The sequence below is a fragment of the Aethina tumida genome, chromosome 1 (genome assembly GCF_024364675.1).
Source record: "Aethina tumida isolate Nest 87 chromosome 1, icAetTumi1.1, whole genome shotgun sequence".
NCBI classification, from domain to species: domain Eukaryota; kingdom Metazoa; phylum Arthropoda; class Insecta; order Coleoptera; family Nitidulidae; genus Aethina; species Aethina tumida.
The window spans coordinates 78,078,288-78,140,326 of NC_065435.1; the positions used below are offsets into that span (position 1 = coordinate 78,078,288).

Consider the following 62,039-nt stretch of genomic DNA (forward strand, 5'->3'; position numbering starts at 1 on the left):
ATTTATCTTGTAGCGCAGTGTAAATTATTTTGAGCAATAATTAATTATTTTAAAGTTATCATAATAATGCACATTATTATAATTAAAACATTTGTTTGTTTATAAATTTATTAATTTTTGTGCAGTTCTCAAATTTTCAGATTTAATTTAAGATATTTTTAAAACGCATCATTTCGTCTCGGATAGAATTACCATTTTTAACTAAATTTTGTTCATGTTATATAAGATATATAAGATATGTTAACAAAAAAAAACTGATTGTGATAATTAATACACTACATATACTAAATACACTGCATTTAATATATTTTTCACATTTTATTTCACGTTTTATATAGACAAATGACCTAAACAATTTTTGAAGGTAAAAAATTACACATTCATATAGAAAGCAAGTAAGCATAGCTACTATTTATTAAAATTGAATAATAAATAAAAATGTTGCATGGGAGTTTCTATTTTAATTGGATCACAGTGTATATAAATGTTATAAATGCAGTTTATAAATAATTACCATAAATTATTGGTTAAATTAACATATTGATGTAAACAATTTAAAATTCCAATTAAATTTGTAATTTCCAATAAATTTTTGTAATGATAAATGATAAAAAACAATTCCAGAAAAAAATATCATATTTATACAATTTATTCTACAAATTTTAATTGTAAAATGTAAATTTATAATAACATTTGTAATTACAAAAACTAAGTATTAAATTATATATTTAAATATGTTTTCAAATTAAATTTCCGTATCATTAACAGCAACAATTGACAAAAAAAAATTAAATTAAATATTAAATCTTAAAAATCTGTACTATAGAATTTAATGAAATTTTATTCTGTAGATTTTAATTGTAATTAAAAAAAAGGTTATTTTTATTTAAAATGTAAATTTATAATAATTAAAATTGAAAATAAAATTGTTTTGTTTAATTATAATTTTAAATTAAATTTCGGAATCAACAGCAACAATTGACAACGGAATATTAAATTGACCTCATCAAAAATTCAGAACCACAAAATTGAATCGTAATTTAATTTGAAACCTTAAAATGAAATTTCATAAAATTATTTTCATCTTGTCATTGTCACAAGCCGCATTCTTGCTGCAGTTTCACATTAATTTCGATCATTGCGACATCCGCAACATCGATCCTCAAGGAAGGATATTTCCAGGTTAATTTCCCAAGACACAAAGACGAAGTCTAGCCGGGTGCAACCGACCAAAATTCCCCGTCCCGCATGTTAATGCACATACACCCTACATATTTAATAACATCTCCCCATAATAATAACTGACACTTTTACGTGCGTTTTGGCCACAGTTCTCTTATTACGCGTCAAAAATAACATGAACATAATTTTTGATGGGAAAAAAATGATAATGAGATTTTAATGTTTATGTTTGGAACTAAATGTAGAAATTATTAAAACTTCGTTTTGTGTTAAAGTTAAATTGTGCGCTTTTCAATGATAAATTGCCCCGTTTATCATAATTTTTGGTCAAAATAAAATTAATAAAATGGAACTTTTGGGTCGCGCATTCGCCATAATTCGACCAATTTCGTATAATCGCGCCACTTGGAATAAAGTACAGCACTTTAACTTCGGAACTTGAATGTGCTCGAGTAACAGATGCTGCATAATAACATTAAAACATTTCACTCCCGCAAAATAAAATCCAATTTGTACAATACAAATTTTCAGCGCGACTCTATTTTGTAACCATCAACGGAACACAGATAAATTCTCATTTCTCACCCTTGCTGAAACATAATATTGTTTTATATTTTGCTGCACATGTGCTCGTCTCCGTTGTTCAGCAATAACGCGACCGATGTCTCCTGCGTGACCAGCGGATCCATCGGCCGTCGGTTGATCGATACGTTTCTGCCCCTTCGACTGCAAATCGATTGGTTTCTCTTTGTCGAAACTAAAGACATTTGAGTCGTGTGTTGTCCTTGGCATGTGTTGCAACGCGATCTTTTCGGTTTTATGCACAGAAGATACCTGCAACAAAATTTATATGTACATTTTAACATGAATTTGTATTTTGTTCGATGGAAAACAGATCAAAATACCATTAATGAATTATTTATAGAGCTTATCAGTAACCACAAATTCAAATAGTTTTTATCTTTTGTTACTCTATATTATTGAAGTCGCATACAAAAATAACATTAACACCGTAATAATTAATTGAATATGGAAAAATGAAAAGGTATTGACATAAAATTTAATTTACACTATATCAGTATATTAGAACGTTTCATCCTTCAAATGAATAAAAGTTACATAAGTCAATTAATTTTACATAAATAAAATAATTAATAATTTTAATTGCTATAAAAAACTGAAATTTTCAGTAAAGGTACGAGCTTAATCTTGTAAATGTCAGAGCTAAATTGATAAATTGTAATTTTATGGCAATTCCAACCTTTAATTATCACCATAAGAATTTAGTAAAGGTTCAGATTTTAATCCAGTTGAATTGAATTATTGGTTTTTGAGTAACAGTATATAATTTATTTTGATTCAATAACTATAATTAATGAAGTAATATTGAACAAATTACTATTTTAATATATCCAATAATAAATTATGACATAGATATATGTAATATGACAATGATATCATTCTATACAAACATACATCAAATAATATAATATCGTATTTTAATTTAATTACTGTCATTTTATACAGTCATTAATAAAATATTTATGAAATCAATAAATTACACCAGCAGAACAATGTTTCTTCTAATGCCTTATTGATTAGACATCGCAATCCGATAAATTGATTCAATCTAAAACACATTCCGCCAATTTTATCTGTCCAGATTCATTAGCGTAACAATCACATTCTTCACCCTCGCTTTTTATAACTTTCTAATTAAAGTTTCACATTCTTTGTTGAAATATTTTAGTTTTATAAATCGGCCGGCAATTTACAAGTTCGGAACGTTTCCAAAGCTTTTTTTTTAAATACATGTATTTATATATCAATAATATAGCAAAGTAGTTAAATAAATAAAAGTGCATTTGTTTTCAACTAGTGTTCAATTTTAATACAAATGGTGGAAAGCAATGTGACATTTTTACAACGACGGAATAATAGTTAAGCGTTAATGAAAATAAAGTAAAAAGTCATTTGTTTTGTTAGAAATAAATTATTCATATACGCCCCCGAATAATAAAAATCTCTATTTAATATATTTTGCATGTTAACAGCTTTTGCATTATTCATATAATTTGCTCTTTAAAATCAAATATTCCAATTGGTTGGAAATGATTTATTCGATTTTCCGTTGTAAAAGTTCCACCTCATAAACCCTATTATTACCTAATATCAAAATGATTATAATTATCTCATAACAGAAAGTGATGTTTAAAACATGCAGTTTCATCCCTCGTAAAAGTAATAATGAGTATTTCGGAAGCGAAAAAGTTCCTGAAACGATCGTAAATGAAGCCATAAACTTTATATGACTTTCAATAATTTACTCATAGAAGAAAATTAACTGGCACGAGCTTTTTGTTCAGTAACTGTACCTTTTTTTAATTACCCATCCGGTTTGTTCGTCGGCTAATGAAACTTTTCAATTAATTGTGCGTAACGAAAAAATCCGGACAACGTTCAGATTGACTGATGGTTTAATTACTGCCGAAATACTTGTGCAAGCTTCAACGGAGATAAAACAAGGATTAATTGTAGAGAACCAGAACAAATTGTCCTTAAATATCTCGACAAATTAAAAGAAAAAGTGAACTTGTCTCGTCCTTTATGACTTTATATATAATCTTTCGCTCCAGACTTCTGGCGCTAAAACTTTAATAAACTTTACAACGGTTCATTCACTCCTCGAACAAATTTCTCGTGTATAAACATAAAAATAAACCCACACATACATTTTTTTTAAATTGATTTCTATCAGTTGAATTGAAGGGTAAATAAGTACGTTCTTTACCGATGAAGCCAATTGAATGAGAACTGCGTTTTCCTTTTATCTGAACATCTCCACTTCAGTTCGAAATCACCTAACAAAATACGGTACGACGATTTGTTTTGTCCGTTGGGTTTATGGCAAAAATAAATATGAGAAATAGAAGTGAATGAATCTTTGTCAATAGCAACAATTCAATTATTGTCTGTTGTGTTACGTGAAAAACGAATGTTTGAATTTATTTGGAAAGAGCAATTATTTACTGTGTTATAAGTAAATCAATTTTATTTATTGCAAACGATACGATTTATTTTCTATATTCATTTGTAGGAATACGAGCTTTTAAATGAAATAATAAATATTTTGTTAATTTATAGTTTGATTTTAAATCTTAGATCTATTCGAAAACATGCAAATTCAAGTACATCACTATTTCCTTTGTTGCCATCAAATCCGGTATTCTCAAATAAAACGAGTTCTACTGATTTATCCGATACCCAGATTTTATAGCCCGAAACATAAACAACGGTATTTTCGGTTAGTTTAAACGTGCCGAATCGGATTTAAATTCCGCAACGAACGAAAAATCTACGTAATAAAATTCGACTTTATTCAACAGTACGTGATATCCAAATAGGATATATTCCATCGTCTAGACTTTTATTTTAACCAAATCGACTTTTTTAACGACTCCTTAATTATAAACATCAAACAACACAAATCACACACCTTAAATCGAGCGCTAATTGTTTTTTACAGTCTACAGATTTCATTAGAGTAATTTTTTTTCGGGTTCAAACGGGGACAAAACAACAACTAAATTGATTCAGGGTGGATGAAGACTGATGTTTCATAAAAAACTACTACGTTAGAATGTCTGCAAATATAAATATCCGGTTTACTAATTTTGAATTAATTTCGAAACTGATAAATGTTGTTTCGGTTGTGAATTATTAATTTAAAATGTGTCAGATCGGAGGAAATTTATGGTGTGGCCGTCGATATGTTCTCGCTTGCGTTATTTTTGCCGGACATTCGGAAGTTCACGTGAAAACGTTCAGTTTTCTGTATCCTACTGGCACGAAAATCGATAAGTCAAACAAAAACAAAAAAAAAAACAAAAACAAAAAAATATTATTACCTGCAACCCGTTTCCATTAGCAGTGTCACGGGCATATTACAGTTGTGTGAAATGCTGACAGAATATGAAGACAAACACGCACAACTGACGAACGTAAATCTATGGCAACAATGATAAGTCGTTAGTGCCACAAAAATTGAATCTGTGCCGAACCGAAAGACAAAGCCATTCACTCAGTGGCTAAATCAATTGACCTTGTTAAAATGTCGCATGTGCTGTGCATAAAATGTTTGTCACATCAATCAACTATTTCTTTATATAATAAGACAGGAATTGAAATAATGGTGGATGCACACAACAAAATGTGATGGATGCACAAGAGTTCCACAATAATTTAATTTAAAATTTAAATCAACTTTAAAAGGATTCTTTTAATGTCATTAATTTTGCTCTTCAAAGTAGACAAAAATAAATCTGTGACATTTGCACAAGTTATTCTAGTGTTATTAATCAACAGTCCTTTTTTCCTAATATTTTAAAGTCATTTTTATACCTCAGGATAGTGATTCGCAATATAATCGAGTAATAAATGTGTCTGACACGTTTCTTTGATTTCGCATTCATTATATTTTCCAGATGTGAGTGTGTATGAAATGCCCGCAATTTATCAAATCGAATTTTGTATTTTTATCACGCACAATTACACTTTGATCGTAAAAAAAACTCATCCGCAGATTTATATAATCAATATCATTGCTTTAGGCACAGTGGCTAACCAAAATCTAATAAAACTGCGGAAGGGAATTCCGAAAAGAAAAAACTAGTCGACATTTATTGTTATGTGTTTAACTGCAACTCAGCTTTTATATATATATATATATATATATATATATATATACACATATATATCCTTTCCACCCCACTTAGAATTTATTTCATGACACGAAAAAAGGTATTGGCACCGATTTTATTGTACATATTCCGGCGTTAAAGGTTTATCAAAAACGACTGTTAAGAATGACAATGATTTAACTTTGAGAATTTAATTATAGGGTCGTTGCGACAACAATTTTTGACGGGTCGTAGATTAATGTAATTTGTCTCGAATTATGAGATGAAGAATTCACGTCGAACATTTAATTTGCAAAATCACCAGACAATGTACAGGTTAATAAAATTTCTATTTTGGATGTTTCGCAGAGCGCAGAGCTGAATTTTAGTTAGGAAATATCGTTTTCATCGCCCTGGAGTGAGAACGCGGTCCGTAAAATCGCGCAAATACCCAATAAGAATGGGGATTAGTTGTTTGTTTAAAGTTCTTCGATGCGGAAATGTATAGAGCCTAAAGCTATTTGGCGAGTTTTCAGATTGAAAATAGGACTGCTTGTAGAAATTGTATTAAGACAAACGGCGAAACGTCACACTCCGCAAACAATAGATTTGAATATAAATGAGAATTTATTGAATTAATTATAAACTGAGCAAAGGAAACGAATATACCTATACAAAATATAATTAAGTGAGCAATTTGTAGAAGTGTCTTTAATTTAGGCGAAGGCGCAGTTTTTTGACATTATTTTAATTCTCAATTATGGCGAATGCGTTCGTTGTAATATTACATGAATAATTAATAATTTTTATTCATATTTTGTTCCCTTTTGTAACCAGTATTCAAAACCCGTTATATTACATTTAATCAAGATAAGTGTTTTTTTTTACAAGACAAGTTTCTTAAAAAATTGAAAAGAAAAAATTATATACATTTAATTTGATTTCACATATGAATTTATCTAGGTTTAGTAATATAATATATAAATAAAAATATTTAAAATTAACAGTTATAGAGACTGCCGATAGAAGTGAAAACTTAGAACTTTTAGTATTATTAGTATTAAAATTTGAAATTTCATAATGTTTGAATTAAATCAACATTGAAATTATCAACATCAATGTGGTTTTCATATCTATTGACACTCCGAACAACAATTATATGCATATTTATATGGTTTTCTATTATTCAAATATATTGTGGGCTGTACAAGATCATGACAAAAGATAAATACAATTCAATTGAAATAACAATTAATATTCAATCATATTTTTTATGGATAGTATTTGTAATTACTTAAATTTCAATGTACTTGATTTTTAACATTATTTTATTTGTTTGCATCATTGTCATCATTAATTTCAACAATACTTAGACTTTGAGTTTTCAATCACTGGATATATTTAAGTTAAATAAATTCATTCAATTTCACTTATAAGATATACAAGCTATATAGCTACAGATATACTGCTATAAGCATGTCGGTGACGCGAATGCACGAGACTTCACCCATGTAAAAAGGGTCTAAGACGCACAGCACACTACGCGTGCCTCAGTCATGTCGGTGATGCGAACTCGGATAAAGAAGTTTTCACTTCAAAAAATACATTAAATCTATTATTATTTGTTAGGAAAGGCATCTTCTAATTTTCAGTTTACACATTATTGTCGACGGTATAAAAAACTAGTATGTTTTGCTTTTGCTTAGAGTTAAATAAGTATCATCATTCATTCTCTGTAACTCACCCCCTAGTTCCGAGATTTTATTCTTAAGGTCTAGTTTTCGGGTACCTCTTGAAACTCCGGCAGACACATAATTTGTTGGTCTAGTAACCGGGGTAACCAGCCAGATCAACAACTTCAGACAAAAGAAGGACGATGACGCGAACCCATAAGATTTTCCCCTACCAAAAAGTGCACAACGCAGCTAAAGAAGTTTTCACTTATTTATAAATTTTTCAAAACATAATTTTCTTTTAAATAATTACAACTAAAAAATTTTCTAAGTAACACATTTCTCCAGTTTCAAATTTAGCTATTACTAATTTTAGATTAGTTTATAAATAAAACTTTCATTTATTAATCATTCTTTAATTCAACGAGTACCATCAGGGGTAGACAAGGTTCCTTCTATTTTATTTTTAGAAATTAGAACAAGTTTTAAGGTAAATTAGGTGCGATTAATACGAAAAACATACATTTTTCTCTCAATTGTTCCTATCACCTAGTTAGTGGTATATTTAAATTTTCCAAAATTATAATTGTACCTAAATTAGCATCCTGAGTAAAGGGCAAATATGTTTGAGATAATCGAGTTTTATTTCGTTAAAAAGGCAATTTATTTGCGCGCCTAACTGTGCTCAATTTATTTCGATCGAATTAAAACAGTTACAGTTACAAATGATAAAATTTCAAGTTGTACTCCGCTGTTATATTTAGATCTAGAAATTGATTCGAAATTTTATTCGACTCCAGACGGTATTTTAAGTATAATCATAATTTGAAAAATATAAATATACTTTTAACTAGATGAATGACCCAAGTAAGAAAACAATTAGTATGTTTTTTGTATTCTAACGAAATCCAAGGTAATCGAGTTCCAAGTGATCGAATTGACATGACTACCCAATGAGTGTTTAAATAAGTGGATAATTCGAATTATTTCAAACATTTGAATACCAATGGCACTATATTGCAAAAAATGTACTATATTTGTAGATATTATCAAAATAAGTTTTAATAAACAATATAATATCCTTTCAAACCAGTAATAAAACTAAAATCACTTTCCCTTCTTTGAAAAATTAATTAAAATAAAAAAGCAGAATATTATCCGCTACTTTTTTCCAATCAGTACTTGGGCATTTTTGTCAATAAAAACGAAATCTGGTCCAAATTCTTGAGAAAATGGAATAATATTTAGTTGAACCAAGTGTGATATGGTTGAGCATTCATAATTTCTCGGTTTAATATAAGCAGCTCCGTGCGGGTCTCTAAAGAAATTCCACCCCACACTGTTAAAAGTCACCGTTGATATTTGTCACTACATTCACGCTTTGTTCAAATACGGGTCTCCGAGTGATATAATATGTACTATCGCGTTCATAAGTGGTCTGCCACTTCAATGACATCAGGCCGTAAACGGTCACATTCTGTATTACCGTGTACAGCCGAGACGGCAGTGCTCGGTAATACAGAATGTGACCGTTTACGGCCTGACGCCAATGAAGTGGCAGACCACTTATGAACGCGATAGTACCTTGTCTGTAAGCGGTGATCGTTGACCTATGTTCTGCTAGCAACCCAATACTCCCTGTTTAATAGAGGGTATCGAAAGGGTGTTCTGGCTCTAAAATCAGCTTCATGCACCTTGTTTCGATGGTAGACAGAATTACAGTAACTCCGAAGTCTGCATGAAGCTTGGATATAATTAATGTGTAATTTTGTTTGATTTGATTGATTAGGAATATATTGGCATAACAGTTTGCTGATAATGATTCTAAGCTTACCACACTTACATTTGGGCTACTTATTATTGACTCAGATTGTCATGTTTCAAAATTGCAATTATAGTGGCAATATCTTCAGAAGAAAGCATTTTACAGTGCTAAACAACGGATAAATTAAGAATGAACCGAATAAAATGTGTTCACATCCATAAAAATTTTTGAAAATAAATATTTTATAAGAAATAATATGCGCACCACAACAACAATAATTGATTATTATTAATATTTTCTGAAAACGGAAAACAAACATACATACATACAACATACATTCTTTGTATATTTATTTAAAAATAGGTTTTTATTTATAATTGTTATAAAAAATCTTAATTAACATTGTTTTTCTAAAAAAAATCTGAGTTCGAATTTCATTTTGGTATTAAATTCTCCCAAATTTCGAGTAGAAGACGCTCCACATCCTCTAAGTTAATCAGTCGTTTCCCAAGAATATCCCAGATATGTTCTATTGTGCTAAGGTCACGACTGCGAGCTAGCCAGGCCATTAATACCAACGTCAGCTCAACTTCTGCCCAATTGACGTGCTCTCTAGTAAAATTTAGCCGGGCACTGAGATTTTCCACGGTTAAAGTCAGACCTCGAGGTGGAACACGGGGTTACAAATTATCTTCCCTAAGTCGTTATCGAATAGTTTCTATACCGCATTCGAGGGTGTTCAAATCAAAAGTAAGAACACACATATCTCAATCAATTGTGAACAAAAACAATTGGATTGGCTTAATAGCGAGTTTCTCTAAAAACGAATGAAAAAATCACGCATACCAAAACTAACCAATTTAAACACAAAAACTACCAAGCAACACGAAGAAAAATCAGAATACAGATAAACAGGAAATTAGAATTTTAAATTCCCAACGTAAACAATCAGGAATGGTAGAAGGGTCTCTCAAAACCAATAACCGATCCAACGTTGCACCAAAAGCTAAAGTCCACAAAGACTTGCAGATAGTCAGGATTTAAAACCAACTCCAACTCCATTGAAACAAAACCACTAAATTCATGATCGAATACCGATCGATCTTCCTCGAACACACTCTCGCTACAATAATCCGCGCAATCACAGTTGCCTAACAATTTCCATTTACATACAATAATGACACGATGCACTAAACTAGTCATTGGTAAATCTATGTTAATAACGGCTTTACTTCATATTTTAGGCAATACCACAAGTGTGACATTTTTTTAATGTCCTATTGGTATATAAAATCGAATAACAGGCATCGGTTAAACACAACACATTTAATTAATATTAAATGATCATAATTTTAAGAATTTTTCTATTTTGAAAGGTATAAAACTTGCGCATTCACCATTTTTACAATTTGAAAGGTAGTAAATTCGCCAAAAGTTAAATCGTATTTTTAAGGATTTTCAAAGATGCGACTTTGTAACTGCCAAAACCGTTAGAACGTGTGCTGAATCCTTCATCATTGACGTGTTAATCAATGTGAAATGGTTCAGAGTTGATATTCGGAGCGAAAAGCGTTCATAAATGTGGAAAATCGGACATTTCAGAGAGATCAATCGTTTTAAATGCTGGCTTTATCTGAAAATTTCCACATAAATATCCTGAGGGTGGATTTCTAGACGCCGTTTTTCTCTCACAATTACGGTTTTCGCACATCGCGGTGTTACTTGCAGGTTACTTTTAAATGCGCTGTTATTAAAATTGTCCACGTCCTTTCAAAGTGATTAGTGGGCCCTTAGGACCTAATGTGAAAGTTTTAAAATTAATTGACACAAACTGCCGCCATTACCTTCGGCAAACACGGTCAAATTGATAAACTGCGTCATTAGGCGCGGCCTTAAATTAATATACCAATATTTAATGGCCGTGTTTCAACCCGTAAACGTTTGGAGAACATAATCGAACACGGCGTTTAGTTTAATTATTCTGGTACTCACTCACCTGTTGAAATGTTTTCGGAAAGCGCCGCTGACGAAGTACAAAGCCACGGGATTGGCGCAGGAGTTTAAGTAACCCAAACAGAAGCCAACGATGCGAAGGTAATGCCAGAAGTCATTGTACGTTTCCAAGAAGTTCGGTTGAAAGTAGAAGAAGAGCATGAAGATGTTCGTGGGCAAGAAACACACAGCAAACATCAGGACGAACACCAGGACTGTTATCGCTACTTTCTTCCTTGCTCTGACCTAATTTACAAATATATAATATAAATATGTATATAAAAATATGGCAATACACAAGGATTATTACGAATTGAATAATAAAAATTCTTGTTTATTTATCAATTTATTTCATAAGTGCATTTAAAAAAATTTAAAATTTAATTTAAATCAATTTTCATATTGATTCATACATTAAAATATCTGTAATTGTATAATAATAAAATAACGTGAGTTCCAATGAAAATAATTTCAATTTGGACTAAAGGAGTATTTTATAATTGAGAATAATAATAATTAATTGTTAACGTTTGCAACAGATAATTTTATTCATTCAATCTATAAATGTACAATAATTATTTCAATGAATTTATAAATATTTTCACACATTTTATAATATCTACATTAAAAAATAATACATAAATAGTTAAATAAACTGAATTACCTGACGCTGCATCCCACCCTGCATTTCGCCGGGTAGATTCTTCGTGCTCATGAAAAGATACGCCGCCATGCAGATGTAGAACATCGCAATCACAACCAACGGAATGAGATACAGGAAGAAGAATTTGGCCAGTACCATCACCTGTGCGTACCTATGATTCAACCATGTCTCCGGATACGGATAGCAGACGTCGAAGTAACGATCTCCGTCTTGGAACCGTCTTAAGTAAGAGGCGACCGCCGCAGGAACGGCGCAAATAATTGACAATAACCAGATGGAAATGGCCACGCAAAGTGTTATCCTCGTAGCCTTTTTTCCTCCACCTGCAACAACACAGGTGAAATGAAGAGACTAATCCGACCCTGGGCAACTAATAAAGTTTATCGGGCATTCAAACGCAATCCACTTAAGGATACGAACGTAATTGTCTAGCTTCGACTCGACAATATTTACATTCGAGGTAATTGCCGTGAATTCTGTTTAAAAATTGTTTCTGGCGGCGTTGAAATTCTAATTACTAGGTTGTAAATGTCGCTTTTGTTTAGATTGCAGTGGAATTAACGCAAGAACTAATTAAAAGTGGCCTTATGCTATTTGTACTTTGAAGTTTAATCATGCCTTTCGAGCAGTTCATCATACAATCTGTGACAGTTTAAATATCTTTTAAGTTATTAAATGAATTTCCTTCATTTTACTTCCTTCTTTAGTTTTTGTTAAAATTATTCTAAATTGCATAATTCAAACAGAAAAAGAACTTACTACTAGTGTGAAACTTCTTGAGCGGATCGACAATGGCAAAGAATCTGTCGGCAGACAAAGCGGTCAATGTAAAGACGGAAACACCGATAGAAATGTCCTTCGCAGTTTCGGAGATCTTACAAATGGTGACACCCCAAGGCCACGACTCCACGGTGTAAATTGTCGAGGTAAACGGCACGCTGGTTATTATCACCAACAAGTCAGCCAGAGCCAAAGACAATATATATCTGGAACAGAATTTAGATAATCTTTGTTCGAAATTGCTTTTGTTGATTGACGGATTAATTTCCGAAAGCGATTTAAATCTCCCGTTCGATGCTATCGATTTGTTTTATTATCTCCGTGCTATTATATCATTTTACGGAGACGCGAGGTTTTTGTTAATCTTTTTGCGTATAGTAGGTAGGGCATTGGTGCGTTGCGACTCTCTGGCTTATTCAATTCCATGAACCAAATGCCAAATTGTCACAGTGTCGCATACACTATCGCTCATATTTAGAGCAATTTTAGAAATTTTCATTTGTCTTGATAAAAGTGTACGTTAAAATATCCATATTATTATTAGTTATGATATAAACAATACAACAATATAATTATTTATTAATGGGTTTAGTGAAGTATTTATTAATATTTGAAAAATATTCAAAGATCAAAAGTAAAGCAAATTTAAAATAAAACAATCTTACGTACATTTAGCCTTCTTTTATTTAGTATCTAGTAGCATACCCATTATTTTTAATAACTTCTTCTTCCTTTTCTTCGATGATTTTAGTAGCTTTTTAATATAATCGTTCGAAATTTCTTTTGAGTGATTTTGAACTTCATATTTGACAGTCTTTTTGCATAGATTTTCCGATCAATTTCTTCTCAGCATGACACGTACTCCCTGAGAAGCGAACCATTCTTTAACTAACTTAGACGTGTGTGTTCGGATCGTTGTCCTGCTGGAAGATTTACCTTAAACTCATATTACCTTCGGCAAATAGAAATATATGTCACTGAATGTCACGATAAGCAAAACGATTCATTATCTCGTCTAACTAGTGAGCCCATGCCAAACCCAGAAAAACATCTCCAAACCATAATGCCTCCTTCACCATGCTTCACGGTAGGTCTAGTGTACTTGGGATTATACCTTTTATTAATTGGTCCTTCCACCTATGAAATGCCATCAGATTTGAATAATTGGTGCCGACTTTCATCGGAAAACAAAATTGTTTTCCATTGCCCATCTGTCCATCTGTCTTGTAAAAGTAAATTCGCTGCTCTGTAGTTTGTAGAAATGAATAACTTCTTTGCTAGTTTTCTACCATAGAAACCAGCTCCTTTTAGTCTTCGTCTTATGGTATGCACCAACACACAGAGTTCGTTTATTTTTTATTTATGCAGGATACGCTGATAAAAGTGTCGCGAACAACAAGGGTTTTTGTTTTCCTGTCCAAAGCTCTGTTAGTCTTTCGTTTTCTACCACTTTTCAGAACTTCTTCTTGTATATTCCTTCTGTTAAAATTGGAAATCGTCTTCGAAATTATCGATTTGTTTAAATTTAAATCTACTGCAATTTTACTCTGCTTTTCACCATTCTGGATCTTTTCTACAATTTTTTGTTTAATTTATATTGATAAATGGATACTTCTAGGCATTTTAGCTTTAAGGAACGATGTCGGATGGTTGCTTTATTTATGAACCCTACTCGAAATAAAATGTTGTATAAAAACTATGTAAATAAAGATATCCGTATACAAATTGGGAGAAGAAGAAATGTTTAGGCACCTATTAATTATAGAATTAATTTAAATTAAAAATAATTGTTCTTTTAATAAAATAATTATGTTTTTTAATTTGTTGCTCTACATATGAGCGATAGTGTATATTGCATACATTCGTGGATTTTACAATCATAATAAACAATTAATATCCATTTTTATTACACGTATTATAAATCTAAAATAAAACTTAACTAATAGTCCCTATAATTTAAAATAAATATTAGTATCAAACCGTAAAACTAGAGCGAAATTAGGTAATTTTCTCTAATATTTTCCTGCACGGAAAATATTTTTAACTGTGCTAATGGTTTTCTGATATGCAAACATTTTTTGCGAGGGGAAGAAATAAATTATGTTTATCGAATTAATGCCGCAGAAAGATTGAAAATGTCATTTGATATATTATATTATGAACCAGTGTTATTATTCATATTTATTTTTATTTTATTCATTTTATATTTTGTTACAAGTGAATTAATTTATATTATATTTATTGAATGGTCGTTATGTCAAAATATTATAGTCAATATTTAAATTAAAAAATATTAAAGAATAAATTAACTGATTTAGATAATTAAGTTAAGTAAAATTTCATATACTGAAACTGATAATATATTTTCATATTCACGATTATTTTTATTTTATTTGGTACACAATACATATATTGAATATTTGAGAGTGAACCTAAATAAATAAAACATTAACACACATGGAAACCCAACTTTTAAGAATATTTTAAACTGCCATTCGTGGAAACCAAACTATAAAATTTCATAAATTTAATATTTTAAACACCCCGCATTTAGAAGAGACAGTCCAATTAAAAGTTTTAATTCCATAACTCATGTAAATGTATATTCGGAATTGGAAATATCGAATCAATTATCCTTACGTGTTCGGAACATTTCGCATCGTCCTGTGCCTCAAGAAAATGACCACCAGTGTACCGTTTCCAATAACCCCGACCACAAAGATGATGAAGAACAGGACCGGAACGATATAAGTTTCCGGTCGCTCATCGTACGGTATATAATCGGTAGAGGAATTCGCGACACTCGCATTCAGCGCTGTCAAATTCGTGCCGTCCGTTTCCAAATCGACGATTCCTGTTTCGTTCATAGTGACGTTTCAGGTCTCATCACGGTTAGACCTGTAATAAATAGAGAAAATTTTATGAATTCGTGAAAATTTAATTACGATGCGTTTCAAATTTGGACGAATATCGGTTTGTTATTCGACTTCTAATAAATTAGTCGAATTTTTCTATTTCTGCTATTTAACTTTGGGAAGAAACGTGACTTCAGGTATTACGTTTCTATTTTCATCTTTGAAATAGCTTCAAAATATAATCGGATTTCAAAGTATGGAGGGAAATGTGTTTTTAAATTAGCGTTGTCACTCGTAATTGATATTAATTGTTGGTTTCTAATTCACTGAAATTGTTCGTTAATTATTCACCAATTCAATAAATTAATTAAATATTAGCGGGCTACTAATTGATTTACATTGTGTTAAAAATTGATTACAAATTTAAAATCTCCATTTTCACCCAACCTTTTAATTTACATTAATTTGTATTAAATCTCTAAATATATAAAATTAATAATTTTATAATTAAATTAATAAACTTTGTCAATTATTTTCCAATTTGAGATAATTAAACATTAAAATAACATACCAAAAACTGCTGTCATTCCATAATTTCAACACAAAACAAACTTAATTAAACAAAACAACGTTAAGCTACTTAAATTGGCTTTCTGGACGCTTAAAAAACAAACCCACACAATATTTTAAGAGCTGTCAGTTTTATAAATACAGCGAGATGAACGTTTAGCGGTGGAGATCTAACAATCCACTGTAAAAAATCTAAGGAATTGTTTTAAGAACATTCAAGTTAAAAGTGCTTTCAATACCTAAATATACAAAAAAGGTTTTTGCATGTTTCGAGTAACTTGCCTTATTTCTTATTGTCCCAATTTTGTGTATATTTAGAAAACAATAACGGATAATTCGAATGTCAAACTTATTGTGGTTGAACACGAGCTTTAATTTGTTTCGAGTTTCGGGTTATCTTTGTTTGTTTAGTAGTTGATAATTTTCTAAATCATATTTATCAAATACATGTCGTGCTTTAATAACAACTTCAGAGATTTAATGTTTAATTATCTTAGAGGAAATTTCATGTAATAAATACATACTCTATAGAAACTTAGGTTATGATGTCTAGAACTTTGATAACTCACAGTAATTTAATTTATATTTATATTATAAATTGTTATTTGACTTAAAACTTTTCTCCTATGCGAAAAGTGTCAAACATTTCTTGACGCTGATGCTTGTCGCGCATAAAGGCAGTAATTTTTATTTATTGCCATTGGATAATCCGAGCTTACCTTATAGACAGTTTTATGGGGGTTGTCTCGAAATAGATTTCGCCACAAAGAACGTAATAAATTCATACATTAAACCGCCACAACGGATATGTGTGATAAATGACACCCTCATTTTGTTGGTCATAAAATTTACACGGTTTACAACATCCTTTATAGCGAATGTATCAAAGAGATATTTGGATAGAGGTACATTATTATTATTTTAATTTTCAATTGATTCCCATATTACTTTATTTTTAACATCCTTTTTAGTGGCATGACATTATTATTATTATTTATTCTTCCAATTACTCCGAACATCTCAGAGGCGTTCACACAAAGTAGTTATCATGGACATGAATTATCGTAATTTTATACTAATGAGTAGTTGTTAATAATGGCGTTATGTTGGCGACCCCGATTATAATTAGAATCCGATTGATTTCTCCAATTAGCCACGTCACAATTCGAATTAATGTTACACTTAATATTAAATATAAGCCTGTCAATCTTTCGACTAAAATATGGATGAATTGAACTCTCCTGTAATCCTAAGAATATTTAATGAAAAGCTCTGATTAACCAGAATTGTTCCTTTTGTAATCTCTAATTAGGTTTCGATTCATTAGTAATTAAGTTCCATAACAATCTAATGTTAAACTACCTATAACTAGTATTGTTAAAACTCATCAGTAGAAACATGATTGTATACAAAGAACCATCGAAAGGTAAATGCTTAATCTATGATTCCTCTATAAGATACATCTTATATATTTGTAGATGATCCAGCACGTTTCATACACAAATGTTTTGATATAATACAAAACCATGAATTTTTCAGACCTTTTTTCAATTTCAATTTAGTATGTTCTTTACTTTTCTTGTCTTGTAATATCCATGACTATCGTAACAATTTTAGTCTTAGTCGCTTTATTAGATTTTCACCATACACAACTACTTTTACTATGGTAAGTTATAAAATATTTTCATCAAATCATTAAAAATGAACTATTTTAAGGGCATAGTATCACTCGTACCATTGCTAATTTACAACAATCAAATGAAGGCAATCAAAAAAGATATGGACGGTTTATTTTGGTCGGTGAAAGGAATAGGTCCGTCATACAAAGGATCTATAAACAAAATGATATATTTTCATTACTACATCTGCGCTGTAAAATTTACACTACATATTTGCATAATCCTTGGACTTATACCATACTCTGGTATTAATTATAACACTACGCTGGTCTACAGCATTTATAAAATGCAGTACTACAACATCCCTTTGGTTTGGAAGACCGCGTTCAACGTTTTTTCTTTGCTTGTAATTTTTATAATGATTTATCCCATTGTTAATATTGGTTTGGTTGCATTATATTTTACTACAAGGATTTACATTCAAACACTATTGTTGTGTGATTTTATTGAAAATATTGGCAAAAAAGAGGAATATGAAATGAAATTTTGTTTATTGGATGATGAAAATTACCAACGAGATGTTTATACTAGATTAAACTTTGCTATAGATCACATGCTGAAAATTAAAATGTTATATTTCATAAAAAAAACGAACAAAAATATATGTTTTTGTTTTAGGATTGCTCGTAGAGTTGCTGCATTGTTTTCTATAACCTTAGGAATACATCTTGTTTTCGGTATAATTATAATGTCTAATTTAATGATTGCCATTGTATATGTATGTATATATTTTATTAATTACTATTGAGTTTAAAGTTTTTACAGTTTAAGGGACTTAACCACTGGCCTGTGTTTTCAGCATCTATGTTATTATCATTTTTAATCTCGCTTACTTATGCTTACACTGGAGAGTTATTCAAAAAAATAGTTACGACTTTTATTTTCATTAAAACTATGTAAAATCTAATTTGTTTATTAATTGTAGCTGGATAACGTCACCGATGCAGTTTGTAAGTCCCCATGGGAATTTTATAGTCCCAAGGGTCGTAAATGTCAACTGATGTTTTTAACAATCACATTAAGAAATGATTTAAGGATAAAATACTTCGAAATTTTTCCATTAGACTACAACCTCTTCATATCTGTAAGATATACGGGATATCATAATTTATCCGAAATTTCTTAATCAGATAAGCACTTGAAAATAAGTCGATTTCTTAAAAAAATTCTAATAAACAACAGCAACCAACAGAAAACCAGATAAAAAATGTTAGTTTGTAACAATTTTATCTGGGTTTTTTGTTGTTTCAACTGAAGTATACTGTACGGAAGTACAAAATATCGGTGAATTGCGGAACGGATCATAACGGCTGTCTATAATCTGCGTCTCCGAGAACAGCAGCAAGGAGGAATCTTGAAACTAGTGCGACGAAATTAGATAAGACGGGCTCAAGTTTGCTTGCAAGTCAATGAAGAAAACTTTAAACAGCTTCTGTAGAGTAAGATTAACATATTAACATTTTTTATCTCATTGAAATTTTATTAGATTTTTTTAAGAAATCGGCTCATTGTTTAGAAGTGCAAAAAATTTCGGATAAGTTATATATATACATAATTTTCAATAAACGCACATCGCACTTGAATCCTTTTTGCTTCAATAAGATTTACGCCTGAGAATATCAAACTTCTTCAACTACCCAATGGCATTTATTGACTTTAAGACGAACGCTGTTTATTTGGAATTTATATTGCCTCAGCATATTAAAATACAAATATTTTCATGATTTCATAAGTTAATATTATTTTTGTTATAGGTTGGAAGGTTGCTTTTCAACATTGCCACGGCCATGGTATCTCTGAACAACATCGAGTTTAATTAACAGATTAAAAATAAAGATTAACTGCACTATTTTGTGAGCATGCAATACATCGCAAAAAAGAACGCTCATGCGTAAACATTCTTAAAAGAGCACTAGAATTAAACTAGTCCGCATTCCTATCGCTTATTTTAGCCACACAGTTAGATTCAATCTTGTTTCAGTCATGCGAGTGTAATTTTCGGCAATACACGAATTATTAGACTGCTAACGACTTTTTTCCTTACCCTGTCGCATAATTAATACTTTCATATATCTAGATATTAATTCTAGCTATTGTATAACAGAGATTATTTAAGACAAACTATATTACTATGTTAAGTGAGTGATTATAATCTGAAGACGAAATAATCCCAATATCACACTAGTTTACAGCAAAAATATATTTCCTTTTTCATATTTTTAGAGCAGTTGGGTATGCTGATCATGTCATTTTGCCTATTAACCTAGATAATTGCAAATTTGTGTCTTTGTCACTATAATATTTCCTATTATGAATTACAAGTTCAAATTTTATGCAATTTATGATGTTCAGTCACAGAGTTTTTTTTGACAACAAATAATTCCGATACCTCATGTATATACAGTACTAGCAGAAAGTAGAGCAACTTTAAAAATATATTATAAATTGCTACCGTCCTGTATATGCAAATCTAATATAATTTATACCAATTATGAACACACTGTATACAAACATATCGGGGAATATTTCCTGTATTAAAAATAATTCTGTTAGCTACAAATCAAAAAACTAAATATTCATCTGGCAAAAAGTAGAGCAACTTTTTACTAAATGTCACTAATCTCTACAAAATTAACAGTAATTTTTGGTTTCATAGTATACAAAATAAGCAAAGTTAATATAGTACCTCGTGTACTACAATCCGATGAGAGAAAAATCAATAAAGCTCGTGTTTTACAACAATTTTCAAGATTTGGTGATGTGGAAGGAAAAAATAAAACTGGACTACCATGAAACACTAATAGGTTTCAGCATATAAACAATTTTTATGCTACTCCAAAAAAGATCCTTTCCTGAGTTCCAGCAAAATAAAAGGTCTACTTGAGACACAACTTGGAATTAATGTTTGTTCAAGAACTATAAGAGATAGATTATTACAAGAGGGTCTTCATACGAAAATGCCAGACTAAAAAAGCACTAGAGAGAAGAACAGACGAGCACAGAGTTGAGTTTACCAGGTCCCTTTTACATTGGACTTTAAATGATTGGAAACGAGCGATCTGAAGTGATGAAATCAAGTTTAATCTGGTTAGTACTGATGGGATTTTATATGTAAGAGGACCTGTTCATGAAAAGTATATAAAAATCTGCCACTAAAACTTTATTTTCAACAAGATAATGACCCGAAGCACACTTCAAAATATTAATAGCAGCAGCTTTTACGGAAAAAAATTAATGTTATGAACTGGCCATCTCAATTTCCCGATCTAAAGTTCATTGAAAACTTATGAGAGATAGTAAAAAACAAAAAAATCACAACGAGTATCATAATCAGCAAGATTTATTAATGGTTCTGCAAGAGTCCTGGCAGAATATGGATCCAAGTATTATTGACCATCCATTTAAAAAATGTGTTTGGAAGTTATTCTTAATAATGGGAATTTTACAATATTTTAGTGTAGAATTAATTAAAATACTAATTATTTGTAGTAATAAAACTTTAGATAGCATAATTTGCTACAATTTTTGCCAACCCAAAACAAATAATCAGTAAAATCAAACACTTTATTTTTTTGTTTAACTATGTAATTGTTAAATTTATAAAAGGGAGTTAATTTTCAATATACATTTTTTAAACATAATAACCAAGACAAAATTGTTTTGAATTTTAAAAAAGTTGCTCTACTTTCTGCCAATACTGTATATGGGCGATCCATTTCTTTTCGACGAAAGTGTGCGCGGGTAGGTAACCGATTTAGACGCCAGTTTTTTTTGAAAGTAGATCAGAAATAAAGATGATACTGAAGATTCGATCAAATCCGACCACTGGAGAATTTTTTGAAATATGAAAAAAGTCATTTTCAAAAATTTGTATCTCAGCTTCTATATAATTTAGAGATTCCGTTCAAGCGACATTCTTATCTGTGAACCCCCTATTTTCAAGACAAAAAAAAAATCATTTCCGACTTAATTGGAAGCTTCCAACTAAACTACTGTATTAGCAAAATTTTAGCTGTTTTCAAAGTGCTCTCAAATCTAAAGCTTCCACAGTATATGGATAAATATATTTTTGTGGGGGCGTATTCTGTTAATATCTGCTAGTATAAGGCCATCCAAACCCGATCGATTTTTCAAAAATCGCTATTTTTAGATGGCTGTATCTTTTTTCTCTGAACTTCGTATTATAAATTTTCTAACATCTCGAAAATTTCGTTGAAATCAACAAGCAATTTAAACTTATTGTATTTTATATTTCAGCATCACAATGAAATATATTCATACAAAAATATTATTAGTGATTTTGGAAAATTTTTGTTTAGGATTAGGATATTTGGAAAATTTTTGTTTATAGATTAGTTAAACTACTTTATAATCTTTTTCGACTCTAAGGTATTGTTATCAACAGATTTAAAAGAATGGTTAATTCGTTAATTTGATGTTTTTGAACTTCAGAGTGGGCTGCCCAGGTTGCTCTGAAAATGTCGTATAATATTCATATATCGTATTATTGTTAAGTAGAATTTTATTGGACATTTAAATCATCTATCTAGCACATCTCGAATGAAATTGTTACTTAATTTTCGGGTGGTGATCTTATGCAATGCATCACTGTTCCTTTCATCGTATCTCCGGTTCCATCACATACACTCTGTCCATGACTGATTGCAAACGATTCAATAATAAGAATAAGTTGCTATAATCATTATCATTTAAAGCTATAATTTTATTAATATACGTTGAAATGATAAACGTTAATAAATTGCTTGTTGATTTCAGAGCAATTTGCGAGACATTTGAAAATTTATAACAAGGATCCAAGCTCGAAACCATGGTTGAAATTTTCGGGGCTTGTTGGGGACATAATAGAGTAACTTCACTGAAAATTGGAGGCAAAATGTTACTGCCATCTAAAAAATATCAACAGTTATTTAACCCTATACTTTGAAATCTGTAGATTTGAGAGCATTTTGAAAAGTGGTAAAATTTTACTAATGCAGTTGTTTAGTTGGAAGCTTCCAGCTTTGTCTGAAAGTTGAGGGTTCACAAAGAAGAATGCTGTTTGAAGGAAATCTCTAAGTTATATAGAAGCTATTTGTAACTAAAAAATTGACATTTTTCAAAATTCAAAAAATAGTGGCCGGATTTGATCTGCCCACATAAATATTCCCTTCATTTGAACAGTTGGATAATATCAGAAATTTGTTTTTTAGGAAGTTATTTAGATATAAATTAGATCACACCTGAAGACAGATAATTAAAGACAAAGAAATGGCCACGTGATAATCTCGAATAATCAAATCTAAAAATAAAAATTCAAGAATTTTATAAATAACAATAGACTTAAAATATATTTATATTAAATTTTTTGTACACAACTTTTTTTCAAATGCTGACTTTCGCTTTTTCTCATAAGAAACCAAGAGCAATTTCACATCATTGCTGGATCCCATCTGCTTTGGTATGGTTGTTCTATTGTTAAGACGTCCTGGTAGAACCTATTTTCCTTGTTCGTCGACAACCGCGCCCAAATTTCCGGGAAAAAAATTTAAACGGGAATGCAAAAAGCGAATTTTGAGAGACATGAGATAATCCATTTTGCAATAGTTCTCAAGTAATTTTTCCAAGTTCTAAGTTTTTCGTAGACTTCTACTTTTTCTCTCAATTTTTTTAAATATCAAAATTTTCATCCTTTAGTATTTTTCGAATTTGTGGTGCAACAAATATTCCGTCTTTAAGCTTTGCATCGCTTTGTTTAGGAAACATTTTTTTAAGGTATTTGCTTTAACAAAATTTTTAATCAATCCAAGCTTGATATACAACAGAGATAAAAAAAATTTTTGGCATCAACTAGAAGTATAATCAGTCTTCAGGTTGGCTTGGCCTGGAATAAATTGATCACTCTGTGGCCATCCTTTTACTTTGTATTGCTCCACTGTTACAAAGACACAGAAAACAGCAATACTTAATAAATCTACCCTGAAGCCCTAGTAACAGCCCTATGACTTAAGTCTCCAAATATCTGCCACTAAAAAGCATCAATCAGTGACATACTTCCGCAAGCTTTTTTTTCGTGTCAACTGCGTGATCAAGGGGAATAGAGATCTTTTGTTGTCATTATGAAACAAAACTGCCTTTACTCTAAAAATTATAAGTCAAAAGTCTCTTACACCTCAGTCGCAAAATGAAAGTAAACTAGTGTATCATATAAAATTAACAAAATGTGATTCATTTAAATCTTTGGTATTATCACATCTGTATTTGTTCAAAATATATGCAAATTAATTTAAAATGATTATGACTGTCAATGTAATGTGTTTCGCAATAATAATTATTATTAATCAAATTAAAAAAACACTTTCGAATACTAAATCAAGCCCGTCCCTCCTGGTCTGATTTTGAAAAACATCAAAAGGGTTCTTTTTTAATTACTTATCGACATATAAGAGTTATTTCCACTATATTTGAACTATAATATACAAATTAAATGTATGTTAGGCGGACGTACAGATAAATATTAATAAGAAATAATATAATTTTGAGTAACAATTCTCACATAATAAAATTAAAACTTTCAGTTTAAAAAAATTATGATGCAATATCATAAATTATTTAATAAAAAATTAGATGATATCTGAAAACCTTGTTTTGAACCGTCTCCAGATATTTATGTACGTGAAAAACTGTTTTACGAGTTCCTATTGTTTCTTAAACAGGAATAGTAATAGAAATGATGAGAAATAGAAATACAAAATCGAGATATCATATTAAAATTAAAATTCCATTAAGAGAAAATCACAATATTTAACAAATAGAACAAGTACAAATATAAATTTGATCATACCAATAATAACATTATTTTTCAATATTTCAACGGATAAGATCTAAGAAAATAAATCACCCTTACCAACATGAAAAACAGAGTGAAACAATGACAATTAAAAAAATAATATTACATTAATTCTTATAAACATTATACAAGACGTAGCAACAAACTTATACACTCTATTCTTGTTCTTTCTATAACTACGGTTTCATGTTTCATCAGATCCAGGTTTACTAGGGCTCAAATATCAAAAATGAGGGAAGATAGTCAAAAATTGATGATTTTCTACAGTTCTAACTCAATATATATTTTTCTTTGGTTTGAAACTAATTAGGTGAATGCATAATTTATTCAACTTTCTAATGATATACTTCATCCTAATCGTGTTTGCTGGTTTAAATAAAAATTTAAACGGGAAAACTATTATTCAGTTTAAACATAAAAAAATGAGTGTGACTTTCGTGTTCAGCTCATGGATTACTGTAAAAGGATTATGACAAAATTTGTACATTTCAAAAATTGCAATTTGTAAACCAGATTTTATATTAGAACTGGGGAGGTGTAGCTATAGACTTTCTAGTACTATATTTGTTATTAAATTAGAACAAAAATGTCAATAATGAGTATTGTGATCCTTTGTATTGCAAACTCTCACAGATTTATCAAATTTCCAACATACTATAATATCATTCAATAGCTCGTATGTTTTAGCACAAATCGAACAATAATGATTTTATGCTCATATGTTACGACCCTATACTAAGTGCGGTTGGTCAATTAAGTCGTAGAGAAGTAATTTTATCCTATTATATTATCAATGGCACTTGTTAAACCAGATTGAGTTTCAGGTCGAAATTGTAATTAGCACACAATTCCTGATTGATTGTTTAGTTTAATTACATGCTGACTGAATTCTCGATTAAAATGTGGAAGTTAGCGTCTTTCAGGATAAGCATTTGAGTCAATCGATATCAGACACATTCTCTATCTATTTCCTGAAGTAAACAGTGGACAACAAAATAAAGTTCTTACTTGACGCTTACCGAGGGCTCTCGCATGTCGGCATTGAATTGCAAATGTCAGGTACATTTCTAATTTATTTTTCATATACCAATGCTGCGCGTTTTGCCACGTGACTGTCCCGTTGTGCTGGCTCGTTGCATCACAAATTTATTGCTCAGAAACGGCAGCGGATGTTATTTTAAATGGAGGGGCTGTTTTGGGAGACCAAACACTTCAGACCATAGGCACACATTACAATATTAAACGCAAACAACAAGCCGCCGTAAAGTCCGTTATTTATTGTAATGGTAGCAAGTGTAGGGAGATATAATTATTAAGGTCGCACAATTTAATAGAGCACGATGGAAATGATCTAGTTGATCTAACATAGTTTAGGACAAACATTTTGTTTATATTTAACCTGGACTATATTTGAATCCTCTGACGTGACAATTTTCTTCAATTTTCTCGATGGTATTACTTCCAATATTCCGTTTGTTTGCTGTTTCAGAACGTATACTAATATAACAGCATAACATTAGAGAATATGATTTTTAAAAACAACCCCTAATGAAATTTCAAGTCGTATATTAATAACATAATGTCGTAATGGAAATTTGATATTTCTGAGTTTGTTTACTGTTTTATTTTACTCCCTTGAAACCCTTTTCAAATCCTATACGAAAATGAATGGAAATGTGCGAGATTTTAATCCATGCAAATGTTGTTTCAGCCAAGTTTATGTATTCGAGAAAATTTAATCGAAATTTTCTCAACACACAGAATTTCAATAGAAATGAATACATATAATTTAAACAAAGTAATGTCACTGAAAAATGAAATCAAATGATTTTTTTAAGATAGTTTACACATATAAACAGATATTTGATGAATATTTGAGCTATAAAAAAATTATATTTCATTCCCATCCATTCCCATTCGTGTTAATAACTCTGTAATATCAGAAACTAAATTGATGAAAATTTTATAGCAGGCATAAAACCACAAATTTAATCCGGATCTTGTATCACTGCATTTTATGCGACAGGAATTTTAATTTAAAACACATAAACGTACTACTAATTGAACCCCAACCTTTTCGCTGTATTAAAATTTTAAAATCGATCAACGTTAAACCGTACGAAATTGAATCCGACCGATGGAAGGGATCAATTGCACACATCAAGTGCGAAGTTTGTAATTGGCTTTGGACAACACTGACACGTCCAAAATAAACTAACCAAACCGAAAACCGATACGCAAAATAAATCTTCATCCACCTTAATTTCCATCAAAGATAACTCGAATTGAATCCGTATTAATCACACACAGTTTGCGGGGATGCGTGTAAATCATTCAGTGACTCGGGGTGAAGGGGAGTTAATTTAAATATCGTGGTTTTGAGTGATATGGGGAACTTTTACCGCCAAACTCTCGCTTCAATTAATCATTTCTCGTGGCGTAGTGACAAGTCTTAGATGCTTCGGGTTCGAGGAATCTTTTTGGCAGATAATTAATTCTGTTTTTGTAACTGTAAGTTTCCGAATTTCATTGAAAGATTGCACGCATAAAAAAAATACCAAAAGACATAGCTATGTGAATACCATTTCAATTCCATATAAACTGCCCGGATTTAATTAGATTCCTGTACAGCATGTCCAGATCCGAAAAGTTGCAACAAAACGAAGAAAACATTTTCCGAGTCGACTTTCGAACCCTTTAATGTCACGCGTGGCGATGTAAAAAAGGCAAATTCGGCGTGTAATTTAATTTCACATATGTGTACGGTTTTGTTTTCGTTGCAGTCATCGATTGCCATTTTATTTGTATGTTCTGTTGTGAAATAGCGTTTGGTGCAGCCCGATTTGTCGTTTTATGTTCTGGTTTTATAGTTCCGAATTTAATTTATCAGTGGTTCGGAGTGCAATAATTTGGCAAAAATAAACTTTAGCAGTATTTTGCTGGTTGAAAGAAAGTTTTCATTTCATTAATGGCATCGAAGTTCGTTACAAAGATCGATCTGAGGAATTTTAATTGAGATTATTCGATGCGAAAAGAAAAAAGGCTGGATTAGAGAATAATTTTAATTTGTAACAGTTTGAACGAAGTTACATATTAAATGAATTAATAACAAATTTGCACAAGTCACTATGCATTTTTTTTTTATTCTAATTAAAATTATTAACTGACTAGCTGTTAACTTGCAATATTAATAAAGCCCTGAACTTGAGCCAAACTTTTATATGTACCCGTCAGCAATTTTTACCAGTTTTCAAATTTATGGGGCGTATAAAAGTAAATGAGCCGTGCTCAAATTATTTTTTTGGTCGTATTAACAGTTTCCTCTTTTACAATTTCCTGGAAAAATACCTATTCAATTTTAGTAGAAAACCTTTTTTCAAACAGAGGATTTTAATTTCCTCGAATATTTGTATCATTATTAAGAGAGAATGAAGGAAATTGCAGTGTTTCCCTAGCTAATTTCAACCAAGCGATTTTACACTCCTTCTCAAGCTTTCTGACGTAAAAAACTGTAATTATAACTAAGTCTTTCTAGGTAATTATTTACAATAAGGATTCGTTAATTTTGTTGTTTCTGTGCCGTTTGAAGTGTTTGCTTTTAACATAAATTAGCTCGGAAATCTATGAAAATTTTAAACAAAAACTATGCTTTTGTTTTGTTCTTTGTTATATTTAAAAATAATAAATAAAAGCAATTTTAAATATAACTGTAAAAATCCTTAAATATTTAACAAACCTTTTCATTATCACGATTGAAACGACACTAAAATATTTGAATAAATTCCCATTAAACTTTGAAATTTCATATTAAAAAAATCACTAAACATATTTAGAACTACTCACACATAATCTAATATGAAAACTAAATTTCTTTAATCGCTACCGATAATATTCTGATAATTGAATGCACAGGTCAGGACTTTTTTCAGTTCCATTTTGTGAGTAATACAATCTTCATTTTTCAGAAAATTTCGTTTTAAATTAATCCATTTATTTTAATTTAATAACATCAGTTTATGTTGATATGTTGATTAATTAAAAAGATTAAAGTAAAATTTTATGTTTTCTAATTAAGAAGACAAAATAAAAGTAATTGAGTGTTACATATAATTAACATTTTTAGCGAATGATATTAATTAATTAGGATAATCAGAGCAAAACAGCTTGGACTGTGGTTTTTGGGTCTGAGACGGTTCTGTTGGTGCTAAAACACAATTCCCCAACCATTTATGGTAAATAAAGCAATATTTATTATCCCAATTAACAAATACTACTCTCAGCTCGTACAAATAAAATGAAATTAGTACATACGGCATAATAATATTGTCTCAGTTCTTTCGAAATATTAATCGTATAATCTGTATTTAAACAAGAAACCATAATATTAATTAGCTGTAATTAATAAATTATAATAGATTAAAAGATTAAAACAGAAAACCTATTATCAACCGAAATTTAATTAGGAAGTGGGAGAAATTTTAATCTCCGGCAATTATGAGTAGAAATCAACCCGTTTTTGTACAAAGGATTATCTTCCAATTCTCAAACGTTCAAATTAAATCTTATCCTCTGGATAATACCATAAATTGCGAAGATAAATATGCGAAACTTCCCAGAAACTTCTCATGTATATCATCTTAAACTCGGTTGCACTTAACATACTTTTTGTTTTCATAATTTTATATCAGTTTGACCTAAAAACATATGTTTATCGAAAATATCTTTCGATGTTTTCGAACCAAATTGTGTATTTTATCTGAGTAAATCAAGGAAAAGTCTAGGTAGAAAAATAAATTAACATCAAACACCTTTTTAATAAATTAACGATCAATCGTAAAAAATGTCAAATATTTATTTGAATGGAGTATTTATAAAAATGATGGAGTGATAATTCAGTTCAAGGATTTACACTTTGTAAACGTATATATTTTTTGACAAATTACAACGGCATAATACAATACGTACAACCTTAAATCATTACAAATCGTTTGTTTTGTCTAATTAATTTGTTTTCTGTTCCGGCGAGGTTTGTTTGAGTTTCGTGCTGATAATAGAAATAAATTATCTATAAAACAAATATTTTTCGGGCGATAAAAGGTGCATTATTGCACTAAAAACAGTACGATCAAGGTGTATTATGAACTACTCAATTTATTTTTTACTTACCAAAGCCAGAACTGTTTTAAAATATAATATATTATTGTATAGCATTTTAACTCATCAACATTCTTTAAATTCTACTGCAGTACTAATTATAGTTTCTGCGTATGTATAAATAAGAGTTTAAAAAATTAATTTAGACGATATTGCTAGTTGCATTTAAATTCCTCCAATTATCGTTTTCTCCGTCTCAAACTTAAAATAATCCATTCATTATTTAAAACAAAATTTAGTCATAATTCACCCCTAAAATTTTAGAAAAAGCTTAAAGATAAATTGTTTATTTCCCTAATCATTTAATTAACGTTAAAAGCATATTTAAATGCAAAACAAACAATTCTTTTGCCGCCCTCCTCAACATTTTTCCCGTCAATTACTTAGAAATTCTCATTTAAAAATGCCTAACGACTTTTTAAAACACCCAAAAGAAATATATAAAACAAAAGGAAAGTAAATGAATGAATAAAATAAGGCAAAAATGATTTTAATATTGATTACAATTTGTCTGGCTTGATTTAATTAGTAACTCCGAGTGTAGCTAATTAATTGACTAGATGGAATATCGCAATATCATGAAAATTAATTCTGAAAGGTTAACTGCTGTTAATTTCGTCGACCACAAATTCGTTTCCTAATTTATTTACGCATTTATTAAATTTCTCCGTCTTTAAAAGTTAGTAGTAGTCACTTGAAAAATTAAAATGTATTTCAAATTAAATATCTCAATTGGGGAGAGAACCAACAACGGTGAAAAATCAAATCGTGTTCTCAACTCCAGTTGGCTACATTATATTTGCTCTACCGTGAAAATGAAATTTTACGGAAGATAAATAAATTCCCTCGTGAGTTTTTATTGCACTTTATGTATAGTAAATTTAAAAACATTTGTATGTATAATACGTTTATGGTGTTTTGATATTGTAGATATTATTTAATACGAGACTATTCCATTATCTTATGTGAAATTTGCACAAAACACACACACACCATTTTACAAGGTCTATTTTAATTATTAATATTTTCATATGGTGTTGTTGGTTGTATATATGTATATTTAAATAGTCGATTAGTACTTTTTTTAATATTAAAGAAAGAATTTTAATAACGACTAAATTTATTTACGTTATCATCTCCATTTCCTCAACCACTTCAAACCGAGTACATCGTAAAGATGAAGAAATTCGTATCTGCGTTTCACCCTAATTACGCTGAATAATATTCGTTATAATCTTTAGAAATGTCATTTTTAAGGATGCGCTTTCAAGCAACGAGTTTCCCGTTGTTATTTATAAATTCGACAGCCTTAACAAACCCGCATTACAGTTTTATCGTCCCGCCCGTCTTTCAATAACACCGATTCTATTTACACGAGCTAATGAACTAAGTTTTAATGACACCTGAAAATAGATGGGATGTTAAATTTTAATAATTTTGGCCAAGGAAACAACCCGAATGTTTGTTAATCAATATAAACAAACGTGGAAAATAAAACCGAGAAAATGTGCAGATTTTATTTCGGTCTATTTTTAGGTGAATCCATTAATCAACTTGCAGGAAAGTGTTTAAACGATTAATCTAATTATCCCATATATAAATCTTGATTCTTACAGTTCCTGACTTTTTTAATTATTTCTACAAATATAAATTCTTTCAAATTCTGTTTTATTAGTTTTCAGCAATTTTTTCATTTTAAATTTGCGTAAGTATTCTTAATTTTTGTTAATTTCATTCTAAATTCTGTACATTTGGATTTTTTACCATCCTAATGTATAGATACAAAGGTAGCCAAAGAATTTAAAATTAAACATTTTATAAGACTCTTATAAAAGGATTTAATTCAAAATTTATAAGTATGTTAGTATATAAAATATATTCTATATATACCGATTGAAAAGCCTTTGATCCTACTGAATTTTGAGAGATACAATAAAAGATTCCCACTACGAACCAAATTTGTAGACTTTTACTGTTTCTGTATTACATGATGTGTTTCTCTCTCTTGTAGATTGCACTCCACAGAAAAGTAATTAATAGTAATATGAAAAATAAAAGTCTAAATATTGCTGACATGCTAAAAACTTAAGATACTCCTTGAAAATGGTTTACATTTGTAACTACAATAAGAAAACGATCTAACAAAAAACTATTCTTTTTATATACAGACAAATTGGAAGAATCAGTAAACGAAATTATTTCTTGTCTGCTAGGCAAATAAAAAATGATATATATAATTGAATCAAAGAATATCAGTGTGTCAAATAAAGATGTCGACTGAATGAATGAAACTAGCAAGGATGTATTTCAGTAAATAAATCATTGCTCTCAAAAAATATATATAAACAAGACCAAAAGTTTGGACATTATGTATAAATTATCCTCCAGAATTTTGGCAAAAGGTACTTTGGAGTGATGAAGTTCAATAAAATAAGTTCAAGTGGTAAACATCATATTCGTCGTCACCGATGGAAACGTTATGATTTGGGATTCTTTTTCTTGACATGATATAGTACTATTACAAAAAAAATATTAGTGACATGGACTGTTTCATGTATGGAAACATCATGAAAGATGTAATAGAACCTTTTGTCAACGATAATTTACCATTTACATGGATTTTATGCATGATAATGATTCGAAGGGTAAAGTCGCATCTAAATACAATTGAAAACTTATTACATGACATGACGTCTCGATTAAAACACTAAAAACCATCAAATTTAGATGAATTATGGTTATTAATTGAAGAGTTGTGGAATTTAACCGGAAATGGCCGTTGTCGATATCTCGTTGGATCTATACCTCGCCGTTTACAGGCGGTTATAACGAACAAAGGATACCTAACAAAATATAAAATAAATATTAATATAAAAAATTTAATAAATATATATTTTCTTGAATGTGTGCTATTTCCATGACTTGATTTAGGTACAAAATGAAATGTAGAAAGAATAAAGTAAAATTATTTTAAGTAAAATATAAAAAATATTTGGATTACATTTTAAATAATTAAAGGTGCGCATTTCCTAATTAACATTAAATAGTTAATGTTAATTAGAAAATAATATGTATTAATTCTCTGCCCACCAATACATATTTAAATTTAATTTTTGTGTTTGCATTTTTATTCTTTTATTTTATAGATGTTATTTTTCGATGCAAATATTTCATATTATTTTCAACTCACAAAATTCAAATAAAAATATTTTTTGCTTTATAAAGTTGTCCACATTTCTAATATGTCTCCCATCCAAAAATCTGACATAAAACTTATTTCGACATCATGTTTATTTGATCGGTAAGCAAAACCGAATCAAAATCCGCATCTAAACAGAATAATAGATGGAGTTTAAAACGGAAACGTTCGAGCACAAGTTCATTTAACGGATTTATGTCTAAGAACTAAAGTCAGTTTATTTGAGAGCACGAACCAGATATGTTTTGAATATGCCAACCCATTTTCAAGTTTAATTTGCGCACGAATTAAAGGAGTATGTGACCCTGTCTACATTTATCACGATTAAAATCATCTCGCAGTGTTACAATCGGGCACCATTCCTGTTTTCATAAAATTAGTTTTTTTCTGCAGACAATAACCGAGATTTTATGGAGTTGATGAAACAGAATACATCAACTTTTAGGATGATTAAAAAATATTGACTAACCCTTTTTCATGAATCCCGGATACGGAACAAAGGTGACTGTTGCAGACAATGAATTAATTAATTAGCACGAACCGGTTTTGGATAGTACGATATTAATTTAGGATTATGTGCACGGACTGTAATAAACAAGGTGGTGATTATTCTTGTCATTGCAAGTTTAATTGCGTTATCTACTTAAAATATGTCCCGGATTTGCAGTGAAAATATGATGGATCCTTTATAACAACCGGCTTTATTTTGATTAACTAAGTTGATCAATTTAAGAACTTGAGGACAAGGATAAAGTCGGATTATCCTGAACTAAATTAATACAATTACTTATAAAAATGTACGACATAAAATTTAACATTAACGAAAGAAGAAGTAGTAAACTTTTACTTGCACTACAATTTCCTTAATCCTCTTCATGGCAGGATAACTTCAAGAATGTTTCAATTATGATGTTGAATTACTTTATCGACTGGTATGTTTTTTCTTTGACCGGCTTAGGTATAACTTTTTAGGCGAGATTCGTCAGATGTTTACTGGCCACATGGGGCGAATTCCTCGGCCCGAAAATGATCCGCCTAATGACTGACAAGAGTCTCATCTCCTACAGAGCGAAAAACGTTCTTTGTTTATATCAGAACAATGATTTTTATCGATTGATTTTTTTGAGTAGGAAAAACGTGATCTTTGAACGTCTTTCATGTGTCAATGTGAAATAATTCAATTTTCGACTTCAGTTATTTCTGAGAACCCTTTCAGGTAATTTTAAAGTCACATTTCAGACATACAATTGCTTGTCAGCGGGATTCACGCGTGTGAAAAGATAAAAGTGCCCAAGCTGAAAGAAATCGACACATCTTTCGCAATATAAGAAACTTCCGAAAAATGTGTCTAGTTAATTTTGAGCAGTTTGTTCAATTCAATTCAATCCAATTTACGACTGTGGAAAATAAGAATTAAATCTTGAGTGAATTCGTTCATTTTTATGATAGTTCTGTTTACTTATATCCACACACAACTCACTCACATATTTTCTGTAGGTGTAATATTTACATAATTCCTGTTTATTGAAAGACTTCAATTAAATGTTTATTTATCTCAAAGCGTAAAATAAATGTACTATCCATTCTCAAGTGGTTCCATTTGTATCTTTGTAAATTTAATTAAAATTCATTTTATGCTTTACTAGAATAAAACATCGGTTTATAAGCTTGAAAACAGTCATATATTTAATAATAAACGTCACACACTAAGGGTGTGATGTAACTGACAACCCAACTCCACATTTCTATTCTATTGACATCGAACCGCTCCAATTCAACTCCTATTAGTTGAACCATTTTACGCGGTTACAGAACCGTACGGATAAAATTAAAGGACTTTAAATTCTAAATCCAATTAAATAATACAAAATATTATTACTGGATTAAAACCATGTTTGTCGCATACTTTGCAACCACTAACCTAAGACTAAACAGCAATTAATGACAATAACAAAGGGATTAATACCGCAAACATTTAAGGGTAGTTCATCTCTGATCTAAACGATAAACTAAACGTTTACGTGAACACAATGTCAGTTAAACGCACATTGAAATTCGCAATAGCTTAAGGTGCTCTCAATTACTCGTACAAGGCGCCGATAAAGATGTAACAAATTGTGTTGGAAAACTATTCATGTTTTGAAGGGGTCCACTAAATATACATGTTTATCCTTAATTAAGCAGTAGATAAAGTAGAAACAATTTGAATTTACGATTGTGCACATAATTTTACATAACTCAAAATCATAAACAGCTCGTCGTGCATCCAAAATCACGCATATATATATATATATATATATATATATATATATATATATATATATATATATATATATATATATATATATTCAAAAATAAATAGCAGAAACCAATTTAGTGTCCATTTGCTTAATGAATTTCCAATGTACGTTCAACGCTCAACAAGTGATAGTGCAATTTGTCATTTGAATCCGCAGGATTTAATACTCCATTACTTCGGATTCATAACTGCAATTTAACTTATAACTTATAAGTCAATTTTCTCTCAGAAAGATGGTATTAAATTTAAAACTGGCATTGTTGTATGCCTTGCACATCTCGCCAAATATAATCTTGATAAAGTTTCAATAAGGATTGAGTTCTCGTTGTATTTTTCTTGAATGAACTTTGATATTAAAGAGATTGACTAAAACTGACTTGAATTGAATTTAGTAGTTAATAGTTCTGGAACGTTTGAAGGATGTTCAAAGGATCAGATCGGAATACTTAATTAATTTGAGCTTCCGTCAAAGAAATTATGCAAGGTAGGATATGAAATAACTTAACTTTGCAACTACTTTATTGTACAGTAAAGACTATAATATTAAATAATCCCATACAAATTTGTAATAAAGTAGCATTTATAAAGACACGTTCACAATTCGCAATTATTTATGACGATATCTTTGTACATAACTTTTATCACTTGCACGTTCGTATGTTTTGAAATTTGGATTCGAATGACGTTCTGGTAGAGATATATTTGCCCAACAATCGATCAGTAAATGACGTGTTAATAATAATTCCCTCACTAATAACATTAAAGCCGTTAAATGTTTGCTTTCAGGAATATTGTATAAACAATGTGTTTATGAAATATTAATTGCGCATAGTCATAACATTGTTAAGACTTTCGTATATTACGTTTATTTATGTTCACAAAGTAATTAGTTTTTTTTAGTTTAGGTAAATGTTTTGTACGTATTATTAAATATAAATTTATAAGAAAACAGGTTTTAAAGTTGTTTATTGTTATGATTTGTATGTTTTTTGATTTCAAATCATGTGCCAATTTCAACGTGTAATCCACTGAAAAGTTTATCTTTAACTAATTTAATGATCGTGTATATTTTAATAATTTTTATATTTGCTAATTTACAACTTTTCATACATATGTTATTTTACTACTCTTATTTTATATATTATATACAAATAAAATTAACAAAATGTGTTTAAAAAAATGATATATTTTATCATAAGCATTTATCTTCCATCGGAAATTAGATTCAAGTCAAGAAATCAATGCATGAATTATTATTATTTTGAGCTAAAATTCATGTATTATAAAAATTCTGAAAAATTAAAAATTGTAATTGCACATGCATGCAATACAATCAATCAATTTTCTAAAAATATAACTAATCACAATAAACAACACAAAATTATTAATTTCTCCATTCAATACAAAGTAGTTTACAGTAATAATCAAAATGGCTTGTTTTATTATTGATTTCATACGAATATATAATATTATAAATATATAACATTTTATGAATTTGAACATTAAACTGAAATGAACTAAATACATAAGTTAATATTAGTTTTTATAATGCAAATAACAATTGTATATAGATTTTTATTTTCAGTACTAGTATGTAAGTAGATAATATCGAAAAAATTTAATATAAATGTATATGTATATATTTAATTATCTTTAAACACAAATTCTTATTTTAAATAGCGAAAGAGAATTTAAATGGACAATTTATGACAACACATTTTATATAATTAAATTGTTGTTGTATTTAAGGAAGCTTTTAATTAGAAATTTCATTGTAATTTGTGATAAAACAAAAACATAAATTTTATCCCAGATTCAAGACGACAAGTGCCTTTGTGCGTGGTGCAAATATCTTGCCTCATCAACGTGAAAACCCGTCCATTCATTAAGCACATTAAAACATCCATACATATTATGATTTTAGCCCTTGTTTACAATTTCACGTTTTCTTTAATATACTTTTTGCGAACAAAGGAAAAGTTCTCTTTAACTATTCGACCTTATAATTAAAAATTACCTCGTTTAAAATAGAGTTTGTGTGTGAATAGCACCACTGAAAACTGTCACGAATTACACTCAAAAAGTAAACGATTTTCGGTGGAAAACTTTGTGCGTGTCGCTCTATGTTTGGAAGTTTCGGGGAAAGCGCGCGCGAACACTGAAACGCGCCCCTGAAAAGCTTGAATGAAGCCGAAAGTTTTGACGACGCGCGCGCGCTATTCATCGCCAATTATAATTTGTCTTGTTTAGTTTATAGTAATTATTGTACCAGTTTCTTAAGGCAGCAAATGGTGCAGTGGAAAAATGTTGTGGTTTGTTATTTCAGGCACATGCTAAAATTATTGATTTATAAATGGTGCAAGTTGATGAGTCAACAATACAAGTCCGGAATTAATGGTATTACTGCGTATGCAAATGGTGGATGAACAAGTAAATATATTCAGTTCAGACGGAAGTGTGTAGCTGTAATCACTGGTATTAATTTGATTGTAATAAGTCGTTGCGTAAAATTGATTGAAATAATTATTTAGAATTGACACTAAGTCTACATTTAACATAATTTCAAAATAGTAGTATAAAAATCACGAACAAACATGCTTAATACCCGTTCTCAGAGAATTTGTCTGTTCAATATTGGAATATGCTTACATTTTCGTTCATGTCTGCTTACAATACATTTTACAATCTTTCGAATCGAATAGTTAATAATGCCTATAATGAAATAAAGAGACGCTTTTTCGGAAACATTTTTAGTAACGCTTATGTATTTTTAAATTCAACACCTATGTCAATATTTAAAAACGGATCGACAAATGGTGATGTTAACATATATATGGAATTGATAAGTAACTGGTGATGAAAATGGCATTGAAATAGATAATGGAAAAGACGATTCTATAGAAAACCAAATCATTAATATTTATGAAGAATATTTGGTTTATGGTCGTGTTGAAAGAGGAGTAGACTATTATGACTATAAAGAAATTGAAGAATACCTAGATGAAAGTGATGAATTGTATTTTTAACGTAATTCCTATTTTTTATGCACTACACACAAACCTTGTAAAATAATAAATGCACATTGTTCAAGTTTTTTATCAAACATCGCAATCTTGCCTGTTATTAATTGTGAAACGGTTCGCAAATACAAAAATTGATAATAATAATCGCTTTGTAAATATTTAATGTGACAAACCAAAATTCCCCTGTTTCTTTTAAAATTTAAGTCAGTTCAATTTTTATCAAAATTGAATCACTAGCTTGTAGTAACTGTATAAAGATGATCCATCGAGTAGTTTTGTTGGTGATTTTTTTTGGCTTGTACTTTTGCCAAAGTGAAAAACATAAATATGATTCGCAAAATAAGAAATTTCTAATGGAAGTGATGAAAGGTATGTCAAGTACAAGTCAGAAAGAAACAGATCATTACTTCTTACTAAACGTCAAATTTAATACAGATAAACTAAAGCCTTTAAGGGTGCAACAAAATATAACGATTTCCTACACGCTATCTCAGGAAAATGATGACTACATGATTACAGAACACCTCAAGATTATTTACACTGACAAAGAATATTTAATCTCATCTTACGAAGAAAGTACTGAAGTAGTGTCTTTTAAATGTAATAACAAAAAAAATATACATTATAAATTTTTCCAATATGATCCTAAGGATACAAATAAAAACAATAGTACGGACCAAAAAGTGAATTTATTTATAAATGGAAAAGGGTTGATCGGAAACTTTTCAACAAAATTGACACCAAATAATTTTATAATCGACAGCTTTTATCTCGAAGTTTGGAGTAACATAAGTTATAAAGAAGAAAACGTTGGAAATTTAAAATTAATAAATTATAATTTAACACATGTGGACGAAGAATACATCCATATTTTCAATAGAAGACCCAATTTAAAGGCGATGTTTATGATAAAAGACATGACAATTAACAGAGTTCTACAGGGATCATTTAGTGATTCTTGTTGGTACTTCTTCCCTCCAAAAAGGGACGAGACACAAAGAATTGTGCGCTGCGCTTTTGATTCCCTAGATAATATCAAGGAATATACATCAACATCATCCTGTAACACAGATAAAGCGGATGACAAATATATTAACAATATAAAAATAGGATGTAAATCATTAACTAAATCCGATGATAGTGAAAACAACGGATTTCCATGTGCAGATGCCACTGACGACACTGAACGTGAAAATGAGGAGCATTCTCTTAACTCCGCGTGGGGAAGTGGACACCCAACCGACAATGATGATGACGACTTAGAATATGAAAGTGGCGATGGTTCAGGTAATTCTGAATGGGGAAGCGGATCAACAAAAGCCGACGTTGAAAGTACAAGTGCACTTCCATCTGGCGATGGTGACGACGACTTGGAATTCGAAAGTGGCGATGATTCTGGTAACTTCGGATGGGGAAGCATATCAACAGCCAACGAGATTGAAAGTTCAAGTGGACTTCCATCCGGTGATGTTAATGATGACACAGAATACGTCAATAACGGTTATTCAGGTTTCTCCGGATACGGACATCCATCAGACACTGATGATGACGAAGATTCTGGATATTCCGGGTGGGGAAGCGGACGTCCGTCAGGCTATGATAACGATGACTTAGAACATAAATATATCGATCACTCTGGTTACTCCGGATGGGGAAGCGGATCAGGAAATTATGACGAAAATACTAACAAACGTCCGTCGGGCGATAATAATGACGACACAGAATATGAAAATGGCGGTGGTTCAAATAATTCGGGAAGCGGATTATATGAAAATTACGATAATTCAGAAAGTGTTGTAAATGAAAATAACCAAGATAATGTGCTCCAAGACAAACCGGTTAATGGAATATTATATGTTTAATTTCAATGAATTGTTATTTTACCTTGTATTTTTTTAATAAAGAATGACACATTGATTGAGAACAAACATTTATATCACTTTTCACTTATCTTATCTTATCTTATTTTGCTAGAGAATAGAATAGGTTGACTCATATATTTTTACAAATTGAGATATGGTACGACAGTTCTGAGTTACTACATAAATTAAAATAACTTTTTGCGTCATCTCTTGAAAAACATTTAATCAAAATGTGTGTTTATAAAATTGCATACGTTCTTGACATTTACTCTTAAGTACATCAAAAAGGTAAGATTTATTTCCAACATTTAATATCTTATATAACAAATATATAATATAATATAACAAATTTTGAATAACGAAAATGAAATAACAAAATCAAAATATAAATCCTGTCAAAAATTTAATTATATATAATTATCATTTCTTATTTATTTTTAACTTTTTTTCCACAAATAATTATTATGAATAGATTAACAATTCAAAAATATTATTTGCAAAATGTTTCATTGACAATTTTTATCACTCCACAGCTAAAAATGAAATATAATCTGCAATTGATGGTCATCTGCTTGTTTATGCAAAATTACACAACAGATGACGAATTTTTTTTTGAAGATAACGAAATGTTCAAGGACAAAGAACCAATATTAAAGATATCAGAAATAGGGAATGAACTAATTCTTACAGATGAAAATACCGTACCTATTCACATTTTTTTAAAAGACAACTATAACAATTATGACGGAAGTGGAGCCGGAAGCCGAGCCGGAAGCGGAATCGAAATTGTTGAAACCGGAAGTGGGATGCTTGAAACCATGGGAAGTGGAAGTGGTAGTGGAATGCTAATGGAAGATGACATACGCGAAAATTACGAACCGTATGATGAAGAAATACGAAAAATATACTTTCTATAACTTAATTTGTAATAAATACTATCAAAAAATGTTATGATTATGATTAAATGACTTGACCTCTTACCACATCATTTATAGATCATACGCAAATTTAATGTAAAAAAAAACTTTATAGTACATAGAACTTAGTATCCATTTGACTTCGTCGAAATGAAGACGATATTTCTACTACTTGGTTGTATGGTTCTCGTTTTTATCAATGTAGAGGCCCGAAACTGGTGCGGCGCTTATTTACAATGTTCAAACTGTAATTGCAGTTATCGTTCAAGGTGTAGGCCACAAAGATGTAAATATAACACCTTTGATCGATTCCAACGTCACTGGCAGATCCCAAAATCAATAAAAATCAAAAATACAAGTGGTAAGTATTGAATTCAACTCAAATAAGTTATATCAACGATTTAAAATAAAAAACGGTATCTGAAAGTAATGTGTTCAACATGTTTTACCATACTTCGTCTATTATAACGTATTTCTAGTTAAATATTTCAAATGATTTCATTTTATACTAAACATTTTCTTCCAGATCGCCAAGGTACTTGTCCAAAACAAAGAATAAATTGCATAATCCCCAAACGTGTGGATTATAAATTATATGAATGTGATTTCGATAGGCAATGTCCGGATACATTCAAGTGTTGCTACGACAACTGTTTTAAGATTAAAATTTGCAAACATTTAATCCCAAATAAATCCAACGCAACATCAAATTCAGGCTCTAAGACGACAGATATGACTGATACAACAGAAAAAAACATAACTGAAACTCCTACGATAGAAATTATTACAACAGAGATTTTTACAACAAAAAGAACAACAACAACAACAACAACAACAGAAGCTGTCACAACAGAAAGTATCACGACTGAGGCTGCTACGACAACAGATATTGCCGCAACAGAGACTATCACAACAGAGACCGTCACTACAGAGACTGCCACAACAGAAAATACCACGACTGAAGATAGTACCACAACAGAGACTACCGAAACGCAAAATATCACAACCGATCATATTACGACCGAATTTGCCATAACCGAGGCTCAAGAAAGTTCAACTCTGTCTTCTGAAGAGTATTCAGACGGTTTTATAGATAATGAATATGAATATAATGAATATTAAAACTCTTTGTTTTGAATGCTAGTTTTAATTAATCTAACCCCAATATTATTTATTTAAATAAAAAATAACATTTCAGACAAACCCGTAATAGATTAAATCTAGTGCAAATTAGATCATAAATATATCAAATATTAAAAAACCTACAAATCAAAAACGCCTTAAATTTAAAATTTGATGACAATTTATCAAAGACAGGATAAATAAAGCAATAATAACAAAACAAAAAAATAGACAATTAATAATGGAAATAGTAAATGTAATCAATTCTTTTCTTTGTTGACAAATTTAGGCAGTGGTGACTCGTGAGGCACATTAGAACAAAAAAAAAACATAAACAATATTTTATTTTTATTTACACATAATTAACAGCATACAATTCGAACGATCATGCAATGTAAATTTTGTCGGCAATATAGAACATACAAATCACAAAAAGCCCTTTTATAAAAAATAACTTCATCACCCTTGGAAAATAAAAGACAAGGCCAGCAAAATAATTTATTCATTTCGGTACTTCTCGTTAACCAATTAAATTTATTATACCATGATATAATAAATCCGCAGTTTTTCGTGCCATATTTGTTAAAGTATTTAAATTAGGAATTGAAAGAGTTAATTCTTTTACAACATACATTTATCATAGTAATTTGAGCTGGAAATACAAATTTATTTAATGAAAAATCAACTACATCAACAGCATTTATTATGTTAATAAATTCTTTCGTGGTATTACTGATCGGCGCCATTTAGTATTAAAGAGAAGCAGTATTTGATGAACTTTTCCTCAATTGAATACACCAGACACACACAGGATCAAGTAGCTTTTGAAACTGAGGAATCGTTCTGGAACTTCGTTTGTTTCGGTATTTGGAGTTATCCCATTGCCTAGAGGCCTGTCTCAGCTCCCCTACCATTAAAACAATTAACGATCTTAACGAGCGCGAAAATTCAAACTAAATAGAAATATTCAAGATTTATTTATAAAAATAATTGATGCGTAAGACTTTTAAAAGTGACTCTGGAGAATACGCACAAGATATTCATTGAAATTTAATATAAAACTGTTTTTGCTTATTTAATTGTCTGTTTTTTAACCTGTTAGCCTTATATCTTTGTTTAAATATTAAGTTACTAGTTATTTAAGAAACTGCTGAGGAAACACAGTTACAATACTTCTTGGAATTTTTTATTTGTTTTCCTAAAATTTGAACCTCAATTTTTATAGATAAATTATCATTTAAACTGTGAGCCAAATAAATATTTCAATTCACTTTAGGTTTGTGACATCCTACAAAAAAAATCATTCTAAAAATATGATTATTTTCGTTGACAATACTAGTAACATTTACAGTTGTAAAGGATTATTCTTCCGGAATTTTAAGGCTCAATTTCCGCTGAGCCACGAAAGGCGCCAATACCCTCTACTGGAGTCGTAGCAATCGTCACAATGTTTGCGATTGCATAGAAATACGTATTCAGTACCATTGAAGCATATGAACCATTTTTGTGGAGTTATTAAAATCCTACTTTATAATTTATAGCAAAGAGAAAAATCAATTTATTATTTATAAATAATACAATTAAATATCAAAATGAATTTTATATATATATATATATATATATATATATATATATATATATTTGAATTGTTATTCATTATCGAAAATAATTGTGTTAATAAAATTTTAATTTAAATTTCCCGAATTACCGTTTAATTTAATTTAGTATTATAAAATATATATTTTTTGTATGTTACATTTACAGATTCTTCGTTTGCTGCATTATAGAATAGTTAATAAAATATTTACATTCCTTTATGATGATGACAGAAATTTGTAATTATGTCCTTTAATTATTTTTTTAAGAAACGTGTCGCAAGGAATATATAAAGCAAACTTACTTATGAGTATAAATAGTTTACTCTCTAAATAATAGGTGGCACAATAGTATATTAATACAGTTTTCATGTTATACGTTTTCAATTAAAGAAAACTGTAATTTGATATTATTACATTTTCATAAATTTAAACTTCTGATACAAGATGGCACTTCTTCAATATATTATCAAATCTGAAAATATTTTATTGTTGAATGGAATTGAATTTTATTTTATTCTTTTATTTATTTATAACATGTGTATAACATTTTAAGTATCAAAATAATGAAATTTTTAATTAATGTTTTATACGCAATAGTGAAATAAAAGTAAAGATAATACTATGCCGCCCTTAAACATTCACAATTAATTATTTTCCCTTTATAATATAAAATACATATTTTAAAAGTTATGATAATTGTAAATATAAATTAAAAACAAAAGATTGGCGAATAGGCCATTTTATTTCGACCAAAATTTCAAATTAATCAAAATTAGTTAACTTTAAAATATATTTGTAAAAATAATAATTTTGGATTTTTATTTTACATATTGTCTTTAATTAATTTAATTTTGTTAGTTTGTTATTGTATATTCTCTCTTTTATTTATATAAATAATTAATTAAACATTTGTTATAGATTTTACTTCCATTAATTTTAAACTGTGATTATTACAAACCCTTGGTTTATTTTGTTCGCAAAAATTGTAATTAATTTATTAATTAGTATAAATTATATTATGTATATTTAAAATTTAATGTATTTATTAACAATGAATAATTTTCCTTTATGTAGATTTAAATATATATATAATTAATTAATATACAATTTTTAGAAAAAAAGTTATTTTAAATGTTAATTATTATTATTAAATTTATATGTTTTTAAACATGTTAAATTTATTTAATAATAATTTCAGTTAATGTTTTATATAGATAATTTTTAGAAAATAATTGTTTTGGCTGAAATTGGTATAAAAAATAATGCTATTTTATATTGAGATTACAAAATAATCTTTATTCGTAAAAAATTACAAAAAAATATCAGTCAGGTACTAAATCTGCAACAACACATTTATTTCATGTCACTTTATTACTACATATCTAACATATCACAGCATTAAAGCTCATTGTTTTTCCCATATAAAAATATATATAATAATATACTGTGAGTAACAACCTTCTAAACATAAAATAATACTAAACATAACCAGAATCAAAATTTTCAACTAACCCTAACTTAAACTAATCCACATTCGGAAAAATAAAGCTGAGAATTTCACTAAAGTCGAACGTCACAAATCACCAGGGTCTCCACATTGGACTGTGCTTCACCTCAGTATTGTTCGCGGGCGAAATCGGAGGCGTGAATGTTTGCTGGGGATACTGGATTTGCATGTTTTGCTGGACACAATCCAACTGTCTGACACAGGCCCCCAAGTGCTGGAGTAACTTCCTCCCGGCAGCAGGATCAATGGTGTCGTTGGGGGTGGTGATGAAATGGGTGACTTCCTGCGCGCACTGCGTGAATCCAGCGCGGAATCGGTCTGCGTAACTTTGTTCCTGCGGAAGGATCAACTGATGTTGTCGTTTCAGGTTGTGCAGGTGGCGAACTGTCAGCTCCAAAATATCCGCCTTTTCCAATTTGGAAACGTTTTCGCCCTCGCTCTGCAGCGCGGTAACCATCAACTCCTTCAACTCGTCCAGACACCTGTTGATTCTGGCCCTTCGTTTTCGCTCCAGCATTGGCTTCATCACTTTCCGATATTGGTAAGTCCTGGAAATCGGTTCTTCGCTATACTCGTGGTTGATGAACGGTGTCGGTGCCATCGCGATCACTCTTTAACTCTGTACGGTACGACTCAACAGGCTGCGTGTTTAAGAATGACTTGAAACGTCAGTGGAATTGGTTTTATATGAATGCTCGAAAACGTAGTGTAGTGGGGCGCACTACGGGCATTCATAATTCTCCCTCTCGCTTTCGAACGAAGGTTGTTAAATATAGCCGTCCTTGTTGCGGGGTAAATTGGGCTGGTGCATTTATTACACGGGTGCACAGAAATTTGAGCAAATTGTAAACATACTATTCAAGGGTTTTAGCAAGCTTTGTTTTTGGCGGTCTGATCGTGGTTATTAATCAGTTAAATGGGGTTGATAATGAGGCGATTTTATCAGTTTTCAGTGAATTGCATTACGTATTGGGCTTATGGATTGTTTGGTTATTGATAAAACCGTCTAGACGGAAATGTTATCGAAACTTATCGATTTGGCACACTCACAATTATATTTGTTTAATTAATTTATAATTTGTATGTGTTTTAATATTATAATTTATTTTATAAAATTGTTTATCACATTTCTTGTTGTTTTTATTTTTATTGAAAATCTAATACATGACATAAAATTTTACTTTACGTACATTTTTTATAAATTAAAAAAATAGGAATCTTAGTTTTAATAAAAAAAAAATCATTTTAAACAAACAAATAAATAAATAAATTTGTAATTTTGTCTAACAAATTTTATTAATAAAAAGTAAATAAAAATCAACTTAAAAAAATAACCAAATTATACAAATTAAATTATTTTTTAAATTACATATTATGTATTTGTTTTTGTAGGAATTGATGGGATGCATTTTAGTAACAATATTAATTTTAATTGTTACTTAATAAGATAAAAAATATAAGATGCAACAAATATTTATATAACGATTTTTAATTTCAGAATATTCATTTGTTAAACTAATTAAATTCAAATAAAATAAATTAATGTAATTGAGAAATTTGGATAATTTTGCGCAATCAACAAAACGATTGTAATATATTTCAAATGCAAATACAAGAACACACTTTCACCCAATTGTCCATTTAACCGAAGGCTCGGCACGCCGCTCAACCCAAACAAAGGCGAGACAAGCAAAAACCACCCCAACCCCCATGCGAGCGTTCGGAATCGCGCGTCCGTCGTCCGTCGGGCCCGCGCCGACCGAGATCAGGCCCGGCTTGCGCGCGGCATGGCTTCCTCGGATCCGTCGTCGTGGGACGCGCGCCTCGGTAGCGTTCCCACGGCTCGTGATCGCAGATGCCCATGCCCACTGCACAAAACGATCCTCCGCACGGTGGTTGGGCCCGGGGGCACCTGGACCCGCGGGACGGACGAGGACGGAGAGAGTGACGGCATCCGTGCCATAAGTCAACCGGCACGCGGACACGATTTTTATTTATTGTGATTTGTGCGGGGGGATTTTTACGTGCGTCCGCGACATTTCAAAAATATATTATACTCCAAATGAGCCCGAAAAATGTGGAAATCGTTGACAAGAAACTCTTTATATGTGAAAAAAAGCATATCGATGCAAAACGGTGCCATAAATATTATTGTGAGGAGTTTCACACGATGTGAAATGAAAAAAAAACGTGTGACACATGAATCAGCTGAAACGAAACACCGATTCGCCCACACTGAACGCGTTCCGTTTATGCAACGTGTCCAAAATTTATTTCTTGCTTTTGTTTTTATCTCCAATCGAATAATGAGTATTTCTGATTTTTGATTATCCTGTTCTCTGTGCAAAAAACATTATATTGCACGTAGATAAAGAATCTTATAAAAGGGTAATAAAATTGGTTGGTAGTATATCAAATTTAAAATCAGTAATATGTGACTTTTGGGCATCGATTTTGACCGGAAAAGCGACTTTATTAACTTATTAAAATCGCTGGCATGTGAACTACTAGATCAATATTAAAACTATATAAATGAAAGTTATTAAGTATTCATTTTTTCTTTAATTTGAATGCTTGTTTTGTCAAATCAGTTAATTAAATGTCGAGTTATACATAAAATATATATCTCCGAAAATTGAATTGAGAAATACAAAAATTAATTTTTTTTTTTTGATTATTGAAAATGTTTCAATAAAAAAATTAAGTATGATTTTCTTGTTTAGTGAGTTAAATCCGACTTTATAGGAAAATCATAATGGAGTATGAACGACAAAATATTTTTTAAATTTTGACGACTATATTGAAATAATAATATTAATAATGAAATAATTTAAAAAAAGCAGAATTTCCAATATTTGATTATCCTTTTCTCAATTATATAAAAAATAAATATAAAAAATATTAATTTTTACATTTAATCTGTTAAATTTATATCTCTATTTTTTAAAAATTCAAAATCTTGTGAACTACATATATTTGAAAATAAAAAATGATAAAAAATGTTTCCAAATCTAACCTTAAGAATGAAATGAATTTAAAATTAATTTTAAAATTTAAATAAAAATGAATGTGAATAAAAATATTATAAATATTTTTAAGAGTGTCTAACAATAAAATACTACACAATAAATATGTTACTTTTATTATATTTCATTAAATTACAGACTTATAGTAATTATTGACGATTTTAATTTTGTTACTTTCACAGTTTAATTTGTTGTTATTATTATTTATTTTAAAAATTACCAATTATTAGAAATATGTATGAAATATAATTATTCTTCATTAGGTTCTATATGTTGTCAGACCTGTGGCTTTATTGGGAATCTATTTCTTTTGAACAACTAAAAATATTTATATTAAATGTATATAAGTTATTATTAAAAATTAAATGAAAATTAGGAAGAGCATATTAAAATTATAGTAAACATAATAATAATTTATTAATTATATATTACTAGAAATATGGATAAAATAAAATATGTATAATTATTATGCATTAAGTTCTATAATATACTACTTGTTGAAACAAATATTCGAAATTGTTAGATTGAAACAACTCAATAACGAATATAGATCTTTTATGTGATAATTTAGTAACAAGTACAAAATGTGTCCCATAAAAACTATGAATATTCCTGCTAAATATATCGAAAATAAATGGATGAATAGAGAGGTATTAAAGAAAGATATATTAGATATAAAAAACTTATTTTTACTACGAATGAAAAAGATTCCGAGTCATATCAACAAGTAAGAAATGTATGATCAAGGCAAATGAATAAATATATTTCAAACGTACATTAAAAAACAAAAGAGGTGCTAAACTCAAAGGGGCCTTAAAAGCTATTACCTAATAAAAATATTCATATGTTATAATTAATATTGCAAAATTTGATTTGATGAACTAAATAGTTCCTAAAGAAGTGAAGATAGACGTTATATGCTAGAGAATATTTCTTTTAATGCAAATAGCAAACTTTTTTGACAGACATTTTGCGAGAGGACTTTTTAGTGAATCTAACAACATTAATTTATTTACGATTGAATTAAAAATAACATCATTAATTATATTATTACTAAGCGAAATACTGGATAATAAATGGCTCTAAATAAATGAAGTATTCGTAATATTGTTTAATGTTGGTCTGTTATAGTACTCTATTTAAAAACTCCTCTCTCTATACCATTTACCTATATCAGATCTCATTTTGATATACCGAATTTTAATATTAAAAAATTGTTATAAAATATATTTTCCGTTCTTAGGTTCGTGTTTTTGTGTATTTCTAAAATTTAGACTTATTTCTTTTGAACAACTAAAAATATTAATATTAAATGTATAAATTACAATTAAAATTTAAGATGATTAAAATATTTTCAAAATTACTATAAAATTTAAATTAATTTTAATTTATTTTTAAAAATTAAATAAAAATTAGAAAAAGCATGTAAAAATTATAATAAAAATAATAATAATTGATTAATTAGATATTATTAGAAATATGGATAAAATAAAATATGTATAATTATTATACATATTTTATTTTATGTTCTTAATCTACTACTTTTTGAAACAAATATTCCAGATTGAAACTCAATAACGAATATAGATCTTCTATATGATAATTTAGTAAAAAGTGTTCTTAATAATCTATCCAAAATGTGTCCCATAAAAACTATGTATATTCCTGCTAAATATGTTGAAAATAAAGTATTAGATACTATTAAAGAAAGATATATTAGATATAAAATAGCCATTTTAAAAAAGAGAAAGATTACGAGTCACATCAAGAACTAAGAAATGTATGATCAAGGCAAATGAACATTAAAAAACAAAAGAGGTGCTAAACTTAAAGGGACCTAAAAATATAATAAATAAAAATATTCATATAATTAATACTGTAAAATTTGATTTGATGAAATAAATAGTATCTAAAGATGTGAAGAAATGATTTTAGAGAATATTTCCTTTAATGCAGAGTTTGATACATTTGATTTTGTTACAATATTTAATTTTTTTTGTTTCATTATTAAAAACAACAGATGTTGAACTTGACGATAAAAACGTGATAAAAACAAATATAGAAACGAATGACCTATAAATAGTCTGTGTATGTGTGATTTGAAAAAATTTTGGAAATGGTGGAAGAACCAGGTTATCAAATATTGTGACAAAATAATGTAATTGAAAAGAACAGAGTGAGAGAGAATACTTCTGTGAAACCATTATTTTGAATGTACCATTTATCATATACATGTACATGTAACATTTTTAATAATGATAGATAACAATTGAAATTTTTAACAATATTATAATAATGTTTTAAAAACAATTTCTAAAAAAAATTTAAGAAAATATTATTATTATATTATTGCACCTCAGTTTTGTTTAATTGTCAATTTCTGAAACTACAAAATAATTCCATGAGGATAATATTGAAAGCCAACAAATATACTCCAATAAAAGAAAGTTTTATGAAACAAATAATTATTCTTTTTTCGAACTTATTTATAAAAATAAAAACTAGATTATACCATCATGCTCATATAGAATAGCAAGTTATGCTATTGGCATTCATGAATATAATACTAGAGGAAAAGAGGATATTTATGTTAAAACTGTCGAAAATCAATATTTAAACAAACGTTCATTGTGTAAATGTTTCCGAATTTATAATAAATTATCAAATAAGACAAAGTATTGTGATAATTTTCGATAAATTAAGGGTGAATAAGAAGGGATATTTTTGTGCAATTTCAGATTTTTGATTAAGATTGAGAGACTTATTTGAGTGTAAGACAGATTATAACATCAAAGACAAAAGATATAAAATAAATTGCGAAGGAAGTAGTTGTCGGCAGCTTGGAAGCTGTGATCTTTTTTCAGAAAAATGCAGTTAGTGGTCTATCACGCCGCTGTAGGTAGAGCGTGTTTTTTCGTGATTCTCACGGTGGATACCACGTATACGAGAGCAAAACGGTCATGAGTCACGAACGGCGAAATAATTACGAATTAAGTTAAAAATAATAATCATTTTGATGTGTTCCATACCAGACGGTTACAGGTCGGTTCGTGGCTTCAACTCTTACGTTTATTATCTTTGTTTTTTCTTTTATTTTAATTTTTTTAATTGCGTCGGACGAAACAAGCGCTAATGAAGAATGTCTGTTTTATGGTAATTCGTTAAGACCATCCAGAATTTTAATTCGAGTCGCGACAATCTTAACACACTTCCTGTACAATATGCGCTTGCGAAATATCCGTTGCAGAACTGGAGTCAAAAATACGATTTCCTGAACCGTGTTCAAGTTACGCGATAAAACGGCGAAAAAATGGAAATCGTGAAAGGGAAGTCTTTAGTGATTTACGATACGCCGCGGAAAAAACCAAATCTCTTTATAATTACAATCGTGCAAACGAAAAAGTGAGGCTCTCACGGCACTTCCTTAACCATCGATACGTTTCCTTTTGATTAATTTCAAGTTTTAATTAATTTATTTTTGCTTACTGTTTGGCGTTTGGTATTCATGAAGTGTGTTTTGTGCTTATTACAGCTCGTCTTTGTCGATAATTTATGAAAACTGCATTTTTTTAAGTGACAAGTTGAAGCGAGGATGCAACATCTGCATGTTACGGGCGACCGAGTTTTAAGTAAATTTCAAATTTTACGCCAACATATATTTATACGTTTGTTCTGAGACCTGAGATGCAAAATACTTTTAAATATTAATTTTATCACATCACATCACAAATGTTATAAAAATGTCTAATAAAATTAAAACCATCTGTTGCCTGTTACACACATTAATAACCAACCTTTTTCTGTTTTCACAGAAAATCAATGAGTTCGCTCCATAATCGAAGGACCGAAACCAGTAATTAAGACCAGATCCAGCTACCGGTTTAAAAAATTAATAATCGTCCCTCTATAAAAAAAGCCGACCAATAAATCCGCCGGCCATTATCCACACACACACAGAAATTACAAGCCACCTCACCAACAAATTTCCCCGTGGTTATCTATAGAAATCTAGGTGGCCTTTGGCGGCGATACCACAGATCGACGCGTCCCTTTCGGATAAACCGGTGGTCGTAAAAAACGTGATTGAAGACGGTTTTTTTTTGGACGTCGGTTATCTTTGCGGTCGCTGTGACGCCTTTGGCGGTGCCGCACCTCCGAAAAGGGCCGCAGGAAACGGCTTATTTTGGTTTTTGTTTTTCGAATTAATCTTTTCGTCTTTTCGTCTTTTCGTCTTTTCGTCTTCTTGGGGTAGGTAATTGTGTGGCAAAAAATAATTTTGGTTGGATGGTTCGACACTAATATTTTTGTACATTTCTAGCTCGCAGTATGATAATATAATTAAGTGGACCGCCGGGAGTGGATCAATTACCGGTCCATTTGGCGATCGTTATCCGTTCTTGCCTCCGATTCCGCGGGCCGGTTCGTAGGCGTGCTCGCCCGGGGCGACGGGCCTCGCGCTGACACCGTGGGATCGCGCCGATAAACTGCTTCCGTCAGCACCGACGTCCGCCACATAATCCAGCAGATCGCTCCCAAAATTTACTTTGTTCCCTTTACTTCAGGAGTAAGATATATGTTGGTGGTCGGTGTATGTCCATAAGTTATTATCACCTCGAATATTTATTTAGTTGTTGTAGAGTTGTAATCCAAAACGGAATGGGAACGTCAAAAGTGGACACGTACTCGTTTATCAACAAATCGAATCGTTTTCTTTCTAATCTCTTGCGTACGTCACAAGTGGACGGGATGTCTTTTGGAACGGATGAGATAATTGCGCGGTTCACAATCATCATACAATATCCATCAGATACATTCACACGAATTTCCAATTTCTATAACGGACCCGACGATAATTACATTCAAATGTATGCGTCAAACATGTGATACTGTCGATTGTCGATGTTCGATTCGCACGCTTTGATCTGTTCTAACGGTTTGCATTTTTCGGGTCAATTTTGACGGGATTTCCTCTTTCGAAACAGCCCACGAGATAATCTTGATAAATAAATCAAGACAAGTTTCTTCTAATTGGGAAACAATAATGGTCAAAACCCAAAACGATTGATTAAAACGACCGACCGTACTCCTTGAAAAGTGACAAAGTAACTGACAAAAACCCGTTCCGTTATCCGCCCGATCCGCCGTCGCAGTTTTCTAAAAAATACAACAAACCGAAAAAAAAAACACACACAGTGCGACCTGTTAACAAACAGTGCGCCGCGGCGTTATACAATCCGTGAGGCGAGCAAAGCCAAGACAGGTAGAATTAGCAGCACCTGCCTCGGTTCCCACGGTACACAGGAAGTCCAATTATCTGTGTACACCTCTTCACTTCTTGTCTCATCTCCGCTGTGCGGTTCATGTTGCGCGGGCGCGAGAGAGACGCAGCGTGTGGCGCGGAGCAAAAGAAAACATTACCGGCTACGTCTTAGTTTTCAGGGCCGCGACTAATAAACCCAGAACCAATTATGCGATCAGGATGTTTGGCCTGGTAATTTGTGTATGGATGCTAGGTATTTTTGTTTGGCCACGTTATTTTATCTTCCTTTGATATACAGTGAACCTTTTACGTATCCCAAATGTCGGATTTAAAAACAATAATAATAATAATAATAATAATAATAATAATAGAGCACAATGCATTCAAATGCAAAATTGAAGTGACACACATCGACAAACAACATTCCAAACAAACCATAACACAGAATCGTTTCCACCGCCTGGCTCGAATTCAGTGCTCATACAAAAAGGTCGTTGGAAGGCCGAACAATCCGGCATAGCATCATGTCTAACACGCCGTCTACTGTTTTAAATATATAATCGTGGTTAATTTAAAAACAATAGTGGCAAGTGTTTTCGTATGCTGGACGTCGTCACTCCACGAACCTAGGCAACATACGTTCAACTATGTAACGCATTGTCAATATTAGTTTGTGAATGGATTTCCCAGACCGTCGACGGAATAATTAAGAGATTGTGTGGGAAAAATTGACCGATAATCGTAATTAGCCGTGTTAAAATGCTTGATACGATCCTCATTGTCTTCTCCTTGAATTCCTTAACCGTTATCAGCTCTGCTTTTTTTCATAAACAGGAATTATGCAATTGCATCTACTCATTAAACTTGAAACAATATGTGTAGTAGGGTACCATTTTCTATTTTTATATTCAATAGAAGACGGTTCTGTGTTTCTGTATTTTATGGTAAATAAAATACGTCTTCGAACACGGTTCTGTAAGATTTTTGTTCAGTATAGATATTCGAAACTAACACTTTAACCTTGTTTTATTGCTTAGATTCACGAAAAGTTTCAGATTGACCGCTGGTAATGACTATAACAATTAATAATAAAAATAAATGTTTTAATGATGGGAAGAAGATCATAAAAGCGATTGGTAATTTCATGGCTAGAAGATAATTCTATGAAGCCAACGACGGCTACACCAAAAAAAAAAAAAAAACTAATTGATCTGTGAAATTATTGAGTTTTGTTCCTTCAATAATGTTGTAAAAAATTAATAACACTAATTCCGATTTTCCGTATAATTAATTAAATCATATAATAAATACAAGTATTAATCTGTTGACTACGTCTCTAACTGTCGCTTGGTAAATCTATTTTATTATTTTATTAAATGAAATCAGATTTGTAATAAGTTTTGTCTATTTGTCTGAAAAGTACTTTAATATTGAACTGTTAGAGATGATTTAAGAAGTGCTGCCTCACACTGGCTCGTATTTCATGACCAACCACCATTAATAAACGAATCGAAGTCGACAAGTTCCATGAATTACCATGCGAGTACCACCATGGAGGCTCGTTAGTACCGCACCGCCACCGTGCGAGGTGGCACCGAGTCGCGAGATCGTGCCGTCGCTTGTGCAAGAAGCCAGCGACCGTGCGCTGCGCCCGCTGTTCGGGGGGAACGGAGCGGGGAGCACGGTACTTGTGTAGAACTGTTTTGGGAAGCTCGGGTCCGCCGCGTTCCCACGCTTCTGTGACGGCGCGCGCCGGACGAAGGGGGACGCGGGGGACTCGATGGCTACCGCGTGCGACCGGCACCTGCCGGTCCCGAACACGTGCTCCGGCGTAGGGGGAGGAGTCGCCGCCCCCCGGCCGCTTCGCCCCCGGGAATCGCGCGGGCGGTACCGCCGATAGGCGAGATGGAGTGGGTGGATCGGCTCGCATCGCGGATTTTTACGCTACGTAAACCAGAGACATGTTTTTAGGAGTACCACAAAAACTCTGATAAGCGTCCACGCAAAATAATTAAATAAATATTGTTTACGACGAAATCGTTCTTTAAAAAGTGTTTTCAAAATAATTGTTTATTCAATTATTTACTCTAAAAAAATAGTTTATACTTTTCATATTAAGCAAATTGATGTTTGATTAATAAATATTCATATATATTTCAACTTGCTAATCTTTCATTTCCTGTAACTGCCGTCATCTCAAACATTTGGTCTTTTAAAAGGCCTTTCAATTAAGATTAAGGGGAAAACCGTTTGGAATATTAATATCAACCGGCATCAACCGTTTCGTAAACAATGTACCAGACTACTCAAAAACACAATAAAACGTTTCAAGTACAATCATTATCAATTCTTTCAACTGTCTCCCGTTTTCATCGTTCGCTTATTATATCAACGATTTGAATCGATTCTTAATTGGGCGCCAGTTTTTCTGATTAATTTCTAATCAATGGTGAAAGAGGTTTTGTTGACTCGACTCAACTTCAAAAGCCGATTCAGGTCACAAAAGCCACTATTGTGAGCGCTAAGAATAAACAGTGTTCAAACATTAATCCGAAGGAGAGGCAAACAACCTTTATGGTGCAAGATCACTTTCCTGCATGAATCCGAGACGTGGAGCCACCTTTCGGCCGATACTTCGAACCAAACTGGAATTAAAACCGTGTCTATTTTTTTTAAATGTAACTTAATATTTCCGCGATTTACCGGTTGACAGGTCTGAATTTCTGTAACGAGCCATTTTACGCACGAGGCGCACCGGCAATTAATGAGGAAAATTCAGCGGATTACACGGTTTGCCGGCCACTTAACTACGACTGTTTGCCACTTGATTTTAATAATGGTAACAGGACATGGCTCATTTAAATTTTGTCTGTTTCGTTTCAAATGTTTTTGTATTACTTGAAATATCAAAAACATAATAAAACATAGTGAATGAAGTGAATATGTTTTTCTTGTTATCTACTTAAAACTAGAATTTTTTTTTATTTAATTAAATTAGAATACGATACAATTATTTAGATTTATTAATGTACCAAATTTTTTATAAAATTCAATATTTTTTTTAAACATGTTTTATGTAATTTCAACGTGGTCGACTTGTACATTCTACAACGAAGAAATTAAGAATTAAGTATTTATTATAATTATTAATGTGTACTATCACCCACATGTAGAGCAACTTTAGAAATTTTCATTCGTGTTGATAAAAGTGTACGTTTAAATATCTATATTATTGTCAGTTATGCAGTATGTTTGATAAAAACAATACAGCAATATAATTGTTTATTAGTGGATTTACTTAGGTATTTATTAATATTTCAAAGATATACAAGGGTCAAAAGTAGAGCAAATTTAAAATAAAACAACCTTACGTACATTTAGCCTTCTTTTATTTAGTATCTAGTAGCATACCCATTATTTTTAATAACTTCTAAACATCTTTTCTTCATTGATTTTAGTAGCTTTTCAATATAATTGTTCGTAGAGTTCATTCATATTTGACAGTCTTTTTGCATGGATTTTCTGATCAATTTTTTCTTAAAGGTTTTCCATTGGATTGGGGTCTGGGTTTTGTGCTGGCCAAGACATGACACGTACTCCTTGAACCATTCTTTAACTAACTTAGACGTGTGTTTCAGATCGTTGTTGTACTGGAAGGTTCACCTTAAACTCATGTTACCTTTGGCAAATGGAAGCATAATTTTTGCAGAATGTCACAATAAACAAAACAATCCAGTATCTCGTCTAACTTAACCAGTGGGCCCATGCCAAACCCAAAAAAACATCTCCAAACCATAACGCCGCCTCCACTGCGCTTCACAGTAGGTCTAGTGTACGTGAGATTATAACTTTCATTAATTGCTCCTCTCACCTATGAAATACCATCAGATTTGAATAATTGGAGTCGACTTTCATCGGTAAATAAAATTGTTTTCCGTTGTCCATTTGTCCAGTTCACATGTTCTCTTGCAAAAGTAGTTTTGCTGCTCTACAGTTTGCAGAAATAAAAGACTTTTTGGCTGGTTTTCCACCTTAGAGACCAGCTCCTTTTAGTCTTCGTTTCATGGTACTCACAACACCCGAGTTCGTTTATTTTTTGATTTATGCGGGATGCGCTGATAAAAGTATCGCGAACAACAAGCGTTTTTGTTTTCCTGTCCTCTGTTAGTCTTTGGTTTTTTACCATTCGTTCTGGTATATTCCTTCTGTTAAAATTAGAAATCGTCTTCGAATTGATCGATTTGTTTAAATTTAAATCTACTGCAATTTTACTCTACTTTTCACCATTTCATAACTTTTGTACAATTTTTTGTTTAAATTGTATCGATAAATGGACATTTCTAGGCATTTTTAGCTTTAAGCAACGATGTCGGACACAAAAATAAATTATAAAATCAATTGTATCGAACATAGAGTTTGGTTGCTTTACTTATGAACCCTGTTCAAAATAAAATGTTGTATTAAAACTATGTAAATAAAGATATCCATATATATCTTGAGGTACGAAATGTTTAAACACTTATAATTATAAAATTAATTTAAATTAAAAAGAATTGTTCTTTTAACAGAATTTAATTTTCTGTTTAAATATGAGCGATAGTGTATATCGTATTTCCATAGAGGGATTATTAGAAAAAAAATTTTAAAGGAATATTTTGCAACATTGTTAACAAGTTTGTGTGAGAAATTTTTTATTAAGTTTATTATAAATTTATTTATATACATTAGGAAAACAATTTTTTAACCTGTTTTTTTGTTTTAAATTTTACAGTGTCGGCAATTTAAGAGCGGGACACCCTCATAGCATTTCTATTTTTCATTCGATTTTGACAAAACTGTATAATAAAATGTTGTAATTGTTATGTTTGTTAAGTGATAAATCCTTGTATATAGATAAATGAATTCGCTTCGAACAACATTAATCAATAAATAAGAGCAACCCGGCAATTTCCCCGATGGGCAACGTATCATTTGACCAGTACTATGGATCGTCAATATTTCAATTATTGTCGGACGAAGGCAACTTTCTTTTGCGTTTTTAATTAAAATAAATACTGGGTGCGAGACAGTGCAGATTACAGCCGGACAATATAATTCCAGTTTAATTTAATTGTTGGCCGATTACGGCGACGTTTTAATAGGCCCGCCGTTATTTATTAAGAGGCCATACGTTACCGGGTCATCGGTACCATTATGAAATTGATTCGGCGCTATTTACGATCCGTTTCGATGATGTTTTAATCGGATGAGGGACGAGGAACAGTGTGAAATTTAATCAAGCAACGGCCAGATGATGATGATTATATCAGGACGTTTAATAACTTTCCAATAAATTGAGATGTTTATATGATAATTACAATACAATAATGATAAGTTATGGTGTAATTTATTTTTTTAAAGTGCAATTAAATATTACACAGCATCTAGAATAAGGAGTGTTTTATAGGCTTGAAAAATATGCAACTTTATTTGCGATAAATTATATATATATATATATATATATATATATATATATATATATATATATATATATATATATTACAAATGAAAACTTCTAGTAGCAGGGAGTTAATTAAAAAGCATACATTATCATAACAGGTAAAAAATGTTGTTTTAACACACTTGTGTCTTTTATTGATGACTCCTGGTAGTTGTTTAATTAATAACCCATCAACAGAAATTCCTGACAACTATATTTATCGGGAAATTGAATCCTATCCGGTCGAGTTTATGGTCGCCCGCATCAATTAACAATCTCGCAAAATAATTCGCTAATTTAATTGCAAAGTTTCCCTGATTTATTACGCTAATGCCCGACGATGATAATTTGTCGAGAGGTTTTTTGCAACGGATTACCCTTCATGTTGTAACGTTTTCTCACGCTCCGAAACCGAACCCTCATTGTCGAACCGGTGGAACAATCACCCTTGATTGAAGCAGATGGGCACGTGCCAACAAGGGGGACCACTTCCTAGTTCCGGTTCCGTGATTGGTCGCTCATCCCCTTACTAAAATAACGGGTTCGAAACCCGTGGGGAAAAACGGTGATTTTCGATTCAGTACGCGCGAAATTTTCGTTCGGACAACAACGAGCAACGAAATCCTGAGGATTATGTGCGGATGGAATTGTGCAAAAAGTGAGTGGCGGAAAAGTGTCGTTTCACCCCCGGGTTTCTAGGAAATTGTCAACTTTCCCGTCGGTGCACTTTCTAGTAAATCACGGCACGATTTCAAATTCAAATTCTGTCGGTGATTATCGTTAATTCCGCGGCCATTTGAAATGGCAAAACGTCTCCGTAACCCGGAGCGAAGGAAAGTCCTTTCTGATCGAAATGACAAGGAATAATGTGCAAGGCTGTAATTTTGTGAGTTGCGAAAGTCATACGGTGAAATTATGTTCTTATTATTATTATGGATGAAAATGTCGGTGAGTTAAACGGGCCGTAAAATTTTGCAATTATTAAAACTATACTTGTGCCATTTATAAATTTATAAACACTTTTTTACAATTGTCTACCTTTCCTACTCGTAAATATCAACGTGAATTGAGTAGTTGAATATGTTATGTTAAGGAGGACGGTGTCAACGGTCCCAGTTGCGTAGTTAATTTCCACCGAAATAAAGCAATTTTTTATGAGCGTCGAAGAAAATCGACCGTCCGTTAATAACAGTCGAAGGAGTTTCGGTTCGGATGCAGTCCGTTTAATCAACGGGCCCCGAATAAAAAGTCTGTTAACGTAATACAGTAGCTGGTGTATATCTACAGAGATATAAACGATTACCAAACACCTGTTGGAAATTCTCACGGTCCCAGATCTCCGACCGTCTTAAGATCTCCCCCTCTCCGAATCCTTGTACTAAAAATACTCGTCTCTTTGTCCCTATTTTTGTTGCGAGGTCGAAATTGGAAATTAGGGAAGACGGGGACGTTTATTGTTGGTTCTTCTAAACAGAAAACAATCGGGCACATTTTTTTTGTCTCTCATAACTTTTCTTGATTTAGTCAGGTCGATAGGAAAAATTTGAAATGTTAAGACTAAAATGTGCGCATGAAACAGTTCTTACGGTACGAAGAAGCGCACGGAGAACAAAAAGGGTAACCTATGCGGTTGCAGGACCCAGCAGGATATATTACGGCGCATTAAGCGAACTCGCCAAGTTACACCTGCCCATTTTTCCCACGACATCCGAGGCACAAATGCGGCGCCTACTGCACAACATCGGACCAATCTGGTCCGTACCTGATGAATATTGATGAGGTCGAAAGCGGCAATTTGTTAATTTATTTGTTTGCGCGTCGCGACTCGAAATCGCCTGCGATTTTCTAACTGTACGGGGCGGAATCGGTACTGAATAGGTGGAGTGGCTCACGACCGGCCACGATAAAAATTCAATCGGATCGCAATCAGGGGATTCGCGTGCATAACGTGCCCGGTAATTCCGTTCGAGGTGAAATTATTGGTTTGAATGGCAATTTTAATCAGAGTTTAAGTCATGAGAGCTCACTATAAATCATCCCGACGATTTTGTGTGGAGATGCGATCTTGGAACTCTCTACCGGATTGAATCGGCGGAGGCCGATCAATAATCTTTGCGGTTGTTTGTCGTTATTGACGAGATATTAGATTTACAGTTAGGTTTTTGATTTTAACTTCTGATTACCATTATCTGATTGGCAGAATCGTTTCATTGTTTTTAATAAAGATAAATTAACTATATTAATATTTTTATATAATCGGAACTAGAAAAATCAGTTATTTATTAATAAAACTATATAATATATAGTAACTAAGATAATAAAAATTTTATATTGTTATATTTAATCTTATAATTAAAAAAATAATTATAATAATATAATATAATAACGTTGTCATTTTATAATAATTATACAACTATGCTCCTTTTTTATAGCTAAAACTAAAATTTATTTAAAAATGTTTCAATAAAAATTTATTTTATTAAATTAGATTTGATTTTTCCAAAACAAATTATTATTAACGGTATTAAGATAATTTAAAAATTTCTTAACGGATTGTACAAAATAAAAAGTCGAAAAAGATTATGCCATTTTATATACAGTGAGGTTGTAAAATCTGAACCCCCTTCTAACTATTATAAACACAAGCAATACTTGTATTTTTTCGGCAACTTCGAGGATTTTGTCTTTAAGCGTGAGAATAATATAAAACGACAGATAATTTATTGTCTGAACAGATACGCTAGATCTCGTTTCCAAACATACGTAATGGCTCATATTTAATAATTAACAAATAATTTTGACAAAAGCTTAGTTATTATCATAAATAACTGTATATTTATCATTTATCTTTGAAATTGACAAATTATTCCATTATTTTAAAAGCTTCATACTTTTAATCCAGCATTC

At 30.8% G+C, this 62,039-nt stretch overlaps 4 protein-coding genes across 5 annotated transcripts; 2 read left to right on the forward strand and 2 right to left on the reverse strand.

The window, feature by feature from the left end:
* Positions 1 to 978: 978 nt before the first annotated feature.
* On the reverse strand, positions 979 to 37,448 carry LOC109608839 (neuropeptide CCHamide-1 receptor). The gene is made up of 6 exons (XM_020025395.2): positions 37,356 to 37,448; positions 15,376 to 15,633; positions 12,715 to 12,941; positions 11,956 to 12,278; positions 11,296 to 11,537; positions 979 to 2,016 (listed from the first exon to the last, which is right to left on the reverse strand). Exons 2-6 carry the CDS (start codon positions 15,600 to 15,602, stop codon positions 1,791 to 1,793), a joined length of 1,245 nt encoding a protein of 414 aa, XP_019880954.2. The 5' UTR covers positions 15,603 to 15,633; positions 37,356 to 37,448; the 3' UTR covers positions 979 to 1,790.
* Positions 17,672 to 19,863, forward strand: LOC109608992 (uncharacterized). The gene is made up of 6 exons (XM_049970255.1): positions 17,672 to 17,826; positions 17,877 to 18,409; positions 18,458 to 18,557; positions 18,605 to 18,706; positions 18,765 to 18,923; positions 19,594 to 19,863. Exons 1-6 carry the CDS (start codon positions 17,824 to 17,826, stop codon positions 19,657 to 19,659), a joined length of 963 nt encoding a protein of 320 aa, XP_049826212.1. The 5' UTR covers positions 17,672 to 17,823; the 3' UTR covers positions 19,660 to 19,863.
* A 1,169-nt stretch (positions 37,449 to 38,617) lies between the features above and the next one.
* Positions 38,618 to 42,278, forward strand: LOC109607045 (uncharacterized). 2 transcript variants are annotated; one of them, XM_020023605.2, is made up of 4 exons: positions 38,640 to 38,730; positions 38,797 to 40,511; positions 40,757 to 41,501; positions 41,667 to 42,278. In XM_020023605.2, the coding sequence occupies exons 1-2, from the start codon at positions 38,715 to 38,717 to the stop codon at positions 40,221 to 40,223; spliced, it is 1,443 nt and encodes a 480-aa protein (XP_019879164.2). In that variant the 5' UTR covers positions 38,640 to 38,714; the 3' UTR covers positions 40,224 to 40,511; positions 40,757 to 41,501; positions 41,667 to 42,278. The 2 variants fall into 2 exon arrangements, with proteins under 2 accessions (XP_049817353.1, XP_019879164.2); XM_049961396.1 differs by having other exon boundaries at positions 38,618 to 40,511.
* A 2,862-nt stretch (positions 42,279 to 45,140) lies between these two features.
* LOC109608756 (enhancer of split mbeta protein) lies at positions 45,141 to 46,132 on the reverse strand. The gene has a single exon (XM_020025294.2). The coding sequence runs from the start codon at positions 45,966 to 45,968 to the stop codon at positions 45,441 to 45,443; it is 528 nt and encodes a 175-aa protein (XP_019880853.1). The 5' UTR covers positions 45,969 to 46,132; the 3' UTR covers positions 45,141 to 45,440.
* Positions 46,133 to 62,039: the final 15,907 nt, after the last annotated feature.

Coding starts and splice junctions, on each gene's coding strand:
- LOC109608839 (XM_020025395.2), bottom strand. CDS start 15,602: ATGAACGAAACAGGAATCGTCGATTTGGAAACGGACGGCACGAATTTG. Junction 12,942..15,375: donor ATGCGAAATGTTCCGAACAC/GTAAGGATAATT, acceptor ATTCTGTTCCAG/ATATATATTGTCTTTGGCTC. Junction 11,538..11,955: donor AGGGTGGGATGCAGCGTCAG/GTAATTCAGTTT, acceptor TTTGTAAATTAG/GTCAGAGCAAGGAAGAAAGT.
- LOC109608992 (XM_049970255.1), top strand. Junction 18,410..18,457: donor CACATGCTGAAAATTAAAAT/GTTATATTTCAT, acceptor TTTTTGTTTTAG/GATTGCTCGTAGAGTTGCTG. Junction 18,924..19,593: donor ACTACAACCTCTTCATATCT/GTAAGATATACG, acceptor TTTTTGTTATAG/GTTGGAAGGTTGCTTTTCAA.
- LOC109607045 (XM_049961396.1), top strand. CDS start 38,619: ATGATCCATCGAGTAGTTTTGTTGGTGATTTTTTTTGGCTTGTACTTT.
- LOC109608756 (XM_020025294.2), bottom strand. CDS start 45,968: ATGGCACCGACACCGTTCATCAACCACGAGTATAGCGAAGAACCGATT.